Here is a 71,834-nt window from a genome sequence, read left to right as displayed (position 1 = left end):
TCAGCACAGAGCCCGATGCGGGGCTCGAACCCACGAACGGTGAGATCATGACCTGAGCCGAAGTCGGACGCTTAAAAGACTGAGCCACCCAGGCACCTCTGAGTGCCCTGTATTTTTATTTGCTGACAACCCTAGGTGGAGCCTCTGACAGTAACATCTTGGAGTAACCTCCTTTCCCCGGATCCAGCCACTTTACCGCTCCTGGTACGAATGGGCAATCTTTTCTCAGTTTAAGCTGCTGCCTCGTACGTGTTACAGTTCCAGCTCGATGCCTCTGTTGTCAGCTTTTTTGCTTCATGACACCGACCCTCCCAGAAATGATTCATCAACGATTCATCGTGATCAGGTCCCGTAAATAATTGCTGAATTGTATAAACCCATAAATCTATCCTATTCTTAGGGTTTTTGTTTTTCGTTTCATTTGTGCTTTATAGAAAGGTGTGTTTTTTTTCCCAATTTGCCCATAAGGTTGGCACACTGTTACACTTTTGAGAAGAAAACCCTGAGGAGTGCTAACGTGTCACCGACATGTCTAGGCTGTTGCGTGTTGCTCCGTGTTCCTCAGTGTGGCAACTGAGTTTGTTCAATTTCCAGCACGAAGCATTTGGCCTGGCCGTTCAGTGGTTGGTATGTGAACCGGAATCCCGACACTATTCTGAATTGTTGACAGCAGTAACCTTGGATATGGGCAAGGGTGATACGAGGATTATTAAAACAAGGTTGGAGGAGGAGGATAGCTTCCAAATCTATATGAAGCACCTAATCTATCAGTCGGAATCTCTGGCAGTTAGATCCTGGACCGAAGCATGTGTTGGGTGTCTTGGGCGATTGTACCCTGAAGCCATCATGTGGCACATGGCTCAGAGCAACTTGTCTTGTCTACACATGCCACTGCGTTTCTGGAAATAAAGTTAAACATTACCAACTGGTCTCAGGATCGTTAAACCATTTACCAGTTAGTGAGTGGGTTATGGTTACCATGCAAACAGTGGAAATCATCAACCGGGACTTGGTCAGAGCGCCATAAAGTTGTTCATGAAAATGTATCTAAATGATCGTGTGCTAAATATAAATTCTCTGAAGATTTTAGAGAGGCAAAGTCCACATGGTGAATTCCATACTGTCGCAGCCCCACATAAAATCACTGGATGGGTCCCTCGGCTGTCGTATGCCAAATCCTCACATTAGTCCCCACTTTTGTCGGTATGTTTGTCTATTCTGATACCTAATAAATATATGCCCATCGAGACAAAGTGGAAGGTAGCCATAAGCAGAAAGGGAAAAGCATGTGTATTACTCTACCACCCACATTTAAAACATAAGCACAGTTCTAAAAAGGGGGATGGTTCTAGGGGCACCTGGGGGGCTCAGTCGGTTAAGCGTCCAACTTCGGCTCAAGTCATGAGCTCATAGTTCCTGGGTTCGAGCGCCGCTTCGGGCTCTGTGCTAACAGCTCGGAGCCTGGAGCCTGCTTCCGATTCTGTGTCTCCCTGTCTCTCTCTGTCCCTCCCCTGCTTGCATTCTCCCTCTCTTAAAAATAAATAAACATTAAGAGAATTTTTTAAGTGGGAGGATTCTATAGCCCCCAGCTTTCTTACACAAAACATGGGCATCTTTCCACATCAGCAAAGATGTTTTCACAGCCACATGGCGTTTTACCGTCAAGGCGAGCCACAGTGTTTTGCTTGCACTGCCTACTCATTGTTCACTATTCTGCACGTCCCATTTTCTCCCTGTTGTAATCAATGCTGTCAAAGGCATCTATCATCACTGATGCTGAATTTTTGCAAAGCATGAAATCTTTTCATAGCTTGTAGTTGTGGTCTGATTTTTATCTTTGACCCCTCAGTCGCGTAGGGCTGTTCTATGTTGTCCTGCTTTGTTTTCATTTTCCAGGGTTTGAAGTTTCCTGTTTATGCCTCCATTACCTCTCTCAAGTTTTCCTGAGTTGCGGTCAAAGGATGCGGCTCATACTGTTTCTTCTCTTTGAAATTCATGGAGTTTTGTTTAAAAAAATTAGCTAAGACGTGAGGTCAGTTTTGGCAGATGTCCCCAGGGCAGTTAGAAAGTGCTGGATTCTCCCTTTGGAGAGCACACCATTGGACTCTTAGCTCTTGATTCAAAGTTGTTTATTACAGGATTCAAGTCCTCACTCTCGTTGTGTTTTGCTTACGCGATCTCTTAAAACCCAAGGAAGGACCTAATGTGTATTAATAAACTAGTGTTGATTTCCGGCAAGTTCCCTCTCACTAATGTGAAGTCACAGTGCTGTGTGGCTGCCATTGGGTGTAACCTGAAGGTCCACGGCAGGTGACTTGTACCATCTGCTTGAAGCCCATCTTTCCAAATGCTACACATCTTTCTCGAGGAACAGAGGGCATCAGTACATGGAAACACCGCCGTCTCTCATCCATAGCTATTATGTTTTTTTCTGACGTCTTTCCACCGTGTTTTTACCTCATTCTAAGAAAAGATCCTAAACATCGCCTAAGTCAGTTTTCAGAATTCTTACTGGCTTTTACCTTTTCTAACCCATTTTAAACTCTGTTGCCATTTTCTTTGTCTCTAACTACTTCTTCTGACGTCTGCCATTTCTTTTTTCATCTCGGCCGGACCGTGTCATGACTCCCCTCTGCCTGTGCAGAGTCTGGAAAAGGGGAAAGAAGATGATGTCTAAATTTCCCCTAATTTCCCCTCCATCCGTTTCCTGTAGTAAGTTCTTTTAAATGTGTTTCTCCCATCGATTGCAACATGGGTTTGCCTCCTTCTGTGACTCTGCAGACTCCTCTCACGGGTGCGTGCATGGACCTGGGCCGTCACAGGATGCCATCTGACCAGAACGGCACCTCTGGGCCCTCCTTCCTCCAGACACGTCACCCACCCCGATCTGGAGAGCAGGCAGGTGTAGATTTCCATGGAAGGTGCTGGGTCTCCGGGGCTGACAGTGAGTGTGGCCCTGCTTCGTCCCCTGGTCTCTGCCTGACGTCTTCTCTCATTGGCCAAACCCTCATATCAACACCCAGGTGTCCATGCCTGGCTGAGTGTCCAGCACTGCTCCAGCACCCAGGGTGTCTCTGGCTGGCCTCCTAGCTGGTGGGCATTACACCTGCTGAATTGGAGGACTGCTACCTCCCACCTCAAATGAGACTATGGATCACAAATGTTCCCCGAGAGATCAGGTGATCCTCCTGGGGACGGGAGGAGCCACTCAGAGACAAGCTCCACATCAACTAGCTTTCCATTCATCCTCCCTGGGGGTCACAGGGGTCAGGGCGAAGGGAAGACAAGAGGCGACTCTGCCTGGGCCCAGGGTCAGCTTGAGACTTGTATCCTGAGACCGGGTTGTGGCACGGTTCTCCGGAAGACCACCTACCACACCCACAGCCCTTGCTGCCTTCTGGGGACAGATGAGGTGCCTCCGGGACCTCTGCTGCTGTCTCGCCTACACCATATCCAGCAGGATGCCCTCACCACTCTCGGCCAGGGACCCTCAGCACTGATGGTATTTGCCCCACCTATTTTTGTCTTACCGCCAACCTTTGGCTTCGGTTCCAAGGAAAGAGAGAGAGAAGCTGGGTGGTTAGTCTTACTCCGTGATGTTTCTAGGGATAGTAAGAACAGCCAGCACTCAGATGAGGCCGAGAACAGTCCTGAGCATCTGGCATATACCAACCCACCCATCGTCTCGAGGCATATTATTATTCCCACATTACAGATGAGGAAACTAAGGCACACCGAATCGGAATGACTTCTCTCGTCACACGGCTGCGGATGGAGCCAACGGTCCCGTTGAGTCCAGCCTCAGTCTGCGTCTCATGCATCGATTGCGTGGAGCCCGCCCCAACTGCCGAGCACTCCAGCATGTGGTTCCCGGGGACAGAGAAAGGAGAACACAGGAAACGGTCATGCCAGCTTAAATTCTGGCCCCCACCTGGGGCGCTGGTGGGGGGGGGGGGGACTCAGTCAGTTGAGTATCCAACTTCAGCTCAGGTCATGATCTCACAGTTGGTGGGTTCGAGCCCCGTGTGGGGCTCTGTGCTGACAGCTTGGAGCCTGGCGCCTGCTTCCAATTCTGTGTCTCCCTCTCTCTCTGCTCGCGCTATCTCTCTCTCTCTCTCAAAAATAAATAAATGTTTAAAAAAAACCTTTAAATTCTGGCCCCCACCAGCAGTCCCAGCGAGGACCTCGGGCCACACGTCAGCTGTCAGATAAACATAGCAGGGGCAGGAGCCATCCCTACACGAGCCCCCCCGTGCCAGGGCTGGTGAAGCAGATGCCCAGTCTGCGGTTATCAGGGCAAGTCCGTGAGCCGGCCTTTCCACATCATGCATCAGAGAAGCGTCTGCAGAATAACCGATGCATCTCTGCCCAGAGCACATCACAACCTCTTGGCCTGTGCACAGGCCCGTCAGCCAGCACGCGGACCGGAACGTCGCTCCTTCTTTTAATCATCTTACACAGGCTCGACATGGCATGGTCTCCATCTCAAACACGATATAAAGATTAACAGAAGCATAACTTGGCAAAGGTAAGAAAGGCGAAGAAAACGCTAACTAGCCATCTTCCCGCCAGGGCCCGAGAACAGCAGACGGCTGCACAGTAATAACATTCAGGCTGATGCTTTTACTAGTTGGAGATGTCACAGAGATCCCTCCGATACCGTCCACACCACAGCCCTGCGATCCCCACTACACATGCACACACCTCCGAGGCAAGTGCGGATTTACTCTAGAAGCCATGGAGAAATCACTGCTCGCTCCTTCTCCAAACGGGACGCCTCCCAAACTGTTTCTTCTCTAGCTACCAAAATGCTAACTTCATTGCCAGAGAATCAAAGTATTTAAAAAATGGTTTGCCAAATGAATGCTGTGACATACAAACATAAGTGTGGTGGAGTTTTTACTTTCCTTAATTAAAGATCTCCATGGAGAAACAAACAAATACTTTCTATTCAACAACACTTAGATAAGAAGTTGGGAATGCATCACCATCTGAGGTACAGGAACTTCTAAATGTCAGGAGGTGTGTGATTAATTTGAAGTATTCCGTGGTCTTCCTGGGTGATCTCAAGCAAGTTTCCATGCCTCTGTTGACTTTCCCAATCTGTAAAATCTTGCAGGGATATTAAGATCCGTCAAAGAATGTCTATAAAGCGCTTTGAACTCCTTGAGTTAGACATTAAATAAATACCCAGTGTTATTAGAACTCCACTGGGGCAATAGAATGTTCGAAATGGGACTTTATTATAAATACTCCCTGAAGTTTGCCAAGAGTAAATTGAATGGGCAAAGCCAACATACTTGGCTGTAACTTAATCCAAACTTGGCTTATTTGCCAAAAGTTGGCATCACAATACATGAATAGTGATCTCTGCAGTGAACATGAAAGGGTTCTATTATTTTCAGCCAACTGTTTAGCTAAATTTCCATACCGTTCATTTATGTGTTCTAGTCTTTAAATTGCTGCAGTATAGAGGAAAGCAAGGAGCACAAAATAAAAATAAAAGTTCCCTAAGCCTGTTTGCATTTTCCTACAATTAATGTGACTGAACGTAATTTGGTTTAAATATCACAGAATCAACCCCCACATTGATTGACAGAGATGGATAGAAACCAAGATCCCCTTTTTTTAAGTTCCCACAGCAAAAACTAGAGCGGTACTAAACTCCCTTTGCATGGCAATAACGATTTTCTCTGAGTTGATCAGAGAAAGCTATGTGCACCATCAAATTAGATGTATTTTAAAGTCTCGCATCTTATAACGAAATCATGATTTGCCACGAGCTGGAAGGAAGTTGAGAATTGCCAATTCAAAACTTCTGCATTGCCTCGAGGCGTGCATCATGATTTTGGAGTCTTTATAAAGACACAACGCGAGGCAATTACCATTACTAAGAAGCGGGGCATTCAGTCTCCATCAGGAGATCAATCAGGGGAGATAGCAGGGTGCAGAGAAAACCCCGACCAATCTTGGAGTCGGGCCTTCTGGAGTCTGGCCTCACCTCTGTCAGGAACTAGTTATGTGGGAGAGTCAATCCCCACCCTCCACCTCCGCGTCCTTAGCTGTCACACGACAGCATGGATTTGACGACCTCTCTCATGGCCACTTCCGTCCACAGCATGGAACAGTGAGGGTGCGGTCGAAGGACACGTGTCCGGAAGGAAACTGCCCCAAACTGACGCTCAAACCCTCACTCGTACCCAAGGACAAAGGTCTGGGGACAACACTCTTTAAGCAGACCCAATGTCTAAGTTTTTCCTCCCTCACCTGCTTAACAAGCAGAAAGAAAATGGCGCCATTGGACAAGCTCAGCAGCAGACCTCACTGCCTGTGTGTCCTTGTGTTTAAACTCAGCACATGTTCTTGAGTCCATATAAATCCTGGGCAGTATGTTTCCAGATACACTTACCAGGAGATTACATTCCCCCGTGATGGATAGCAGCGGTGACCAGAGAAAGACCTCTGGATTGAAAATATGAGTCGCATATTTCCCGGGTGGTTAAGTCAGGGGGTGGGGGGGAAATGTCAGGTCCAAAAGACGATTGAACAAAGCGGCACACTCAGGTTTTTGTCTTGAACACATACTTTCAGCAAATGAGAAGACCGTCTGAATGCTCTAATCTATCTTTGGGATGGAAAATAAACACCCGCCAACACGGCCTTCGGCAAAATACGGGAATTGGAGCCTCGCACGCAACCAGCCCCTCACTGCACCCACCGGACTTTCCAAGCTCCCTTTGCCCCGAGCCACGGGGGACCGGATGGGACACGGCAAGTCTGAGCTGGGACTGGGGTCCGAGCATGGGCCGCGCCGCCAGGCTCGGGAAAGCCTGCTGGCTGTGGTCTGCAGAGTCGCACCATCTGCAAGAGAAAACGGACATGGGTGCTCGAATTTGGGAAGCTTCTGGAAGCTCTCTGCCTTGTGAAGCCGAGGTCTGAGGAAATGACCAAGGTCGGCAGGCGTCACCGTCCTGCCGGAGGAGAGTCGAAAGTCGGCTGAGTCCTATCCCGGGTCCTGATGAAGAAGAGGGGCCTCTGGAGGCCCACCCTTCCCCAGGCCCCGCTGCAGGCTGGGAGCCACACTCAGCTCTGCTGGACCCAAAGCCTGCCCGAGCAGCAACTCCGACAGAGGCTCACGGTGAGCACTGAACAAGATCACACACTCAGGTACTCAGCACTGGGTCCTAAGGAGCTCTGGGCCAATGTGGCCCACTTGTCTGGCTAAAGATGCAGATTCCCACCCGCGCCCTCTGTGATCCCACCCCCACCCCAAACATTCTACATCGCTGCATCTCGCAGGGCCTCCCGGGTTCGCTCCGGGAAGGAGCTGCAGAATAATCCGGGAGCCCTGTCTACTCGAGTCAGCAGACCCGCCAAGGTTTAACATTAAACTCTCAACCCGAGTTCCTTCAAGGAGCTTTGCGGTAAGCAATAAGAACTCTAAAATATGAGGAGGAAATTGTCCCATTTCCCTGTGTGCGCTAAGCCTTCCCGAGAGCATCCTGTCCTCCCGACTTCCCCGGGCCGCCGGAGGAAATGTAGAATATCCACCTCATTGTTCCCACCGGTCCTGGCGTGGGCTAATCTCAGCGTAAATACCACTTATCCCCTTTTCCGCATCCTTGCCCAGAAAGGTCAGAGTGTCCTCGTCGCAAAGCCAAGGCATGGCGATTTCTAGCCCTCGTCTGAACTTTTGAGGAATGCGAGAGACTACAACCTGGAATGTTCTTCCTTCTTGTGGAAGGGCGGTGAGGCGTCACAGCACTTACAGCCAACAAGCCCCCACATTCACACGTACACACTCACACCCAGGTGCACAATCACGTACACACACGTTCACACTCGGGCATACGCGCACTTGTACTACACAGGTGTGCACGGCCAAAGGTTCACACGCTCGTGTGTACAATCAAACACACGTACACACCTACACTTGTATGTACTCACACGCGCACGCTCAGGCAGAGGTTTGCACACACTCATACTCGGAAACACACGTGCAAACACAAACGCGCCCGAACATGCACCGCCAGCCTATACAACTGCGAGCTGACGGCACGGGGCTCCTGCCCAAATCCCAGTACCAGGGGCATCACCACCACAGCCTGTGGAACCTTCTGTGAATAAGGTCACGGAAGAGCGTATTCGTGGATGCCTTTTGCTGACAACATACAGACTTACTGGGCAAGAAATCATCCACTCTGTCCCTGACTTCGCCGGACTTACTCTGTTGGCTACATGAGGTTGTGGAAGACAGAAGTCTGGCCGGGACAGCCTTCCACAGCCCCACCAGCGGGCCGGCCTAGAGTCACTGTTGCTGCAGAGGGTGACCCTGACTGAGCCCTCGGACCTTGAGACCTGGGTCCCCGCCCAGCCGAGTGCACATGTCTGCACACACATGTGCAAGAACATGCACAGACAGAAAAATCTGGGGGACTCCATCAGTTGAGCGTCCGACTTCGGCTCAGGTCATGGTCTCACCGTTCATGAGTTCGAGCCCCGCATCGGGCTCCGTGCCGACAGCTCGAAGCCTGGAGCCTGCTTCGGATTCTGTGTCCCCCTCTCTTTGCCCCTCCCTCCTGCTTGCACTCTGTTTCTCTCTGTCTCTCAAGAATAAACACTAAAAAAAAATTTTTTAAAGAAGAACATGCACAGACATGTGGGCATATACACACACAGGCACACACATACACACACTGGTGCACACACACGCAGGCCCGTAAGTGCACACACACAAGTGCACGCAGGTGCACACGCACGCCACACAGAGTTCTCAACCGTCGTGGTAACCTACCAGCCATTAGAAGGTGGCGAATAACATTCTACATCGATACGATTGGGTTGTGATAGGAAATGACATATAGGAGGAGACGGGGAGAAAATACAGAGACATGAGAACAGGGCGTGCGCTCGGGCCAGAAGTCCATCAGGGATCCTGTCCTCGTGCCGCTCTCCAAGTGTCATCTGGTGAGGCTCCATCACATTCACGATGTGCAGTGTTCTGCTGTACTGGACGCCGGGGCCCCCACCTGTCCCCTGCACTGAGAGCAAGTGTGAGGGCCACACAAACATTCCTTTCGTTCTCGAGAGGCTGCAAATGCCACCAGGTGTCCACGGGGCGTCAGGCACAGTAGATGCCATGTGCATGGTCGGGGGCCCCACCTCTGCTCCGGGGAGGAGCTGGGGTGGCAAAGGTGCCCCGTCTTCCTACAACCGAGCCACCTGCACAAGGAGATCCGGGAGGTCTGGGGTCCTGCTGTCTGTGCACCGGCATCCCTGGTCCAGGAGCAGGACATCTGTCCTCAGGCCGTAGAGTAGAACGTGCTGGATGAAGGCAATAAGGTATAAAACTGGACGCTCTCCCTCTGGCCCAGGGCTGTCCTGTGTCATGAAAATCTAGGCCCTCCTATGGGCCAGCAGCCTGGCGTGAGGGACAATGAACAGCACAATGGCATCAGCATCTGCCTGATATGACGGCCGCCTGGCTGGTGAGGGGACCCGACCTGCTGCCCGATGATGAGGGAACCGCGACCTGATTCAAGGATGGGGACCCCGGTGTGATGGATCCCCCCCCCCCCCGCCAAGCTCAGCTGTGTGACATGACCGAGGAGATGGCCAGCACGTGACAACTTTGGGGTACACGTCGCTCAGAGTCGGGCGAGTACCAAGCTTTGGAAGCCCTGACAAGCTGGAAAGGTGGGGAAGCCGTGTAAAGTGGCAGAACATCCCTGACTCTCCAGGTGGCCATGTGGCCTCATCTTTGAGGACAGACTGCTACTCCGGTTGGGGGAAAATAATGGTAAAACGGTCTGATAATCACGGTGCCAGAGAAAGCCAGAATCCTCCTGGGCGGGAACACGGGAGACCCCCGGGAGCCAGACTGCTGCGCGCAGGAAGACTGTTGAAGGCTGCCTTTGTGGCTGGCGTGCTTGTCACCGGGAGATGTCGAGGCGGGGATCCCAGGGGGGCCGTGGGGGAGGGGAGGCAGCACGGCTGTCCCTCAAAGTGCCTGGGAGTGTGGACTCTGGGAAAAGAGGGTGTCCGGGAAGCGGGAGGCAGCAGAACGAGAGCTAAGGACAGATGGAGCCAGCGGGGCCCCCGATGGGGAAAAGAATGGCTGGAAGTCCCTGCTAAGTAGACTTTTCCGCATCATAATCTCCCTGCCAGCCCGGGCTTCAGTCAGGCCGTGCGAGTCATGACCGCTCCACTTCTGCTGTACTTTGAGCAATTAATAGACGGCGCCGTGTCTATACTGGGGACAGGCCGGGTGCACAGGAAGCCAGACTCGAGATGCTCACACGGAACCTGCAGCGGCAGTGAGCCCAGGCTCAGGGGACACCGCCGGCTCCATGCAAGTGACCACCAGGACGGTCACTGTATCGCTGGGGACCGCCAGAACGCGGCGGGTGGACAAAGCGTGAACGTCTTGTGATTTGGTCATTAAGAGGCCACCTGGGTGGCCTGAGTATGTGGCTCTGTGGGGGGGGGGGACAGGAGCTCCAGGAACTGGGGAGATCTTGCCATCGTCTCATGGGCCGCTGACCAGGGAGAGTTTGGTGCAGTGGAAAACAGAGCAGGTCCCCGTGTCTGTCAGGACAGACCAGGTTACCCTCTTGGTGAACCATCCCATTTAAGAGCCTGAACAACGAAGGGTTATTTCTCACTTACACGCAGGACAACTGGGGGCTCTGAGAACCAGGCTAATGGAGCAGCCTGTGCCTTAATCTGGGCTCAGGGACAGAGAGCCCTGGCAGGTCTCGCCCTGGCCAATAAAGGCGCCACTTGGAAAGAATGCACTTCCGCTGACAACTCAAGACCAGTCACATGGGAGAGTGTCAGAAGTGCCATCCTAAGGGACCCCGGAGAGGGGCGGGATTCCTCTGGCAGACCCCCCCCCCCCACAGACACCTGTTCCGTATTCCAGCCAGAGGCTGCCCAGCGTGTGCCCGGCCACCCATCTCCTCCCAGCCCTGAACCCATAGAGGGACAAGGCAAAGCCCACCTCCAGAAGACAGCGCCATCCGAAAGCAGAGGCAGGTTCCCCAGGGCACAGAGCTTGGGCTCCTCCAAGAACACAGGGACCTTAAACACAGTGACGTTGCGTGGCTGGCTGAGCCAGAGCAGAAAACCCTGCCACCTGGTCCCGGGGAGGGCGGATTTACTGAAGACTGTGCGCTGTGACCTGCAGGTCACGGGCAACGGCAACTCTAACTTCAACTCAAGAGAAAATGATTCATCTTTGATTTCCTAAGGAGAAGTCCGTAAGTGAGGAACCAGAGCAAGATTTCCTTCGTTTTGAGCCGTTATCTTTTTTGTTCTTTCCACTGAGAACAGCAGCCCAGCTCTATCAGTAAATGTGGAAATTCCTCGCCAAGGCACTACTCCCAGCCACGCAGTTGTGTCTGTCTGTAATTGCGTCTGCCCCTTGCACGGGAGCCGCACAAAGCCTTCCCTCAAGGCCGGTGCCCACTTGTTCCGACGACCCCTGACCTCTCCTCCCCGGGGACACTTGCAGTTTGCTCCAGTGTGAGCCAACCCAGCTCTGACCAGCGCTCGAAACCAGCGGCCAGCGGGCTGAATCCAGCCCCCCAGGGTGCTGTTTGTCCCCGGGATTTTTTTTACAACTGAATTCGTCGCCGACATTTCGAAGGTCATCTCATCTTAAATGTTTATACGATATTTCACATTTTCGAGATTCCAGATATCTGGCTTCCTCTGGAAGTTCAAGTGATCCCAGCCCACCGGGTGTTGGCCCCTGCAAGGAAGCAGTCACATGGAGCCTGGCCCCCAGGACATCGAAGGTCGTGGCCCCTGGGTGGAGGGTGTGTGTTATGAAGACATAGGAATGCATCCGGGCACCTGAACCCCAGCCTCAGCACTTAGAATCATGTCCAGTCCTGGGGAGGCCAGTAATACTTGCCTAGTGAATGAATGAATGAATGAATGCTGATATCGAGAAACATCCTGAGCCTTTGAGTCAGGCACCTGGGCTAACCCCTTAGCTCAGCCTCCTTCCCGCGTCTCGGGCCATTCGCTTATAAAAAACATACATCAAAGCCGCTGGGAAATCAGCTGAAACCCACAGGTGGCAGTGGCCAGCTCACCCTGGGCCAGGTCCTGCCCTGGCCAACAGGGTCCTCCCTCCATCACAGCCCATCCTTGGGGTCAGCAGCGACAGCAACCAGAACTGGCCCGGTCCCCACACTTCCTCTTTGAAGACCCTTGTGATTACACTGGGGACCCCCCCATAACCCAGGATGATCTCCCTCAGTTAAGGTCAACTAATTAGCAGGCTGAGTTCTCCTTCGCCATGTGACCTAACATTTTCACCAGCTCCAGGGAGGAGGATGGGGACATCCTCGAGGGCGTCTTCCTACAAGCGCCTCAGGCATGTGGCCGGGGAATGGTGAGATGCCACGGAAGTCCCCCCTGCGGGATTTTCATCCTGGTGACGCCTCCTCGGAGCAAATGCAATCACGGCTTACGTCAAACCAGAGAGTCAAGGTCAGTTTTCAAGGGCAGACGGGATGCTGTCAGTGCCGGCCAAAGGCCCCTCATCGAGCACTCACCACGTGTTAGGTGCCGTGATGGGGGCTCGGGGTCAGAGGATAATTGGACCACGGCCATGCGAGGGGCGCGTGAGGGCTGGCGGGGAAGCCGCGCTCCGTCCCCGGCCAGTGGGAGGGCAGTGGGAAGGGCAGAGCTTCCAGGGCGGGTGTCTTTGGGCAAATCCTTCCACTTCCTTAAAACTCCACTTCCTCAGCAGCAAAACGGAAATGACAATGGCCTCCTCGCAGGGGTGTGGCGAGAGGAAGAGAAGGGGCGCGTGGGTGCCTCGCCTAGCCCCTGCCCCGGAGCCGTGTGGAGCACACGGTGGTCACCGGGTTTGGCCGGCTTGCCACAGAGGCCACAAAAGAGGATTTCAACTCTGAACTCTCCCCAGGGCTCGCTCAGCCCGCGTCGATCCTGCAGAAGCCCAAACCACTTCCTGCCCCCCTGCTCATGATCCATTGTTTTGTTTTGTTTTTTTTTAAGCTTATTTATTTAGAGAGAGAGAGAGAGCAAGCGAGCCTAAGTGGGGGAGAGGCAGAGAGGGAGCGAGAATTCCAGGCAGGCTCTGTGCTGTCAGTGCAGAGCCAGATGCAGGGCTCGAACCCATGAACCAAGAGATCGTGACCTGAGCCCAGATCAAGAGTCAGACGCTTAACCGACTGAGCCACCCAGGCGCCCCACTCAGGATCCATCTTTCAGCTCAGGGGAAGAGGGAAGTGGCCTTCCTTAGAAAACCTTAGAAAGCCGGTCTTCTGGCCCCAAGGAAGTTGCCCTTTTCTCTGAACTCGGCCCTGCCATTGGTTGGCGACAGCTCGGTCCTGCTTCAGCTGCTAGCTGTGTGACCTCAGACCACTCACAAGACCTCTCTGATTATCACCTATGATACCATTCACCGGGCCCATCAGTTCATCTCGGTCCTCGCTCACTCCATGTACAACGGAACAGCGTCGGCCCCCGTGACTTTCCAGCTCAGGCCAAGGCCGGGCTTCTCCGGGTCTCCGCTGAAACCCTCAGCTCGACGCTGTCCCTGAGCAACATCCCGTTGCTGTGTGTGGTCACACACAGTTGCTGCCCAAAGAGGGTGTCCGCTGACAAGCCAGTGGACCCGAGGCAGGAGAGGGAGAGCTGTGCGGCGCTCCGGAGGGACAGGATCCCCCAGTCTCTGCTCTGGGAGAGCGAGGGGTCCGGGCAGCCTTGCTCAAACGTCAGCCACGTGCCTCGGTGATTAGGGCTGCGGTTTGGGCAGCCTTTCAAAGAGGCCCCCAGGAGACACTCCAAGCCCGCCTCAGCCCAGAGCGGGACGCTCCACGTGTGGATCGCAGGGCCATCCAGACTTTCCGGGAGAGCCTGGGACATCCCATAAGCCACGCACATTCCCCCACTTGTGTCTCTTTGTTCTTCCCTCGCAGGCGAGGTTCGGGGGTTTGGCCGCGATGGCCTGTCCCCGCTGACGGGACGCGGAGGCCGTTCCAGTGGGAGGACGGCCAGGGAGACGGTGCTCGGGGCCTTGAAGCGCCCCGCAGGTCTGCTCCTGGAATTTCAACCCTCACTGTCCCCGCTTGTCCCCCCGCCCAGCGTGAACTTCGCTCGGGCCAAAAAAAATCAACTGCACAGGAACGGGATGAAGCAGGGGCCGGAGACGTAAGTCAACAAGATGCATGAAGGAAGCCTCGGGATTTTCGTTGACTGTGAACTCGGGCAGAGGCAACAGCGGGGGTCGCGTGAAACTTCCTCCGGGGAGACTTAGTAAGCCATCCTCGTGGAGCCAGATCTGACCTCACCACGTCACCGCTCCAAACCTCCCTCTGCGACCACAGACGAAGGCCCATCTCTTTTAACGAATGCATGTGTGCCCTTCTGTGCGCAGAAGACAGCCACCCCCCCCGGGGGTTCCCTGCATGCAGGTGGGTCCTTGGGGGCCTCCTGGCCCTTCCTGCTCTCACAGCAGGCCACCTGCTCGTTAAGACGTGGGTGGGACGGGGCGGGGGGGGCGTCTTTTGTGCACAGTTTCCTGAACTTCTCTATCCCTGGAGCTGTCCAATCCGAGATCAAAGGGATTCACTCACTGGGGAGACACTGGGGTGCCTCAACCTTGGCACTATGGACTCTCCGGGCTGGCTCATTCTGTACTGGGGAGGGGAGGGGTGCCCTGTGCACTGTACGATGTGTGTAACTCCCTCCCCAACCCCTACTCACCAGACGTCAGTGGCACCTCCTCCCAATAGTGACAGGCAAACCACATCTGCAGACGTTGCTAATGTCCCTTGAGAGGCCAAGTCACCTGGTTGAGAAGCACCGGGGTGGAATACTGATGAGGATCCTTCCAACTGCAAGATCCTTACCTTAACGATTCCATTAATTTCCTACCTTTCCCCAGATCATCGGCTCCTTTCAGACTATGAACCCACTAAGAGCCTAAGACGAATTTAACCGGGACAGCAAGGACAGCAACAAAAAACTCGGGGTTTTGGAAGTCCTCGCTGAGTATTACAAGGATCGTGATGGCGAAAGTGAGGCTGCAAACATGCCCAGTGCCCGCACGATGCGGGAACAGGAGGGTAGTGAGGTGGGCGGAGGGGAGGCCACAGAAACAGGGCTCCTTTGGGATTTCCTTCTGGGCCAAGAGCACTCACAGCAGACAGCTTCGTAAATGAACTTCACAAAATGTTCCTTCCGCCTGAAGATGACGGGTTCCAGTCATTCCAGCCACTGGAAGGGGAGGAGCTAAACGAGTCCACGTTTAAATGAAACGAAATGCGATAGCTGGCGCTTGACTTCTTCAAACAAATGGCCAACTGGCCGAAACAAGGCCGGTTTTAAAAAACTGAGAGCCGGGCTTCGGACGCCTCGCTGCTGGCTGCAGGACGGCCAGAATCGCAGAGTGGTTTAAGGGTGCCGGGGAAAGCCTGACCCAAGATTTCAGAGCGTCTGATTCTGGTGTGCAGGGCACCCAGAAATCTACAGGAAGAATCTCCATGCCTCCCACATCTGCTGCATCACAGCATTTCATTATCAGAGCCCTGAACGATGGATATAACGCCGAGGACATGATTCCTTCCCCTTGGTGCCCACCTGAGGTCTCTCGAAAACATCTTTTTAGCTTGACTTCTTCAATATGGGTAAGATCGGTGGCTAGGATGGAAACAAGTGCTTTTAAATGAGTTCCTACACTAGTTCTATTCCTAAAACAGACATGCCTGGACCTCGTCTGTGAGAGCCACAGAGGGGGGAAAATTAGGACCAGGCGTCAGGACTGAGCGCCGTCCGGCTTCCACACCTGCTGCACTTCGGGACGGCTTCTTGGCCCAGGAGCTCACCTGTGTCCTTTAAATGCTTGATAAGTCCGAGCAGAGACAGCCAGAAGCTTCTCTGTTCCCAGAACTCAACGGAACCAGGGTGTGAGCGAGAGAATCCCAGCTGTGAAGGCTGCCGATAAAACAGCCCAGATCCCCAGTCCCAGACCTGTCCCTCCGGAGCCTCAGTGTATTCCAGAGCACCTGATAAATGACCCATTTTGCCATCTGAGCCACGAGTGGCGGAGGAGGGCTCTGCACCCAGCTTGTGGTCTATTCTAGACGAAGCAGTGCTTTGTAGGTAGGTGCTAACGGCCTCATAGGTGGCTGGGGTGGAGAGCCCTAATTTGCAGCTCTTGCCAAGTCAATAATCCCTTCATGGCCAATTTTAAGCTACCCACATGCACTCAGCTAATTCTCCCAATGGCTGAAAATTCAACAGTCAGTTCTTGCAAGCAAGCGCGAGCCCCTCTGGCACGCCACGGAGTCTGGGGCTGTTTCCCCTTTGCAACACCACCTCGCTTAGCGCTCCGATGTACCTTATTTAGTCTTGTCTCATAAATGCCGAAGAATTAAAAACATTTTTGGCAAGAGAACCAGACAATCTGGCTCTGGAAAAGACAAAGGGGAGTTTGAGTAAATTCGAGTTCGCCTTTTTTATAAGAGGCATGGTAGCTGCAAAAGAGAGTAAGAAAGTTTAATGCTCTCGACCGCGAACCCTGAAGAACACACACTGTACCCAACATCAAACGCAGGCAGATTTTTATCTCCCAGAAGAGGGAAAGGTGATTTATTTTTCTTCAACTCTACTCAACTAGGGAGTAGACTGCCTCATAAAATGAAGCTAATCTTTATTATATATCAGGATTGCTTTTACCCACTAATCTTTTATTACGGTTGAATATTAATGGTGTCTCCCAAAACAACTCGTTCTGCTTTTCCCGCCTTCCTAAAACGATTTTATTATTTTAGATTGCCCTTTAGCGACCGTAGGAACAAAAATCACGTAGCTTCACAGATTGGCTCGCCACATTAGGATCATCGCTTCCTTATTTGAAAATAACTGACCACTTCTGATGACATGGTGACCACAGGCGTGCAGGGTGTTCTCTGCTAGAAGCCCCCTGGGCAAAGAGAGGGGCTGAGCAAGTGGCAGCTCCAGGGCCAATCATCGGGAAGAGAGACGGCTGTATGAGCATAAAAGACACTCAGTAGTAACCTGGAAAGGTTAGGAAAGACCTTGACTCTAACACATCAGAGAGCTTCGTATAAACATCCAGAGCAACCCGAAGCCCCCTTCTCCCCCACATTGTGCCTTCGTGTTTATTCCAAATGACAAACAGCTGGAAAGAGTTGGGGGAAAGAAACAATGGCCATTCATTCTTCAGGATTTCCAAGGAGAGACAAGGTGCGTGATTTTATCTTGATGGCCAACCCAACCGGGTTAAATCTGTAATCCCTTTACTTAGCCCAGGGCTGGGGCAGGGGGGAGGTGACGGGTGGGCAATGGGAGATGAGAATGACTTCAGAGCTAATTGCTGGGCTCCTTCTTAAGCCAACTCACTGAGCACTCATAACTTGGAACCAGTTCAGGTCACTCTAATTTGCTAGACATGTCTGCTATTATCCATACTTTAATGTACAAAGGCAACCCAAGAGCCAAAACGGCAAGGTGGTGCCGAGACTCAATCACCATTAATGTGCATATTAAAGGTCAGTGGGCTGCACAGTTCAGTTACACCGCGCGGTAATCCGTCATGTCTAGTGTAACCCAAGGACTCCCTGAGACAGCCCATAAAGCCATCTAAATTTGACTGTTTATGAAGGTTAACCCAAGAGCACTGATTACAGCCATGGAGCTGACACACATAATTAGGTTAGAAAAGCTCTCTAAGTGAAACCGTAGACGGATTCTTATAGAAACAGATGTTTATCCAACTAATGCTATTGGGTGAGTGCCATGTGGCCGTGGCCGTGGCCCTGAGATGCTCGAGTCTGGAACATCCTTTTACTCGCTTGCCTAATTGTTAACTCAGAGGTTTCCGTCTAATGGCAGACGACTGCACTGCCCTGGGACCAGCCAAATGTGGTGCGAGAGGTCATGGCTGCCTGGCACCCTGTTCTTCCCACCTCCTTTGCAGCCTTGGACTTACACCAGGCAAAAGACGGACAGGAGTCTCCCACAGAACGAACCTGGCAGAGGCAGCATCGTCACAGGGAAAGAGAAACCGCCATCCTCGTATCAAAGCAACATGGCGGTCAATCCTTAACTCCAGCCAGGATGCCACTTTCTCCCACTTAATTAGAAGAGGAGCAAGTCACAGAGGGGGATCCCTATGCTGGGGAAATGGGATAAGCCAGAGGAAGCAACATTCAAGACGCTGAGTTAGTGGGCCCCCTTATCTTCTTACCCTGGGAGGGAAAAGGAAGGGAGTGGTGACTGATAACCAAGATAGACCTCAGAGGGTAACACCTGCCCCAACCCTCCCACCACCATCAAGGGGTTTTCTTTCCGGGTCATAAGTGGGAGAATCCCCAGCCACAACTCAACAGAAGAAATCCCTCACCAAGGGGCACACACTGTTAACCAGAGCAACTCGACAAGCAGCACTATTCTGTGTGTGGGTCCCTGATGTCCCTGAAAAATTCAGACTCCCTTCCCATTCGGATCCATTGCCTTCCTCTCCCTGCAATTTCACAGGTAACAGACGTCTAGTATATCGACATAAACTAGGGCGCCCATGGTTGCTGCTCCCTGTCTCCACCCACTCTCTCCTGCCCTCCATTCCCTTCTTGCTATCCGGCCATCCATCACACAGTCTCTGTGGCCTCATCCCCATTGCCACACCACCTACCGCATCTCTATCGATTCTATTTCCAAAACCGCCTGGAGTCCGGACAAGTCTCCCTTGTCCATCTCCTCTGTGGCCACCTGCTCCAGGCCCCGGCACTCATCTCATGCTTGGTCTCCCCCCCACCCCCAACGCTTGCCCGCTGCACTCCATTCCCCATGTGACAGCCAGAATGATCCGTTTAAATCCTTATTCAATCAGGTCACCTCCCTGCCAAACCCTTTTATGGCTTCCCACTGCCATTTGGATAACATCCAAAGCCCCTTTCATGCCTAAAAGCACGATGGAACATAAAGTACATGAAAAGTAGTACAATTAGAGACCATCTTAAAGAAGCAGAAGGGGCGAGTGTCCCAGTGTCTCGATATGAGCTTATTATAACAAGTTAACACTACATTTAGCTATAAGTTTCCTAAAAGCCAGTCAAAAGGGAAACACTTGGGGCACCAACTGGCATTTTTAAACAAAAGGTGGCGTGAAAACACATCTGGAGAGAGCTGCTGATGCTACACCCAAGGATTTAACTCAATCCTTGTCTAATGATGGGAAACCCATTCATCACGACTAGGGCGTTAATGAACCCCTCTGCAAGTCCACAGGACACAACACGGAGTAATGTATGGCTCAAACAAGACACTGTCGTACGTGAAAGTGCTTTGTAAACCATAAAGGGCATTAACCAGTCTTAGGTAGTCTAAACCGAAAGCCATATTCTGTTTCCACACTGTTTGTATTGCCCCTCTGTTCTCATCACTGAATGGAAACATTTCTGAGGAGGATAACTGAGGTCATGTGGTCAAGGCATTTTGCTTCTTGATGATCTAACAGTGTTTGGCGAGTCTGCTCATTCTAAAAGAAAATAGACAAGATCTGTCTCCCAAATATCCTATTTCTTAGGCAAAGCTGAGGCAGGTACAGAATGGATGGTGCAAGTCAAAGTGGCACGAGTCACAGGTTCTACTGCAGATGCAGGAGCGGCACAGCATCATTCTGGCCTGAAACTTAATAGGGAGCTCTATGAATTTAGTTCTTTAGGAATAACGAATCATTCATCCTTCCACCAACTCAGAAAACGATCAAGTGTCTGTTTATTGCCTTTGGCCATGAACATAAATCCAGAGCACTTACAACAGAAAATGGTCAATCGTGTGATGAACCCAAGGAAAGGACCCTATTTCAACGTCGTTGGAAGGTGTTGGTGTGTGTTCCCCATTCCAAATCGCCCTTCCCTTCCCTCCTGACTCTCCTTCCCCCTTTCCAGTCCTCTGCCCCCCATACCCCACAAAGAGTCATGAGGGTCTCCTCACTGCCCAAAGCAGGTGCCCAAGGACACTCTTTACAGACATTTGAAACTTTAGAACATTGATGTACAGGTAGGTGCCCTATCTCAGGGCTGTCTGTGTGATCGTGTAAGTCCGTGCAGTGCACATTCCAGAGACCCCCTTGTTATGATGAGTGATTTTCTATTGTACCCCGGACATCTGGGTAATATATTAGGCAATCTGGATCCCCTATGAATTTTCCATTTTAACAGCAGTCACTCAGGCTACAGCCAGCACAGGTCCTGGCTACAGGTGTGGGCTGTAGGTCCGGTGACAGTTTGGATTGGAATCCTTGCAGCGCTATTCTGGTCTCCTTTGTATACTGCCCAGAGGCCACAGCATGTTTATTCAGGTCAGTTTCACATGTGAGCGGTTAGGTGTCTGCCCAGGACTTCTTATGTGAGTTGAAAGAATCCCTTACTTCAGCCCTCTCCCATCTGAAATTCTCCTGTCAATCTCTACACTGGGAGTGGGAGGGGCACCAGCTGCCCTGAGAGAGGAAGCCCAGGGTCTCCTATGTGTCTTCATTGACACTGAAACAGGAAAGGAGTGCCTCTGCCCAATGTAGGGGAGAGGGGTGGGTGTCTGCACTCCCCTCTCAGGCTCTGCTGACATCACCTTGGGGTGGGGTGGCGTGGGGCATCCATGGCGTTGAGTTGGGGCATGGGGATGTTGCCAAAAAAGTTTTCTGTCCTACTGAAATGTCTTTGGACCAGAAAGAGCAAGATTGTCTTGGTGTTTTTGTTGTCTACTCCTTCCAGCAGTTCTTGGTTTCAGGCTCTCCCAGCATGCAGTCTGGGAAAAATAGGACATAAAAAAAAATAAAAAATAAGAAGTCAGGGAATGTATTGCCATGTTATTCCTCTAGCCCTGAGGGTCCTAGCCAGTCCCTTTGATGTTAAGAGTCATCTTAGGATCAATTGTCTATTGCCTCTGTCCAGGGTTTTGCTGTACTTAGCAGGAGTAGCAGAGAGATAAGTCTCCACCATCTTTTCCAGACTCAGAAGTCTAACGAACTTTTTTTCTTATTTTTTTTAAAAGTTTATTTACTTATTTATTGAGAGAGAGAGAGAGAGAGAGAGAGAGAATCCCAAGCAGGCTCCATGCTGTCAGTGCAGAGCCCGACGAGGGGCTCTATCTCACAAACCATGAGATCATGATCTGAGCCGAAATCAGGAGCTGGACGCTTAACCGACTGAGTCACCGAGGTGACCCTAACAAACTTTTTTTTTTAACAAACTTTTAATTTTGGAATAATTTTAGATCTACAGAAAAGTTGAAAAGACAATACAGTAGCGTTCCTGTATGCCCTTCACCTAGTTTCTTAATATCTCACATAACTAGGACACATTTGTCCAAACAATATCAAGAAATTACCACTGCTGCATTACTCCAACTTTCGGTCCATTATCACCAAAACTCCAGATTTTATTGGATTTCACCAGTATTTCCACTAATACCCTTTTCCTAAATGCATTTACTCATCATGTCTCCAGTCTTCTCTGGTCTGCAATCCTCTGTCAGTACATCTTTCCTTTCAACGACCTCATATACCTGAAGAGTGCTGGTCAGGGACTTTGCAGGGCCCCTTAATTTGGGTTTGTCTGATAGCTTCTCATGATTTGACTGGAATCATAGGTTCATAGGGGGTAGAATCTATGGAGATGCAGTGACCTTCTCATATCAGGAGGGACACAATATCAGTGTGACTTATCACAGGAGACCCTAACCATGATCACTTGGTTAAGGTGGCATCCGTGAGGCCTCTCCACTGGAGTGTTAGGATTTTTCCTCTCCATACTTTTTTTTTAGAGAATTTTCAGGTCCACTTCCATCAGTGTGGAGTTATATGTGATTACTTTATGCTGTATCTTATCATTCAATATTACGTTATCTATTTTATTGCCAAAATTCTTCTAGCATTGAGCACTGACTCTCTCAGGTTGTTCTTCGTCAGTTTTAAGGGTGAAACGGGGTAAGAAATTCCAACCCTTTGTAGAGTCCCCCAAAACCCTGCCCATGACCCTCCTCACATACATCCTAATATTCACAATGAATACTAAAGTAGGGATCTTTGGCCATATTCAAAGCTTCCAAAGCTATTTTTTAAAACCAAAGTTTATTTAGCTAATCTTATAACTAGAGTGAATGATTCCTTTGGTAAACAAAAATAAATGTTTGAGTTTCAAGTATCTCCAAACATAAGATAGCTCACATAAAATTCTCACACACTCCTGCTATGGGCTTTGTTGAACAGCAGCTGAAGTACTTAGAGGGGAAAGAGTCTGTGCACTAAGGGAAATCACTTTTAAATAAGCTACATTTATTAAACACCATCCGAAGAATTTTAATTCTATTGAGCTTCCATTTGAGCATTTGTATAATCACTCAACTATCGCAGCAAAATCAAATGAGAAAAATTCAATATTACTTTCAAACAGAGACCAAGGTTTACCAAAAATCTTCTGGATCAACGGAAGATATTGTTCAATAGCAGTAATAAAAATACTGTTGTACCGTCTATAAATCAGATAGGATGGAAACAATTGACTAACAAGATTCACACTTCTATAAAATATATTTATAAAACACTAACCTAAAAATTAGGCATCAAGTCTCCATTTGAAATGTTGTATAATTCCTTAACCAGAGTAAAAACAAAGTAGAAAAATTTCAAAATCATTCTAGAAGAAAGACAAAACAAAATTCTTGCCATGTTTTTGGAAGATTTTAGTGGACTTGTTAACAACAGTAGAGATACTATAATTGCACTATCTACAAATAAAATAAAATAGAATCAAGTAATTTATGAGTCACATTAAATAATCTGCAGTTATAAAACATTATCTAAGAATAACAAAATCCTATCAAGTTTCCATTTGGGCCAATAAAAACTAACAGAAGTAAAACTAAAAAAAGAAAAAAATAAAAATTATGTTGGTAGAGACAAAAGTGTCTTGCTGTGGTTCTGGATGTTCAGAAGCAGCCTCATTGAAAGCAGAGGCAACTCAGAGGCAATTCATTTCTGCCTTTAGGCTGTGTGGCCAGTGCTTGGTGTAGACATATTTCTCTGCACCTCAGAAGAAGACGTGCTGGGCGAGGTGACCCCCTAGGTAGGGAAGACCTCTAGGCAGTTTTTGCCTCTCATTCTAGAATGTGGGTAAGGACAGAGTCACTTCACAGGAGCTGCCCCTCACCCCAGAGCCCTTGGAACCTACACAATTTGACAAAGCAAGATGGAGCCCAGGCCAGCCACATTCGGTTCCTTGGCAAGGCTGGATCAAAGCCAGCCCCTCCTTCTCATGCTCAGTGTAAGGCCACCATGTGGGGATGGGGCTGACCTAGTGGAGGCTCTTGGCCAAGGGTCTGCCAAAAGTCCATCGGCAACAGCAGGGACAAAAGGATACTTTGGAAACCTTTAAGATTCTTCATCAATATTTCCGGTCCCAGATAAGCACTCTCATTTTTTAAGTTGTGTGGGCGTCTCTCAGCCAAAAGAGCACTCAGTGCATTATTCTGAGCTTTTACTTTCGTGGAAAATAAGCTGTCTTGGATAATAGCCAGTGGTTCCTTCAAATTTTTCCAACAGAACTTTGGCTTGTATTATATAGGTGTCATATGAGACACCTTCGCATGTGCAACTGATCCTATTATGTGCTTTGGAAGATTCTCCTGAACCCCGACAAGGTAAACCCCCTCCAAATCAGATACTTGGCAAACACTCTTTCTTTTCCTTGATGCAGTTCAGGAGGATGCTGCCTCCTCCTTCAGACTGTGATTTTCTAACTGTGGCAAAGCTCTCTCAGGGTAGCGACCTCTTGTGTGATCTTTAAGGGCATCGATTGTTTCATCTGCTTCAGTTAATCCATGCACATTTGGATTCTTTCTTCCTCAAGAGCTTTTAACTAGGCATTTAACTTGGTTACATCAATCCGTGGCTTCAGAACCCTTTGATTCACCAACACGATCAATCCCTCGTTAATGGCTTGGAGGAAACTAGCCTCCATGGACTCTGCCACCTTCCTCCTTCAGTCCCAGAATCCAGCTCTGTACAAGGATTAGAGCCCTGGAATCAGAGTTTTCTGCAAGGTGCAACCCAGTTTCCCAAACTAGCTTCCTACAGCACCCTTCTCTGCCCCAACATCCCCTGACTCTGATTAACATCTTCCAAAAAATAGCATTTCAGGACACACTTTTGGAAAGGTAGATATAGTGAGATGCAATCATTGTAGGTGTTTAACAAGGCATGTGAATTTGGATTGGGAGTATTATACTTGCCCCATCCATGTAGAGGACATAGCACAGTGTGACACCCACACAGTACTCAGTCTTAGAAAATGGGTCTGCTCTGTTCCCCCAAGTGTCTCTTCTTTGGCCTGAGTGTCCTGTAGATGTTATGATCCCTTTTGGGGAAAGACTCGACGACCTTGCTTTGTGACAGGGAATGACTCTAGCCCTTCTTGAACCCTTTGGATCTGACGAGGGAACTAGGTTGTTCTGACTTGCAACTAATGGCTTTCCACTTGTGGCCTCCCTCTCTCTGTGAGCCTCACAACTGGACAGCTGAGACAGAAACTCCAGCATGACTTTGCTGGGCTTCTGGTTTTAGCTGGACATGTAAAGAACTCAGATGCCAGCACTCCATCCTTGCCATGAGAAAAGCCAGATGAACTGAATACTGACAACTTTTGTTGGACCCTTCAGAAAACTGAGGTCTCAAGGCAGACCACCACCCTGACATCTGAAAAAATAGGTGCCCTGAGCAGACAGAGGACCTGATATTTACTAAACAGAAACAGAAATCACCAGATGCCACAAGCCAATAGGAACATTAAGGTAGGAATTTTGAGGAATTGCTAGACTCTGAGTGTGGGATACTGAGTGAGAACCTCTTAGGGGCCACAGTTTTAGAGAAGTCCCCACACTTCTTCAGCCTTTTCCTTCAGGAACTCCAACTAACAGAGGATTGGGTGAATGCAAAGGGAATACCCTCCCCCCAACACTTCCCATGGTCCTGAGAGGAGGAAGGAAGGAGTAACCATTGTGTAATCCTCCTTACAGAACAAAGCCTTCATCTTGGGAAGGACATTTCCAAATAGTAGCAGTGACACCCCATCCAGCCAGTGAAAGGGAACTATGTGTGATCCAACCCCCTTCCCCACTCTCTACACCATCTGGTTAGGCCTCCAATCACAATAATGCTGGACGACAACAGAGTTACTGTCAGAGACAGATTCTGAGAAGAAGCACAGAGGGAGACAAGAACAATTGAAGTCAGTGATGAAAGTGCCCCTAACAACACCTTTCGGGGTTCAGCTACCATGGCACATTAACTGTGAGGAATTGCATAAGGCACAGCTTCACCACGGCTCTGCAATCCACAGACCATGAGGCAAGTAATGACGCACATCACTTCAGTCACCAATCCCATCACTTCCTCCAGAGTCTGTTGTTGGATGGTCACCCTCCTACTCAGGGCGTCATGGACAGCAAAATGTCTATTTCTGTTGCCTCCTTGTGTCCTGGCAATAAAACCATGGGATGTTTACAATGAATGGGTAATCAGAAAAGGGCATTGGCCAACATACATGAGCATGCATGCGATAAATGAAAAGCGGTTTGTTCAGGAAAAGTTCAAGTTGAACATAACCAGATTGGTAGATGAAGTGGATGACCATGGCGATACTGACATGGCTGCCATGAAGAGGCTCCACATGTGAACCAGGACCTTCGTGAGCCACCCTGCCCAACACACATGGGGAGATTCGTTCTGACAAAAAGGAGAAAGATTCCTTAGTGCCAGGGATGCTGGATCAACTTCACACTAATGGAACTCCCAGAGATATTTCATGACATTATAACAGCAAAGGAGACAATGTTGGAGGCTGATCAAAATGGTGGCCTGCCAAAGCACAGAGAGGATGCCCAGTACCCACAGAAGGTGTATATGAGGATAAGGCAAGCAATGATCACACACCTGATATTTTTTTTTACAAAGAATGAATGTTTCTAATGTTTTACATTATAGTGTTCTAAGTAAATATTAGTCTTACTACTTTTCATTTTCCTATACATTAGGAAACAACAGCAGGAGAGTTTTTAATGTTTTGACAAAATATTTTTAACCATCTTATTTTTCCCGTTGATTATCGAGATCACTCTGTGTAGTTTCAGCTTCCATGGTCATTTCTATAGCCCCACACAACTATACAAAGCAAGGATGCCTGTATATGAACAATCACTTCTTTTTAAGTTTATTTGTTTATTTTCAGAGACAGAAAGGAAGAGAGAGAGAAGGAGAATCCCAAGCAGGGTCCACACTGTCAGTGCAGAACCCGATGCAGAGCTCAATTTCACAAACTGTGAGATTGTGACCTGAGCTGAAATCAAGAGTCAGACACAACCAACTGAGCCACTCAGGTGACCGCAATCACTTTATTTATTTTTTTATTTTATTTTACAGAGAGAGAGGGAGAGCTCATGAGCAGGGGAGGGGCAGAGAGAGAGAGAGAGAGAGAGAAGGAGAATCTCAAGCAGGCTCCATGTTCAGTGCAGAGCCTGATGCAGGTCAATCCCATAATCCTGGGATCATGACCTGAGCCAAATTCAAGACTCCAATGCTCAACCAGCTTAGCCACCCAGGCGCCCTACAAACAATCACTTTAAACGCAAATTGTCCAAACACAACAGATAAAAGACAGAGATTGTCAAATTAGATCTAAAGGAAATAAAAGGACTCAACTATATGCTCTCCATAAGAAACACATTTTAAACATAAAACTCAAACACAGTAAGAGTTAAAAAATGAAGAAATATATATCATAGATATAATTCAAAAACTGCTAGGGTAGCCACAATAATCTCAGACAAAGCTAAATTCAGAACAAAGAAGACTATCAGGAACAAAGAGAGACATTATATAATGGTAAGTGATCAATTCTTATGGAAGACAGCAATCCTAAATATGTATGCACATAACAACAGGATGGCAAAATCTATAAAGCAAAAACTTATAGGACTGAAAGGAGAAATCAAGAAATTCACAATCATAGTTGGAGACTTCAACATCCCTCTCTCAGTAATTGATAGACAAAGCAGATAGAAAATAGGAAGAAAGTAAATGACCTGAACAGCATTATCAATCAACCTGGCCTAACTGACATCCAACAACATTAGAGTATACATTCTTTTCAACAGTGCACGGAACATTCACTAATATTGACTACATTCTGGGGCATAAAACACAGCTCAACAAATCTTTAAAAACAGAACTCATACAAAGAACTCATACATTATCAGACTGTAACAAAATTAGTTTGGAAATCAGTAAAGAACAATAACTGGAAAATTCCCAAATATTTGAAATTCTACAATAAGCTGCTAAACAATCCATGAATCAAAGAAGTCTCGAGGAAGTCAGAAAAAATATTTTGAACTAGGAGACAATGAAAATAAAATAAAAATGTGTTTGATGCAGTGAAATTGGCACTTAGAGGAAAATGTATAGCATTAAATGCATACTTTAGAGACATATATTTAACATTAATAATCTAAACTTTCACCTTAGGAAAAGAACAAATAAAATCTAAATGCAAGCAGAGGAAGGAAATAATGAAAATGAGAACAGAAATCAATGAAATTTACAATCGTAAAATAGTGGAGAAAATCAAGAAACCAAAGCTGGTTCTTTGGAAAGACCCATAAAGTTAATAAAACCTCTAGCTAGGCCAATCAGGAAAAAAGAAAGACAAAAATCATTAATACCAAGAATGAAAGAGGGGTAAAAAAATAAATAGATACATAGATCTATGGGACAGAAGAGAGAGCTCAGACATAGACCCACATGAATATGGTCAATTGATTGTCAACAAATGTGCAAAGGCAATTCAAGGAAGAAAGAATAATCTTCAACAAATAGGGCTGGAAAAATTGGACACCCATATGCAAAATGTTAAGTCTTGATCTACATCTGCCACCTCATATAAAACCTAACTCAGTGGATCATAGACCTAAAAGTAGCATGTAAAGCTGTAAAGTTATTAAAGAAAATGTAGGAAACAAATCTGTGACCAACTGTTGGGCAGAAAGGTCTTAGATGAGATAATGAAAGCATAATCCATAAAATAAAAAGGTGATAAAGTGGACATCATCAAAATTCCAGAACATTTGTCCTATGGCAGAGAGAGAAAAGACCAGCTACCTACTGAGAGGAAATATTTGTGAGTCATACTACTGACTACGAACCTGTATCGGGAATATATAAACAACTCTCAAAATCAACATAAAACAAAAAATCCAATTTTTAAAAAGTGGGCAAAAGTTAAACAGTCACTTCCCCAAAGAAGATACACAGACAGAAAGTTCAAGAAAAGATGCTCAACATTATTCCTCATTTGGAAAATGTGAATTAAAACCACAATAATTTGCCATTACGTGCTTGCCAGAATGACTGCAGTTCTTTTGAACTGAATATACCAAGTGCTTGCCCGGATGCAGAATAACAAGAACTCTTACACGCTGCTTGTGGGAATCAAAATAGGACAGCTTTCCAAAGCAATGTGACAGTTTCCAATAAAGTTAAACATACTCTTCCCATATAATTCAGCTATCCGTTCTCAAGTTCTCAACCAAGAGAAATGAAAACATATGCCCTCCCCCAAAAAGCCTGTATAGAAGTGTTTAGAACAGCTTTATTTCTAATTGGCAAAGGCTAAAAACAACCAGAATTTCCCACAATGGCCAAATGTGTTAAAAAAAAAAAAAACCTGTGGTACATCCATAAAACGGAATACCGTTGAGCAATGAAAGGAACAGGCTGTTGACACATGCAAAAACACGAATGAGTTGCAAATATTCAAAGACCAAACCATAGAGACAGAGAACAGATCTGTGTGACTGTGAATAGTATCTAGGGGGACTTGGGGTCTGGGTGGAAAGAGGGGGGGCATTGGAGGTCGGGGTGGAGAGAGAGAGAAAGTCTCTATCCTGACTGCAGTGGCGGTTACATGACTATGCATTTGCCAAAACACATAGAATTGCACACCAAAAAGAATGAATGCCACCTTATGTAAATTTTCAAATAGCCTTAAAAAGTCAAGGTCCATTGTTAAGTATCCATTCGTTTATGCACTCGGTTATGTTTACCATGTGACTATTTTATGATGCAGACTTTGCTGGATTCTGTGCAGTGGCAAACAAGATAGACAGGGTCTCCGTTCTCTAAACTCACGGTCTGGTGCATGAGTTGGCAAACCACAGCCCAGGGACTGAATCCAGCCCACCACTTATTTTGTAAATAAAGTTTTATTGAAACACAGTCATCCTGTCCATCCATCTGTGTATTGCTATGGCAGAGTTTAGTTGTCACAAAGACCTATAGCCCACAAAACCTCAAATATTTACTATCTAGCCCTTTAAAGAAAACGTTTGCCAATGCCCTAATGTAGAGGGTCTCAAGCTTTATATTGACCTAATATCTTTTTGGAGCCTATTAAATTCAAGTCCTATCCAGAAAATTTGTAACTGAGTAAGAAAAGTCTACAGATTTCTAGAGGATCCTAAAGCAAGTGGTTCTGGACCTCTTTTGGGAAAAGCTATTTAAGAAATGTAGACATTAGGGGCACCTGGGTGGCTCAGTTGGTTGAGTGTCTGACTCTTGATTTCAGCTCAGGTCATGATCCCAGGGTTGTGGGATTGAGCTCTGTGTCAGGCTCTGTACTGAGCGTGGAGCCTGCTTAAGATCCTCTCTCTCTCTCTCTCTCTCTCTCTCTCTCTCTCTCTCTCCCCCTTTCCCCTTTTCCCCCACTCGAGCTCTCTCTCCCGAAAGAAAGAAAGAGAGAAAGAAAGAAAGAAAGAAAGAAATGAAGGAAGAAAACGAAAGAAAGAGGGAGGGAAGGAGGGAGTGAGGGAAGGAGGGAGAGAAGAAAGAAAGAAAGAAAGAAAGAAAGAAAGAAAGAAAGAAAGAAAGAAAAGGAAAGAATACAGACATTAAGCAAAGAATGGCAATTGGGTGTTTGAAGGGTTTGAAGGGTTGTCTGAAGGGTTAAAGTACAATTCATGCATTAAACTCCAGCTTGACAGCCTGGTCCTTTTAGAAGTTGCTTCAACTATTTGAAGGTGGCACCCTCTGGGTAAAACAATATTTTGAAAACAGATGTTTCAGAAGAATTATGGGCATGGGGTTATTTTACTCACCTTATCTCCAGTTATGAATATATATAAAACTGTTCAAGAATTTGGTAATAAAACCACACATTATTTTCTGTTTCAGCCCCAGTCCAGCCCAGCCAGGGTTCCTCAGCGAGACAAGACGGCCCCTCCGCAGGGGGGGACAAGAGCTGTCTCCATGTGTAATCCTGGGAGCAGGGCGGGGACGGAGGGGGTGCGGGAGGCTGGGGCGGGGGTCGTGGGGGTGCCATGGGAGTGGGGAGGGCATGTTGGAAGAACTGGAGGTTACTGCGGGGGAGACTTGCCAATAATGCTTACTGTGCAACCCCCTCCATCTCTAGAACTTTCTGCAGCAGCCCTGTCTGCCAAAGCTCCCTGTCCCCGCTGGCCTGCTTCAACCCCTCTCTGTCAGGGCGTGATGCCCAGCTCCTAGCGGGGCCCCGGGGGGTCCCCAAGCCCTTGCAGAGCGTTACCTAAAATGAAAGACCACAGCAGAAGAGAGACAGTCTTCAAGGAGCATAGGATGTTGATGTGAAATAATGTAAAGTTGCCTCTGAGTTTCCTAAAAGCTGGAGTGGGGAAGCAGGTAAACACATCATAAACCACTAATTAGCAACACGCCTTGGCCATGGGCGGGGGCAAGTCATAAAATGAGGGAAGGGTCTGGAGCAGAGGTAGTATCTGTCTTTCTGGATGTGCCCACCAGCCTGTCCCCACAGCCGCCCGCGGGGGACCTGCCTTTAGTTGATGCCCTTTTGTTTCAAAGGACAAGTTTGGCCGTCGATGTCAGGACTCTGCAGTCAGCCCAAAGTAACCCGGTGAATTCCATCGGCTTGAGGGCTCTAATAATAACTATTTGAGAACGTTGCAAGATGGGAATATAATTGCTTTTATTAGTAATTAGATGACATCACGGCTGGGAAGCTTTTATTTTGAGAGTGAAGCTACTCATGATGAAAAGTAAAATTATCTTTGGTCTCTTCTAGCCCCTCCTCGATGGCTTATAATTCTGACGTCTCGCAGAACATACGAACTATGGCCACCATGTAAACGTAAACTTTTTAAATACTACTCGCTTTGCAAATATACTTAGCCTGAACTCTGCATCCGAAGCCAAGATGGCCCGGCTCTGTAATTAGTAATGAATTCCTGTCTGTCTTCCGTCAATTATTTTCTCTCTGGTTATTATTTGACAAAAGCCGTGTGTCCAACAGGTGTCCCGTCTGACCTTTCTCATCAGAGCCCATGACGGGAGCCTTCCACCATGATGGATGGGGAAGGGGATGAAGGGACTGCTTTTGGAGTGTGCAGAAAATCAGAAGATAAATTTCAGCCTGGAATGAAGAGAATCCCCACTGCTCTGGACAGTAGGGGCATCGTGAGGCTAACCATGATTTATCCTGCCAAAAACAGGACCTCGTATGCTATCACAGAGGAGCAGAGAAAGCGAAAACCCCAGCATCCTCTTCTCAACGGATGGTCACGATAGGAGTTGATGTGAAGACACAAAAGAGGCAGTCACAGGTCATCTGACACCTTGTGAAGTCATGCCTTGCTTACTTACCTCTCTATATTTCTTTAGAAATGTTTGTCCTATATAGGGCTGTCTTATCAAAAACTATATTAAAAGAAAATACCATTTCAGAGGCACCTGGATGGCTCAGTCGGTTGAGGGTCCAACTTTTGATTTCAGCTCAGGTCACGATCCCAGGGTTGGGAGATCAAGCCCGGTGTCGGGCTCCATGCTGAGCTTATAGCCTGCTTAAGATTCTCCCTCTCTTTTCCTCTGCCCCTCTCCCCCTCACTCTCTCTCTAAAATAAAATAAAAATGTTTTAATAAATAAATAAAAGAAATTGACATTTCAGAGAATGTCCAACTCTAGAGGCTAAGGGATAAAATAGTGACAAAATGCATGATCTCTTGACACTAACATCAGTATTCTAGATCACAATAATAGTCATGGTGAAAAGTTACACAGGATAAATTTCGAATTTTTTCCCCTCAGAACAATGTTCAGAATGTATTATTCGCTGTATTAATGTGCTGAAAACCTTTACGTTTTCAGTTTCAGGAGAGGAACTTTGGCACAGCCTGTGCTGTAAAACGGTCGCTGTCTCAAACTCAACACACACCCAAAGGGGGAGAAGGCAAATCGTCAAGACTCTTCATTGAAATCCAAAATGGCACAAATCATCTTTAAAATCCAACCAGGAAAGAAAGGAGTCACAGAACGTATTTCTGGGAAAAAAATAAAAAGTCACAGAGGATGGCTGTGTGACAGGGATGGGTAGTGGATGAGCCATCGAGGGTGGGGTTGAGCCGGGGCCTCTCGAGGCCTCCTGGGGTCCTCAGAGGCAGACACAGCAGAACAGCTGAGCGGGTTCCAGAAGGAGAAGGGCCCTGGAGCCATAGGATGGCGGCCCCCACAGGGGTTGGCCTGGGGGTGAGGGCAACAGACTTCAGACAGGTCAGCTGACCCCTCCAGCCGTGGGGGTCTGCCGAGCTGCAGAACTGGGGGCAGGACATTCTGGGGCGGCAACCTGGAGGCCGAGGCCGAATGGCGGGCATCTGCTGGGCAAACAGCAGAGCCTGGATGGAAGGGAGGTATGGGTCCGAGGAGGAAATGATCCTGGCGTCTGCTGTGCCTGCTGTCTTAGCTGTCCTCCGGCTTCCATCAGGAGTCTGGGCCCTGTGTGTATAGCCTGCTTGCTAGGGTGTGTGTGTGTGTGTGTGTGTGTGTGTGTATTCGTTTCCTGTGGCTGTTGTAACAAATTACCGCAAACCCAGTGGCTTAAGACAACAGAAACTCTCACAGTTTTGGAGGCCAGAGTGTGTAGTGGAGGTGACTGCAGGGCCACATACACAGGCTCTGGGTGCGGGTCCTTTCTACTCTTCCAGCTTCTGGTGGCCTCAGGCATCCCTCCAAGCTATCGTCCTCTTTGTGACTCTTACTTTTCACTGGATTTAGGGCCTACCAGAGAGACTAAGATGATCTCTTCACCTCAAAGACTTCACTTAAATTTTGTATATCTTATTTAATTTTTTCTTTTCTTTTCTTTCTTTTCTTTTATTTTATAATTTGTCTATTTTATATATGTGTGTGTGTGTGTGTGTGTGTGCGCGCATGTGTGTATTTTAAAGTAGGCTCCAATCCCAGCGTGGAGCCCAACGCGGGGCTTGAACTCACAACCCTGAGATCAAGACCTGAGCTGAGGTCAACAGTCAGATGCTTAACCGACGGAGCCACCCAGGCGCCTCTCTTACACTTTTTATTGAAGTAATACTCACAGACACTTGTGATTAAAGAGTGGACATACCTTGTGGAGGCCGCCATTCAACCCATACGCCTGTTTAGCCCTTATTTTCATGAAACCTTTCACTCTTCTTTCTTATGGATGTCAACGTCAGCTGCAGGCTCCTGTTCAGGAGGACTGGCAGGCCCCGGGGGGCTGGGAGGTGTCATTCAAGAGACCAAGTCGCTCCGGGGACCATGGGAGCATCCGGACACGTGATGACCTCCACCTGGGCTTCTCAGAGAAGGGCCCAGAGAGAAGACGTTAGGTGCTTACATGAGATTCCGAGCAGGCAACCACTAGGAGCTTAATTAATGTGTTCTCAGCAGCTAACTAGTTGGACTATAGTATCCTAAACTGATGGAACCGTAGGAAACAAATGAGGCCCCAAGATCCAAGGAATCCTGAGGAAGCCAGCCCAGAACACTTCCAAGACTGTTTTCTCTCATATTTTGAACAGATTCCTCTCTGTGTTTTAACACACAAAAAAGCACACTGCTGGGTCAGGCTTGGGCTTTTTCTTGGAAAGGGCATGATCCAAGCAAACCCTGAGGCCCATTGCGAAACACTGCTGACCGAGCGGTCGTGACTCAGCACTCCCAGGCAAAGCCGGGGCACTAAGACCGCCCTTCCTCCGGCTGGAAACACACTTCTTTGAAATCAAGCCCATTTGTCATCCCACTGGCTGTTTTTCCTTCACTGCGCCACTCGGGTTCAAATGACCCCTCAGAAGGCCCAGGGCCGGCCGGCCGGCCAACACGAAAACATCCCTCTCTGGAGGGGAGGAGGTGCCCCACATCTGGGAGAAAAGCAGATGTGAGTGCAGAACAGGGGCTCTGGTGTGGCTCAGCCTCACTCGGCAAGAATGTGCATGGCCCAAGCATTGAGTCACTCCTCCGGCCTTGTTTTTCTGAACCTCAGAAACATTTTGGAAGCCACTGAACCGCCCCTCCCCTGGAAAGAGCTCTGATGGACGTCATTCTGGTCGGGTGGTTCTCCAACAAACACATGTGTCAGAAGACTCCGTGAACCTTCTAAAAAGTACATGTGTTCGGGCCCCACCCGGACCTGCGGAAGGAGAACCCCCCGGTAGTGGGAGCCGGCCGTGTGTTTGGTGGTTTTGATTTTCGTGCTGTTTCGATGTTCCCCAAGTGACTCAGATGTTTGCCACTTGCTAAGAAGCATTGAGTCCTCCGACGTGAAGTGACCATTAGGACACGGAGTCCCCCCGGCAGTCAACTGCTTTGCTCCAAGGATACACGATGAGCTCACAAAGACCCCAATCCCTAACTCCCCAAGTACTGATGTGCCCACGGCCCTTTTGGGGGAGAGTCAACACCAAGGTGTCTGGGAATTCAGAATCCCTGATTCATCCTGGCACAATGATCCAAGCCCCGTGGAGGAAGCGAAGAGACGATGCTGTTTGGAAACGAGAAAAGCACAACCAGCTCACACGTGAGGGCGGTTTACGAGGCGGAAGCCCACCCGTTGAGAATTAGTTGTGGCCTGGCCAGGAGGACACGGATACTCCAGTAAAATCTCCTTCCGTAGATTTCAGGGATCCGAGGGGCAGGTTAGGGGACAGCTAAATACAGCAGATTCGTCCCACCCACCAGAGCTGGAGCAGAAGAAGGAGCAGGAAAATGACCTAGACCCTCTCAATTAGGCAGGATTACAGGGCAGCACAGGGCATGCAGACTTCTGGCAGGTTCCGGCCAGCGGTTGGGACCGTCACCAGTCACCAGACCTCCCAGCCGATGGGGACGGAGGAAGCCCCAGGACTCCAGTGGGCTAAAGGCTCAGCCCTGGGAGCCCCATTCCCGGGGCGACCACAGATGTGAGCACACCTGCAAATAGAAACCAGAATGGAACAGCCCCATCCACTGAGGCTACACTCACCGTCCTCAGTCGTCCCAGCACGATGCCTCTTACAAAGGTTGCATTTTTTTTGCCCCAGGATCCCATGAAGCTTCTTTCACTGCATTTTTACTGTTTTTTTTTTTTTACTTTATTTTATTTTACAACAGCTCCCCATCTACCACCCTTTGAGTTGTTTGTTTTGCATGACATTGAACAGACCCTAGGCTGGTTGTCCTGCAGGATGTCTGGCATTGCTTTGCCTGATCATTTCCTCTTTATTAACATTTGGGGAAGAATGCCACCCAGGTGTTGTTGCCACACATAGTTACTGTTTTGATAGACGGTCTGTCCACCGGGAGCCCCTCCTTGCCAGCTCTTGTGTCATTTTGCGTGTTCCTCCAGCCCATACGCGACACCCTGGTTTCCAAAGTTAGATGTTCCAGGTGCAATTTGTGGCTCCCTGCAGGCATCAGCTGTCTCTCCAAAAGCCCTCATTCCCTTTAGTGAAGAATGGTATTTAGGAACCAAAGTTTGGGCACTAGGTGTGCCCACCATAACTGGGATGTCACTGCACCTTAGCACTGTTGGTGATAGGTAATACATAAGTACATATTCCACTCTGATTCCTTTGACTCAACCCGACACCAAAGACTCCTCCCCACCTCCCCCATTCCGTTTTTGTGGCTCCTTCTTCCACAGTGAGAGCCCTGGACCCCGGCAAGAGGATACAGCCACTTACTCCATCTATCCTACGATACTTGGAAAATATTTGAAAAGTGACATAATGACAGCAGCCATGCCATTATCAAGAACAAATCTAGTTAGCAAAGTTCAAAGTTATTTGCATTAAGATTTCTCTTGTGCTGCTAGAATGATCGGTTTGTCACACAACTAAATTTAACTTATGTTTTTAATACCGGAGTTTGCTTTTTTTTTTTTTTTTTTTTACCATTTTGTATTAAACTCTATTTCTTAACATTAGAATATATACGGTGCAAAAATCACAATTATATATAAAATTATACCCAAGCCACTTATCTTCAGTCCTTCTCTCTACCCCATTCTTAACCAATCCCCAAAGGTCACCACTTTGACTAACCTCTACATTATCATTTCTGTGTCTCTTTTTGCAGAAATATGCAAATACGATCATATATTTTTATTCCCCCTTCCCAACAATCTTAACGATATGTCCTCACTTAATCTGGAAATTGTATCATATTAACTCTTAAAGGTCTGCCCCATTATTAATTTTCCCCATCACGTTATTCAATTAATTGTCAAGCCACCCCACATCGTTGCCTCCCTCATGCAAAATTTCCACAAAACATCAACTAGGAAGGACAACGTGGGGCTCGATGAGGTTGCAGAAAGAGGAGGTTAGAAGGGAGACCAGAGACTAGAGCCAGGTCAGGTCCGGATAGTAACATGACGTCTACCTGTGATAGAATCCAATACAGCATCCCCTCTCTGGGGAAAGATGGTTTCAGCAGGACAAAAAGGAGAAGGAGTCCCATAATGTCCAAGCAACAGGGTTTTCTACAGACTCAGACACTGTCCAGACAGTTGCCAGAAGTGAGTAGCAGGGTTCCATGGGCTGTGCCAAAGACATGGTCTTACTCAGCAGATTAATCAATGCATAAGGGGCAATGTGTATCAGATAAAGAAAGTCTGTTTTGCAAATGGGAACGTTAAAGCATTTGTGCAGGACTGCACACACCTATGGCACAGTGACAGGTGAAATGACAGTTACAAATCAGTCTTGTCCTCAAGAGCAGGGATTCTCAACTCGGGTTATCTGGGAACCCTCTGAAATCCCTTGCAAAATGTCCGAGTGGATTTCAGTGGGGGGAAGTATGCAGAGTTTTCGTCGGGTTTTGAAAGGAGTTTGTGACTCAAAACATTTTAAAAGTTCAGAAACACTGGTGTGGGGGCCAGGAAACTAATGGGGGAGCAGATGGCTGTGGTCATCGGATTGAGTGTACTTAGCCAATGCAATCAGTGAAAATGACCTTCCTGGGTTTCATCGGTAATAACCACGGATGCTCTTGGCATACATTATTTCCTGCATCCTTGTAACAGTGCTTTTAATGAGCCGTGCCCCAGAGGGATCAATAACAATCCCAAGGCCATGACATTGGCAAATGGTAAAGCTGGGATTCGAGCCCACACCTGCCTTATTCCAGAAGCCACAGGCTGAAGCCAGCATCGAACGGCTTTTCACCAGTCTGGCCAGTGCTGATGCACCATATCTAGTCCCGTGGACCTTACTTAGAGACTAAGTGGGAACATAGCCAGAGTAGGGCTACCACATGGTCGTGAGCACCCACAACCTCATCACTGCAAAGCCAATCAGGGCTCTTTTAGACTATTCTCACAACCTCAACCAGCCATGGCCCCCGCAGCCTCCCCCCGCCAGCGTCTACATCACTGGGCTTGAGTGTGCAAAGGAGGCTGCTCAGTCCTCAGCTCACCTGAGCCCAGAATGGGGCTCTGCTACAGCCCTGCTCTGGCAAGCTCCAGCCCCTCCTGTGACCAAGTCACCACCTTTACCCACCTCTGCAAACTGGGTCCCCATAGAGGTCTGCATTCTGCTTCCTTTGCCCTGTGCCCAAGGCATCTGCCTGGACCTTACTCCTGCCTGCTGGCTCATTCCCAGGAAGCCTTCAGCCTCAGCCTCTCCATCTGCTGGCCCGGATTCCAACCCTGGTCCAGAGCCTTGCTATTGTACACGCACCCTCTCCAGCATCAACTCCATCAGACCACCCTGCCCTCTGGACATGCCATGGTTTCTTCCAGATGGAACAGCTCCCAGAGCCTCCAGCTGGGTCTGCCATTCTCAACAGCACTTCAGATTTGTCTTTACATGCATAATGTCCTTAAAGGCTATGACATGAGCCCTTCTTACAATCGAGAAATTAATGCCAAAAGCTAAATTAGAGTTTAGTAATATTTTTACGTCATTCTAAAAACTTTGTGTGATACGCCCGCGTTGTTAAAAGTGCTCTATCGTACAGAGGAGATGCCCAGCGGGTCCGGAATACCTTGTGAGTACTGATGGTGATAGGTAAATAAACATTATTGAGACTGAGGCATCCAGTGGGAACACAATTAATAACAAATGGAAAGAATCCACTTACTTAAAATTATAGCAAAATGTTCTAATTCCACTTTCCTTTGACTGTATTTTTCTTGTAACTGGTCTTTTGCCATGGCTTCTCTCTAGAGGGAAGTTAGGAATATTTTCCAATATTTAATAAGGAATCATCCCCTTCTTAAGGACATCCTTGTGTTTCAAATCTTGTGTTTGGCCTCAATTGAACAGATGGGATTTTCCGTTAGATTTTTGAGAGAGACCTTGGAATCCCGAAATCCTACCTCTTCTAATAACACTGCCATTCAGCTAGTTGGTTGGCAAACACATTTATAGCACTTAGCAAGTGCCAGGCACAGTTCTAAACACTGCAAATGTTAGCCCATGGCAGACACCCCTATGTACAGAAGCATAACCTTGTAGAGTTAAGTCCATGAAGATGAGGCTCTATGTATAATCGAAAATTTTCTAGAAGTAAAATTTGCTTTTAATTTTATGCTATCCAGGCCAAAGTGTAGGGGTGTGTGTGTGTGTGTGTGTGTGTGTGTGTAATGCTACATGAGAAGTTAACAGGATGGGAGAGGGGTGAGTGAGAAGTGACTGCCAATGGCTTTCTATTTGGGGTGATGAGAACATTCTGGAATCAGAATAGTGTTGTGTGCACAGCTTTGTGAATATTCAAAAAACCCCACTGATTTGTACACTTTGAAAGGGTAAATTGTACAGCATGTGACTTGTATCTGGATCTTCTCTTACGTTACAGGCTAAGAAGGCAAGAAGAATAACATTTCTCTTGTCTCTTCTCATGTTCTCATTGTCCACACCCCAAACTGGCCACGACGTTTTCCCCTCTCGCTTAGCTTGGAGGAAGAGAGAAAAGAAGGTGTGGCAGTGCTGTGGGAGTGACCAGAGTGGCCGTCACCACTTGGAAGTGGAGAACATGAGCAGAACGTGAACATCCCGCCCCTCCACCTGGCCCCAAGCCACCTTGAAGCTTCTGTGTTCAGCAGCCAGGTGACCACCAAGCCAGGGCCGATGTACCTGTCTCGGTGCTGCTGGGTGCTGGAGTGGGGCAGTGGGGACAGGCAAGGGACAAGAAGATAAGCAAAAAATGTATCCATGCAAGAGGTGCACGATTTTCAGGAAGAGAAAGGCCAGGAGGGAACACCTCGGCACGGGGAGACGTTCCTGAGGCAGAGGCGGAGCTCAGAGTGCAGGGACGTATGGCTTCTGCCGGGGACTCGGGAAAGCTTTCCAAAGCAGATGCATTTGAGCAGGGTCTTGAAGGATGCTTAGAAGTCCACCAGGCCAAGGATGCACCAGAGAATGGGTGTCAGGAATGACCGTGCGAGTAGAACATAAATGCATCATGGCGGCAGAGGCCAGGAAGGACCAACAGAGAAGGCCCTGCGCGCCATACTGAGAAGGGGACCCAGCAAAACGCTTTCGGAAGGTGACAAAAGACGTTGCACTGTGCCTGAGAACAGCCACGCTGGCGGTGAACAGATGCTGGACCTGGGGAGGAGGGAACAAGACGCCGAGAGAAGAGGATTCAGCCCGGGTCACTCCCAGGGCCTCTGGCTTCATGATAGGAATTGCATTTTAGAAAAGTCGAGTCTTCTGTGGCTGTGGAGAATCCTGGGTCATGCACGGGTCTGGAGCTCAGGAGATAGGACAGTCTGCACAGACATGGTGGGGCTCAGCCTTCCAGGACACAGCGGCTGTGGCCGAGAGAGCAGGAGGAGAGCTCAGGACGGACAGAGCCGCTGGGGGCAGGGAGAAGAGCAGAGTCCATCAGGAAGCTGGAGAGAAAGAGGAGGAATGCGCACAGGCAATGAGAAGAGGGGAGGAAATGGAGGGGAAGACGTGTCTAGAGAGGTGCGCACCAAGAAATGTGGGGCTCGAAGGAGGCTTGTCAGACGTGGCCGCGAGGAGGCCGCTTCTGGGCCGAATGCCACGCCCGGTGCTAAAACCAGATCACCCCACACCCTCCCCGGATACACGGCGATTTCTCCTGGAGGAAGGGCTAGGCTTCTGCATCCTAAACAAAAACGATGAGGCCCAGACAGATCCGTCGCTTGTCAGACACCAGGCCCTCCTGACACGCAGGCTCCCTTGACCCCGCCCGCCTCGCCAAGAGCAGACACTCCTGAGCCAAGCCTGTGCTCACGGCAACGAGGAAGTCTCTCACAGACAGCCCTCTGCACAGGCCTGACAGTGGTCCCCAGCACACTCCCGGAACGTGCCTTCCGGAGGCCTTTTTGAAATGCAGGGTTTTCGGCGTGTGGCAGAAAGGTCTGTCGAGAAAAGAAGAAAGGAGCCATCACATGAGAATGAGAACTCTATGCGCTTACGTGACACGGATAACGTAGCCATATCCTAGTGCCTCCCCACTGAGCCCCGGTGGTCGTGGACTCCGTGCTGCTCTGGCCCGCATTCTAATGTTTCTGGGCTCCCGTGATACCGGGCCACCTGCACTGAAATCAACGTCATTCACTATGTGAACAAACTGGTCAGACTTTGATCTGAAGCCTTGACCTGATCCCCATTTAAATTCGTTCTTTGTTTGAAGGTTTCTACAAGGCTCGAATCTGCCAGAGAATTTTTCAAAATGGAGGTTGCGGCGCCCGGGTGGCTCCATCGGTGGAGCGTCTGACTTCGGCTCAGGTCATGATCTCGCGGTTGGTGGGTTCGAGCCCACGTCGGGCTCTGTGCTGACAGCTTGGAGCCTGGAGCCTGCTCCGGATTCTGTGCCTCCCTCTCTCTCTGCCCCTAACCCCTCAAATATAAATAAACATTTTAAAAAATATTTTTAAGTCTACACAGTGGAGGTTTCTTACTTGCCCAGTGGGCTCAGAAGCAATACAGGTCCTTTCTCTCTCTGGAACAGACCGTGGCCTCTGCTTTCTGTGTGAAGGCATTACCCACCCGACTTGCTTCCAGAGAGCTCCTGTGACCTGAGCTGATGGTCAACTTCACCCAGGCTACTCCCATAGCTCTCACAGACTCCCAGAAAGCATTTGAAATCCAGAAGATCTTGATTCGGTTAGTCTGGTGGGACTCAGGAGGCCACAGTTTTGTGGGGTTTTTTCCTAAATATAATTTATTGTCAAATTAGCTAACATACAGTATACACAGTGTGCTCTTGGCTTTGGGAGTAGATTCCTATGATTCATCACTTCCAGACAACACTCGGTGCTCATCCCAACAAGTGGCCTCCTCAATGCCCGTCACCCCATTTCCCCTCCCCTCCCGCCCCCCATCAACCCTCAGTTTGTTCTCCATATTTAAGAGTCTCTTATGGTTTGCTCCCTCTCTATTTGAAACTATTTTTCTCCCTCCTTTCCCCCATGGTCCAGAATTGGACCCACAAATGTATGGCCAACTAATCTTTGACAAAGAGGAAAGAGTATCCAATGGAAACAAAGACAGTCTCGGACAACAACATGAAGAAGAATGAAACTGGACCACTTTGTTACACCAGACACAAAAATAAACTCAAGATGGATGAAAGACCTAAATGTGAGACTGGAAACCATCAAAACCCTAGAGGAGAAAACAAGCAACAACCTCTTTGACCTTGGCCGCAGCAACCTCTTATTCGACATGTCTCCAAAGACAAGAGAAATAAAAGCAAAAATGAACTATTGGGACCTCATGAAAATAAAAAGCTTCTGCACAGCAAAGGAAACCATCAACAAAACTAAAAAGCAACTGACGGAATGGGAGAAGATATTTTGCGAGAGACATATCGGATGAAGGGCTAGTGTCCAAAATCTATAAAGAACTTACCAAACTCAACACCCTAAAAACAAACAATCCCATGAAGAAATGGGAAGAACACATGAATAGACACTTCTCCAAAGAAGACATCCAGATGGCCAACAGACACATGAAAAGATGCTCAACATCGCTCATCATCAGGGAAACACAAATCAAAGCCACACTGAGATACCACCTCACACCAATCAGAGTGGCTAAAATTAACAACTCAGGAAACAATGGACGCTGGCAAGGATATGGAGAAATGGAAACCCTCTTGCACTGTTGGTGGGAATGCAAACTGGTGCAGCCACTCTGGAAAACAGTGTGGAGGTTCCCCCCAAAATTAAAAACAGAACTACCCTATGACCCAGCAATAGCACTGCTAGGAATTTCCCCAAGGGATATAGGAGTGTTGATTCATTGGGGCACATGTACCCCAATGTTTATAGCAGCACTATCAGTAACAGCCAAATTATGGAAAGAGCCCAAATGTCCATCAACTGACGAATGGATAAAGAAGATGTGGTTTATCTATGCAATGGAATACTACTTGGCAATGAGAAAGAATGAAATCTGGCCATTTGTAGCAAGGTGGATGGAACTGGAGAGTGTTATGCTAAGTGAAATAAGTCAGAGAAGACAGATACCATGTTTTCACTTGTGTGTGGAATTTGAGAAACTTCTCAGGAGTCCACAGTTTTTAAAATGCCCCATTTGTCCAGCCAGGTCATGCTCTGATAAAAGGTGCCCGGGAAAAGTCATTCTGACTCCAACCATGACCTTAGCACATCACTCTAGCACATTAGCAAGACAGAAGCTGATGTCAAGGTGTCGGTGTGGTGTATTGTTTCAAGCTGCCTGCTGCCTTGGGGGCTGAATTAATTACTGTATGAACTTACAGACACCCCAGTTCATCCCACAAAAGAGTTGACATGACTTATCAAATGCCCCCCCCCCCAAAGCTTTTACAGTAAAAGAGTAAAATAGTGAAGAACTGAAAATAATCTTCTCCTTCCTGGCTCAGAAGGTCTGCCGCCTGGTTCATATTACCCAGAGTCCAAGCCAGCAACGTCCCCGAGGGGAAAGCCAGAGGGGAGCCCCCAGTCGCTCAGTAAGGCCCCAGGCAGGGGCAAAGCACTTGCTTGGGAGCAGAGGGGAGGGAAGACTGAAAACTAATAATAGCCAGGAGGCTCGAGGCCCTGCACCAGAGGCACTGTCTCACATCATCTTATCAAACACCATCCAGATGGGGGATGGGACAGTGTGTATTAGTTTCCGGCAGCCGCTATAACAAAGCACCATAAATGGTGTGGATTCACACAGCAGCGGTTTTGTTTTTGTTTTTTCCCTCTCTCAGTTCTGGAGGCCAGACGTCCAAAATCTTGGATTCTGTTGGCAGAATCGTGCTCTCCCTAAAGACTCTCAGGCAGAGGGGTGCCTGGGTGGCTCAGTCAGTTAAGCGTCCGACTTTGGCTCAGGTCACGCTCTCGCAGTTTGTGAGTTTGAGCCCCGCGTCGGGCTCTGTGCTGACAGCTCGGAGCCTGGAGCCTGCTTTGGATTCTGTGTCTCCCTCTCTCTCTCTGCCCCTCCCCTGCTCCCGCTCTGTCCCTCTCTCTTAAAAAATAAAACAAACATTAAAAAAAATTTGTTTTAAAGACTCTCGGGCAGAACCCTTCATGTGGCTTCCCAGCACGTGGAGGCTCCCTGGCTTGTGGCCACCTCACTCCTAATCTTCATATCATTTTCTTCTCTGCATGTCTGCTGGTCCTCTCCTCTCCCCATAAAGACACCAGCCTGTGGGTGTAGGGCCCACCCTGACTCAGGATAACCTCTTCTCAAGGTCCTGAATTAATTACAACTGCAAAGAACCTAATTTGAAATCAGGCCACATGCACAGGCACCAGGGGTTGAGATACCGACATATTTTTGGTGGGAGTGAGACACGAGCCAACCAGCTGCAGGGGTGTTACCGTGCTACCCCTCTTTAGAGACGGAGACATACAAGGGAAAGTTCAGCAGCTGAGGAGGGCACGGAACTGATAAGAAACAGAGCACAGAGCAGAGGTGTGTGCAGGGGCCAGTGTGTGTGAGTTGCAGAGGAAGAGAGGGACGTCTTTGATCTCTGATTGTATCCCAAAGCAAAACTGAGTACCCAGAAGGGGCATTGGTTCTGATCCCTCTAGAACCAGGATGCTCGAACAGACCGTCTAACCCTAGGGCAAGGGCCACCCATAGTGTGGCCCACAGCAGGCAGCTGCCCGCCCGTCCCCGATCTGTGCCGTCGGCACCGGAGACAGCTGCCCCGAAACGGAAAGACACATTTTCAACAAACACACACTCCGGCTTTTCTTCTCCCGAATGAGCCAGGATGCTAATTAACAAAGACTCACTGGCGAGGGTCTCACCTGCAGCTCACGAGGCAGCCTTAATTTGCGGGGATTGATCATAAATCCTCATTTAATGGGAACCATCCCTCAGCTTGCGGGGAATATGTCAGCTGTCACAAGCGCCCAGAGGCTTCGCTTTCCTCCTCCGGTGAGTTGAGCCTGATGCTTGGAGAGAAAGCGCACGAACCAACCTCTGGAAAAATTACAGAAATCGAGGAAGAGACATCTGAGATTCCAGACCACTGATCCCAGACTGAGGGAATTACAGGAGATGATGTGACAGTGGCGGGATGCCACGTCAGTGCACCCTTGCCACTCGCTTAGAGGAAGGGGTGGGGGGAGGCGGGGAGGACAATACGGAAAGTTAATTAACCTGCTGAATGGATAATCCCTCACCCGCGTTTCAGAGCCCAGAAGAGAATGGCGGCAGGGAGGACCCCGGGTTTCTTTCCAAGGGTGGAGGGGAGCACTGGACAGTTTCAGCCCTCGTGCAGAGAGCACTTAGGAGCCATCCCTCCCTGTCCCGATGCTGGCCATGCGCACGTGACACCAGAGAAATCGGGAGGCCAGCCTGGGGTCGGGGCTCCCGAACCAGCTCACCCCATCACACCAAAACACAGGTTTCTCGTCATTGATTCCCTGGTGGCTGTGGCCAGCTAGGACCGCTTTCTTCCCAAAGCGCTGAGAGGCCACCGGGCGGGTGGATACAGATGTCAGCACGGGGACCAGGCTAGGCCGGCTGGGCCGAGGGGCGTCAAACAGAACCTAGAATTCAGTTTGAGGGGCGTCGAACAGAACCTAGGATTCAGTTCAAGCGGAACAGCTCCTTCTGCAAAGACGCCCCAGCATGAGGAAGCAGAGAGCCCAGAAGCTGGTTGTTAACATCCTGGAGTCAGACTCTGATCCTACTAATCGAATGTTCCAGAAATGTAAAGACACGGTAATGATATTTATCTACAACCTCTAGTACTGCTGGTGTGGAGCTTGTGAACCCTCCAACACTCGGGCCCCGTGGGCCTCTGCTCCCGCCCCAGGACCCTCCCCCACTCCCACGACGCTCAGATGGACGACCCACACACTCTAGTCTCTGTCCCGGCTCTGGCCGCGTGTGTCCAGCTCCACAGACGGACCTGATCCCTTCTGCCTCCCGTCACCTGGAAGCCCATCCCTGGCTGTGGTCCCCAGGGGTATAGCCGCCCTGTCCTCTGTCCTACCCCTCAGGTCTCAGGCTGGCCCGGTGTCCGCTTGATCCCCTGTGTGTCTCCCCCTCCTGATGTCTTAACTCATTTGGTCCTTTCCTCCCAATTGTCCCATCCTCACTGAGACCCTCCCCGCCCCTTGTGGAGCCTCTGGCCGTATGCTCCTAACTGCCCCCCGCGACAGCTGCTTCTGCGAGGGTGGCCGCGTGCCGGCCTGAGCCCCTCCACAGCCCCTGAGCTTACGCGGGTCCCCGCGTGACCCGCAGGCCATCCGCAGTCCCACGTGCCCACCGCCACCTCAACACTGTACCCTAACAACGCAAAGCCATGCCAGTCCCAGCCCAGCACCCGCCCTTGTGCTGAGCCCCCTTCACAGCCCCTCTCCCCACCGCCTGCTTGACCAACTTCGTCCTTGAAAACCCTTTCCGATGTCTACAAAGCCTTCTCGGACAGCGCCCGCCCCCCACGGTCAGTTCGTCCCTGCCCCCCTTCCTGCCCCTCCCCCTCATATGCCCCTGCACTCATCACCTGCCCTGGTCGTCTGCCAACACCATGGCCGGGAGCTCCTCGAGAGACGACTGCCTCGCGCCTTTCCGAACCCCAGAGCCCACTGCTCTGCAGGGCATGGATGTGTGTGTGGGCCACAGTCCCCCCGCCCTGCCTCGGGGACACGTCATGTTGATGGCACGCACCTTAGATATGACGTCATAAGAAGGGCACTCCAGCTCTGTGGGCTCCCTCCAAACCCCCAGTCGAACCAGCAGACGAATCCAAACGGAGGCCCCGACAGGGGCCTTAAAGTCCTCCCCCAGGCAGAAGAGGACAGGGAGACAATGTCCACAGTGAGCCTGGACCCTGGTCCTGTGGCCAGGATAGGATTTCTGTCCTTTCGGGCCAGATGGCTGTGAGGACTCTCTGGCATGGGGAGGGGGTAGAGACCACGAAAAGTGTGGCCACCCAGCTGCCTCCTGTCCCCCCCGCCACTCCCCGAGTCACTGGATGCCACTCCCCGCCCAAAACCGCCCAGTGCTCCTCTCCACCCTTGGAAAGAAACCCGGGGTCCACACTCTGGTCCGAAAGGCTCTGCTGGGCGTGGCCCTGCGGCTGCTCCAAGTTACGTTCCCTCCCCTCCCTCCTCGCCGTGGCCAGCCACGCCGAACCTCCTCCATCCTTCAGGCACCCCCCACCCTGCCCTGTTGGCCCGCCCTCCCCTGGGCTGGCACGCCTGTTCCTCTGACTCTCCAGGCCTCGTTTTGAATGCCCCTTGGAACAGCCGCTCTGCCCACGGGGCACACTGGTGTCCCTCCAATGGCAGGGCTTTGCCACCCTCAGTTATGATGTCCTGCCTGCTGACCGCCAGCCCCACCGAACCCTAGGCCCCGTGCAGGCGGGGATCGCAGATGATCTCAGCAGACCCAGGGCCGGACGGCTCCCGGATGCTTACGGAAGGGGCGAAGGCACGACGCCGTCTGCGGTTACGCGTCACAGAAAGCCCGTGTAGACTCTGGTGCCAGTTACGCAGGGATCTGAAGTGGGACTTTGAGACACGGTATCTACTGCAGAACCTCCTTCCCCGTAAAACAGCAGATAAAGACACCACTTCGTAAGGTTGCCAGGATTAAGTAAGACTGCGCACTTAAAGACCCAAGGACCACGTCTGGCACGGAGTCACGTGCTCCTTAGCCCCTAAGTTTTTAAAGATACGGCTAAGCCAACAGTGTGTGTTGTTTAAAGCCTGTCTCAAGCCAACTCCACCATGATCGTGTTTTATCTCTACCCTAAGTCATGCCAAACAGCCCATTTTTAAAAAAAAAAAGTTGTTAACTTTCTACCCTTCCCACGTATTCTGAGTTCTGAAAAGATTATAACAACACAGGCTGAAGCACACGTCTCTCCCGCTGCTGTTAGAAAATAGAAGGTCAATTGTAAATGTGCCCCGAGGGGAAGGGTAGCGGCACCGTCACCCGTGCAAGCAGGCTGGGGTCCAAGGAAGGATCGGAGGAGAAGGCGAATCTGAACAGAGAACGAAGAGGGCGGAAGTTAAGACCACAGAGCTCGGCCCTCAATCCCGTCTCGGCTTTTCAGCTTACCTTGGCCACGCTGCAGAAGGAAAAAGCCCTTTTCTTAGTGATAATTACACCACTTACCAAAAACGATGTAACACGGTGGGAAGAGCATAATTTACGGAGGACAAACGTCTGTCAGGGGAGACAGCGTGCAGAAAGGGGGAGAGATTGAAGTCCCCCAAACGCACTGGGGACGGAGGCGAGGCCTTGAATAGGGACACCGGGCCTGGCACCACCGGGCCCAGGAACAAAAGGCAAGTCACACAGCAATTTGCCCCAGAAAAGGGCACAGAGGCCTGGAGAGAACATAGCCCTGCCGGAGAGACGTGGCACGGCTTAGTTTCTGGGCGCTGGGGCGTTCCTGAAGGATCGTTGTGATGCGAGGGGGCCTTGTGCACGGCAATCAAGAGCTATGTGGGGGAATCCCTCTCCGCGAGGGTCAGATCAGTGCTGCTGCCCGGTGTGTGCGCACAGGCTCGCTGGGGACAGCTGGCTTCTCGCCGTGACCGGCCGCCAAGCCCGAGCCCATGTTGCCTGAGCAGAGCCAGAGATCGTGGGAGCAGAGGGAACACTGGGGGTCCTTGCTTCTAACCCTTCAGACTGCAGTGAAGACAGGGGGCTCAGGGCCAAAGTCTCAAAGCCCTGAACACCCTGGGCCAGGGTCCCCTTGGACACACTGAGCTGCCTGACTTCTGAACTCAGAGCTTCAAAGAAAGAATCACTCCCTCTGCCCAGAGACGCTGGTTTAGGCAAATACCTAAGATAGCAGTGTCACCAGACAGGCCGCTCCAGATTCCAGCAGGACAGCTTTTTGTCAGATTCTCAATCACCAGCAAACGCACCACGGCCGGGCTGAAGGTCAGGCCGGGGACCCCAGCACCTGGACTCTGGGGAAGGCAGGCAGGACAGCGGGGAACGTGGACGCGCCCAACTCTCCTGGGTGGTTGGAACAAGTCCTCACTCGGGCAGGCCGCGGCTCCAGCCAAAAACACCCCAACTCTTGCATGCGGCTGAGTGTTGTGGGTCAAACGGCGGTACCCCAAAAGTGACGTCCACGTGCTGGAATGGGGATGTGACCGGGTTTGGGGAAAAGGGTCTTTGCAGCTTTCCCGGGGTGCGTGTTCCTGCAGCCAAGGATTCTGTCCCCGGCTCCCCACACGAAGGTCCCCTCGGCTACATCCAGAAGCTCGGAGCTCAGCACTGAGCTATCCGCACCAGGGGGCACAGGGGACGCGACCAACGTCGCAGCCAGCCCGGGGCTGCAGGGGCTCCCGGGACACAAAACCTTCAGCTCTGACCCCGCCAAGTAGCAGGAGAAATAGTTCATCCTCCCTGCAGCCTTCCTCGAGGGTGGTAACGAAGCCCCCGGCAGGTGCAGGCGCTCGAGTGCCTCGACTGCTACCCTGAAGGTCTCAAACATTCCCTGAGCGAAGATAAGTTGGCACAGACCCCCAAAAACCTTTTTTTCTTTTGCAAAGGTAAAACTGCCCCAAAGGGATCTCTAGCAGTAACGCGAGAAGAATGGTCCTGTCCCTGGCCCTCCTTTGTACTCTCACACCCCCACCCCCAGCCACAGGCCCGTCTGGGGGAACGTCAGGATCTGTGGATCGCAGAGGGAAATTCAGTCCAGTGGCTGGGACTATTCTCAGCTTGGTGGCTTGTTTCTACTCCACGGCCCCACCCCAACATCAGCTGGCCACTGAGAGCCTGGCCAGGAGGACCTTGGAGGCTGGCAGTCCCTGAGGCCCACCGCCGTGCAGGCCCCCCTTCGGAAGCCGGCCAGATTCCCTCAGTGACACCGCGGGGGCTGTCCCCCACCTCCCCCGCCCGCCGCGACCACCTTTCTACCCACTCGGAGGTGCCTCCATAAAAGAGGGAGGCACCCGGATCCTGGCCCCCCGTGAGGGAAGGGGGCCCCCTCCGGGGTGCTTTCCTGGAAACCCGTGACGGTAACAAACGGCCCTCAGACGCCCATAATGGTGAGCACCCGGGCCATGCCACATTAGCAAGGTCCTGAGAAAGGGGGCCGTCCGGACCGCCTCCCTCGGCCTCTATGCACACATCCATTATCTTCCTGCAGTGGAGACAGATCCAGTCAAGGGGCAACGAGGTAGGCGAGGCTGGCTCCTGAGCAGTGGGCAGCGGGTTCACTCGGGACTTTAAGGGAAGCCTTTGATCCTGCGTTCTCTGGAGGCTGAGCAGCGGAACACAGAAGTAAGGGGTTCGAGCTAGGGGAGGCAGCCAGGAGCACACCCCTTCTTCTGCACTTGCCAGCTGCCAGGAAGAAGCCCACCCCGTCTGAGGGCTCCCCACCTGCTTCGGTTCCCTCGTGGGTTTACCTAAGCCTGCCTACGTCCGCAAGCTGGCGTCCCTCTGCCCCCTTTCTCCTTCCTGCGAGCTGTATTTATCACCACCAGCTCCTTTCCTGGACTGCCTTAAGCGCTCACTCTACCATGGCTGATGAATTGGATTAAAAAGCTGGAAACTGTTAAAGGGAAATCAGTGTCAGGAGGCCTGTTTCCGTCTGTGCTGGTTTCCAGTTGCTAACAAACGGGAGGGGATCCCGGCGTGAGGGAGGCCGAAAGCAAAGGAAGGCGTCTGTCTCCCTTCCCAGCACAGTGGACACTTGTGACCAGGTGGCCAGCTGCCTGGATGGTCTTGATTCTCCTGCTGGACACAGGTGTTACCTCCTCCTTGAGACCCCCCCCCCCCGACACACACACAGACTCGCCGTCCTCATTTTGTCCCCAGCCCTTCAGGCCACGCACCCGCAATCCCAGCCGCTGGGGCTCCTTGGTGGCACAGCTCCAAGGGACCTTTCACATTGTGGGTGAATGGGAGACACCTTACAGTTAGTTACCTGGGTACACATTTGCCTCCTTGCAATGCCCCAGCCTCTCGACCTGAGCCCCTTAAACACAGGACTCTCGTCCTGTTCGCCCTCGTGCCCCAATACCTACCTGAGCCTGGCACACAGTGGGAGCTCAGCAGGGCTCGTCTGGACCCCAGCCCCCAACTTTTCTATTATGGGACTCCTCCTTTCTTCTGCTACCATTGAGCCTGAGGCCTTGGGGCCTCCCTGGGGACAAAGGGCTATGGTTGCCTTAGCTCTGCACCTTAGGAGCTCACTCAGAGTCTGTGACAGTGAGCTGTGGAATGTCACAGTGGCATCCTGGGTGCCCCTCGAGCCCTAGACGCCCAGTCCTGAACTCGGCACCCACAAATCCACTGCGCTCCCTCCTCACGCCCTACAAACCGTAGCCAGTAAGGCAAAGTCACCAACTGGAATAGGCCACCATGTTAACAGTCTAAGAAACAACAGATCAACCTAGGGGAAGGGAAGGAAAACTAAGATAAAAACGGAGAGGGAGGCAAACCAGAAGAGGCTCTTCAATGCAGAGAACAAACTGAGGGTTGCTGGAGGGGAGGTGGTGGGGGGAAGGGCTAAATGGGGGATGGGCACTAAGGAGGGCACTTGCTGGGATGAGCATTGGGTGTCATACGGTGAATCACTGGGTTCTGCTCCTGAAACCAACACTACACTGTATGTGAACTCACTTGAATTGGAAAAAATATATTTAAAAAAAGCTTTTTTTAAGTTTATTTATTTTGAGAGAGCATGAGCGGCGAAGGGGCAGAGAGAAAGGGGGGAGAGAGAGAGACTCCCAAGCAGACTCTGCACCCTGAATGCAGAGCCCGAGGTGGGGCTCAAACCTTGAGATCGAGAGTCGGACGCTTGACCAACTGAGCCACCCAGGCGCCCCTAAAAATTTTTTTTGAATTTTTAAATTTAAAAACTAAAACATACAAAAAATAGAAAGCCTTCTGAGGCCAAAGCCATCCAAAAGACGTTTCGGACAAAGCTGGAGAACACGCCCGAGTTTGCCGTTTCCCGCAGACACGATCACCACAGGTCAAGAAAGGCTCAACTTGAGAACCAAGGAGCCAGCCAGCTCCACGGCCCCTGCACGCCTCCTCCTGCCCCTGAACGTGCCCCGGGATGCTTTCCAAGTCCTCGAACCTGCTCCCCAACCCGCACGGAGCAGTTCTACAGCAGGCTGCAGGGCAAAATGTTGATTCCCAAAAAAAGAACGCAGGGCAGGTGGGGGGAGGGGTGGCGTGCAGGACACTGGGAATCGAGCGGCCAGGCCGACCTGCTGAGGTCTCCCACGTCCTGAGGTTACGGCGCAACCAACTCTCGAGGCTGGACGCTCAGCCCCAATCCGTGCACATCCTGTTCACCGTCCAAGACAGATGGGCCAGTCAGTGCCTCCTCTTGGACGCCTCCCTCGACTGGGAGCTCGTCACCGCTAATTCACATCAGGCATGTGAATGATGACCTGGGACACCTCTGTGCTGAGCCAGCCTCTCTGGCTCCTCGCCCTGGACCCCTTCATCCGAGTCAACCCCACGTCCCCGTGTACCACCTCCAGCAGGCTTCTCATTCCCTGACAGGGCTGCCCATGAGCCTGGCCACTCCCGACCCCTCTTCACGTCCAGCCCTGGGACCCAGGGTCACACGGCAAATGTGACCAGAGCAGGGCGCAGCTCCAGGGAGCCAGGGCCCTGACGTGATGGGCTATTTCCGTCTTGGGGCCCAAGGACACTTGGGCCGCCTCTCTTGTTGTCCTGACTCTATATTTACAGCCACATGACCCTCCCACCTGTCCTCACCCAGTTGGGCTTTTCCATCCCCTAGCGTAAGACTCTGAAATAACCGCTGTTGTCTATCTCTCCAGATACTGGAGTATCCTATAACGAACAGACACGTGAAACAACACACAACACGAACATAATGGACAAGCTGCAAGAATATAAAAGAAAGGCACGGCCCATTCGTAGAGGTAAGATGACGTTTACGTCCGAGCAAGCCTTTGCACAGCGCCTCCTAGAAGACAATGCAAAACGACAGGTTTCCACTGGCAAAAGGAGGCAGAGTGGGAAAGAGTCAAGACCCACTTTTTCCTGGTGGGAGTTCAAATGAAAGAAACGTGCCTCGCCTACTTGCTTATGCGAGTGCCACTAGGTAACATGAGGGGGAACCCTGGCCCCATCGAGACCGCATTTCAGCACATACGGGGCACTGCATGGTCCAGCCCGCCGAAGCTTTTTGGGTCCGGTGTCATGTGCAGCAAATGAACGTCCCACACGGCCTGTGTCACGGGAGAGCGTAAACCATCGGCTGTCCGAGTTTGCACCCGGTGACGCTGGCGGCGGGGAACAGGGCAGGGCCGGAGGGAACGGCACTGTGCGACCTGGCCCAGAAGACGGGGGCTTTGTGCCCCTGCCGCGGCAGCCTCAGACTGACCGGCGTCTGTGCGGCCAAGCACAAAGCAGGCCCCCCGCGGAGGCCGAGCCACCAGGGCCAGAGAGGAGCCTCGAGGGGCCAGGAGGGGACGCCCGGGCCCAGGTGCCCGGCCCTCGCTCGGAACTGGCTGCAGCTGAACGCACGAGCCTCCCAGCTGGCTTTGCATCCCACCAGGCGGAGGCTCCAGGGCCCCCCGAGACCCCCCTGGACCACCTCAGGGTATTGAGTAGATCCTAGATCACTGGAGCCGTCCTGTTCCAGCTCCTTCTCCTAGCTTTCACCCTGCCACGGCTTTCCTCCGAGCTTAGTTTCCTCTTGTGTTTCTCTGAGTTATTATTTGCTCCTTATTTTTAGTGTTTTTATTCTTCGTTTACAAGGAAGGTGGGCAGGAAGGAGGGTGAGGACACTCTCCCCCGTCACCCCCGGACAGCCTCTCATCCCTCCCCTCCCAGGATGAAGCCTCCGGCACCTTCAGTGGTGGATCCCTGGGAGATTCAATGACCTTCTAGACCCATGAGGAAGCAGCTCCGTGGTAGTGCGTGGGTCCTGCCGAGGCAGCCGTGCTTCTGGTCCCCAATCTGGGGCCACGTGGTCTCTGAGAGGGAATCCAGTTACACCTGGTCTCTGCCTGTGAGCTCAGGGGACATCGGTCAGGCCTCGTGAAACCCTCCAGCCGGCATGCTTCCGGCAGCTCTCAAGGTCGGATCTGCCCTCTCACCAGCCTGTATCTCCCCATCTTGTCCATGTGTCAATGCACCTGTTGGGTGATGAATCTCGGAATCTCATGCGGCTGCAGGACGAGGCAGACTTGGATTGCTCATGCCAACTCTCCCTCCTCCCCGCCCCCGTGTGCTCTCGGGCAACAACACGAGCCCTTCTGAGCCCCGCTCCCCATTTGTGCATGGGGGGGGGCACAGTCTATTCACACTCGCTGCAGAATGAGTCCACCCACCTACGAACGCCCTGCCACGAGTCCTACCCGAGCTAGATACAAGAGGTGGCATCTGTTGTTACGATTAGAGATAGAACCCAGGCCCCTTCCAGAGAAGTATCATCCCCATCACTGGAGGCTGTGTCCTCCCCGGGGGAGCACTGACACCATGTGGGAAAGAGCTCGGACAGATGCCCAGGAAAGTGCATGACCTTTATCCCCGTTCCCGACCGACCGGAGAAGCTTCAGGTGCTGGTGGGCCCGTTCCCGCCCAGGCGTCTCAGCAGTGGCAGCGAGAATACCAGATGCACTGAGTCCCCCGGAGACCGGGCCGTGATGATGCAGGGAGGCAGGAAGGTGACAAAATCGGAGACAGAAGTGTAAAGGCCGTAGGCCTGAAAGAGTGAAAATAGGACTGGCCAGAAGAAGAGGGCGGGGATTCAAGATAGGCTTTGGCCTGCGGGTTGGGTAGCAGAGAGGACAGGGCGGTGGCCGGGGGATGAGCCCCTGGCGGGCAGGAGGTGGGGGGGGATGGGGCCAGGGAGCTGAGCTGAGCCTCCTCAGCCCTATTCACAGAGCCCGGAGCAAACACCTCGGAGAGGCTCTTCCTGTGGCCTGTTTCCTTCAGAGCTTTTGCCGTGTTCCCTTTCCTTCCTTTGGAAGAAGAGAGTGCTCCCGATGCCCTCACTTGGTCACCTCACTGCCCGGTCTCAGCCCGTCCTGCCGCTCTGCAGACGGGACCCACGGCTGTGCTGCCTTCGGTGCTCGCCCCGGCCCGGCCCCGACGTCACTGGGCCACTCCAGCTCCCCGCGGGACTCCCTGCCCCCTGCAGCGCTTTCCTCTGGACGCCCCCCAGCCTCTCGGAGCCTCCTTCTCCTCCTAGATCCATTTCCCAGACCTCACACCTGACCCCACGCTCCCCCCTAAACGCTGTTCCTCTCCCTGTGTCCCTGAGACGACGGCAAAGCTCACCACCTGTCTCAGAAATGGCAGAGGTGCCCCCACGGTGCACAGGCAGGACCCAAGTCTAGCCCTTCCACCCTGCGCTCGTCAGCTCAGCCGCTGAAACAAAGAACCCCAGCGGCTGTCAACAACAGTCAAGTGTCCTGAAGGTCCAGTGTCCTGGAGGCTGAATGTGATGAAGGCCGAGTGTCCTGGGGGCCGAGTGTCCAAGGTCAGGGCGCCAGTGGGGTTCAATCCCGCGGAGGCTCCTTGGCTTATCTTCCCTGTGTGTCTGCGCCCTACCCTCCTCTTCTTACAAGGACACCAAACTGGACCAGACCCACTCAGAAGACCTCGCCGTGCCTTAATTGCCTCTTTACGGTTACCAGAAGCAGTCCCATTCTGAGATACTGAGGGTCATGGCTTCAACGTATAAATCAAGGGGGGACACAACGCAGCCCGGAACATACCCTCCAAGCAAGCACCTCCAGAGGCCATCCTGTCCTGCGTCCCCCCTGCCGAGCCGTGGTTCCCCACCCCCCCCACCAGCACCGGCCGGCAGCTGGAACACCACTCCCTGGGCCTCCCAGCCTCCAGGCTCTCCTGTCCCAATTCACCGGCCACGCTGCCCCCCCCATCACTCAGGCTACTCTTTGTTTACACATCTCCACTACCGCCTGTTTCTTGCAAGAAGCCGACCCTTGGCGCTCTTCCCCATCTGCTTCTCCCCTCTCCCTGCCCACCAGGCGCCCTACAGGGACCAGGGAACACACTTCTGGGTGAGGGCAGGGCTCCTCCTGCCTTCCCACTGGGCCCCAAGGCCCCACTCGGCCCGTACCTCTTTCCTGGAAAGCCAAACCGTGTCTCCTCCTTCGAGATCCCACCAAATGCCCCGAGATCTGAGGCTTCCTGCACTCGCCCGGGGAGACAGACACTCCATTCTCCGTGCACCCTGGAAGCTCTGTGCAGACCTCGTCTCCCGCACGGAGCCCGAGGGGAGCCCTCTGCACGCGTGCACCCACCAGCGGCCGACGGAGGCCAGACCCGTTCCATCTCTGCCTTCACGGGGCCCCGCACGTGGGGGACACCCCCAGGTACTGCATCGATTCGGTGAACGAACCTACAGCCTGGGCTCTCCCCCGCTGGAGAGTAAACGAAGTCTCACAGACAGCTTACTTGGCACTAACTTGCAGGCCCTGAAAAATAAATAATGTTCTCGGAATTCTGAGAAACCCAGTATCGGAGCCCTGAATGGGGGGCCGACACGTGCATGTTGCTGACCGGACAGAGGAATTTCAGGAGCCCTGGGTCTCCCAGCATCCGTTGGTCTGCGTGAGCCTCAAAGCCCTCCTAACATTCTGCGGGGACAGTGCTGCCATTCATCGGGGCCCCTGCCGCAGGGGCAACTCAGGGGACGGCTGAACGTTTCACTGTGCGTTTATTTTGCAAGCAAACATAATGAAATCTGAAGGGCTCCAGCGGCTCCAGTGAATAAACAGCCCGTTGGGTGGAGAGCACAGGAAAGACAGCTCGGAACGGAGCTCGCCCTGCGAGGCCCCAGGTCTGCCCTTTCCTCAGCGGCAAGGCGTGGGTTACAGCTGGAACGCGGGGACTTTCTGGTTGTGTCTCAGCAGCAGGAAGGACTCGGAGAGGGGGACTGTTTTCTGAATAGTAAAGAGTTTGCTTGTTGGCGTGGAATCCACTCCTTGGTCCACAGGAATGAATGCTCAGCGCTAAGGCTCTCGTCTTCTCCTTCAGAAAGTGGGACGAAACCCAAAGCCTTGAACCTCGCAGTGTTGTCCCCTCTGCCTGCCAAATCCCCATCAGTATGCGGTCCACACGCCTCACCTTTTCTCTGGGTTCAATGCAACCTTGCACAAAGCCCGTGCTCTGGGGGGTGGCCCCGAGCCTCTGAAACAGAGCAGGTGCAGGGGCCTCTGCCGGGGCCCAGCTCCCAGTTCTGGCACAGGTCATGCCCAGCCCCCCGCCCCGGGTTCCCACGGGGATTTACAGAGCCCAGCACGGGGAAGATGCTGAGCCCGGGGCACCAGAGCGGTCCACTCTTCACGGTAAGTAGAAAGCTCCTTAATTTTCTCCTTCACTTATTCACTCGTTCGAAAAGTACTTGGATGCCTACATCGCGCCAGGCACTGTAGCCACTTCTGAGGCACTGAGGACGGCCGCGGTGGAAAAGTCAGGCCAAACCCTGAGTTTTCTCCAGCCCAGCCACCAGCGTCCCCTTCCCATACCCACCCCGGCCCCGGACCGCCACTCACCGCGTGGTCAGGGATCCCGGCGGCAAGCTAAACAACGTGCGAGGCTCTCCCCCAAGAAGAACACCCACATCCTCATCCCTGTAATCTGTGACTGTCTCTGGAGATGGAGAGATCCTCCCGGACCGTCTGCGTGGGCCCCACATGTCACCTCCAGCATTCCTACCGGAAGGAGCCAGGAGGAGGTCTGGTCACAGAGGAGAGGGGTCACCGTGCCAGGGCAGGGCAGACAGAGAGGCTGAAGAGATGCCCTCTGCAGATGAAGGAGGGACCACGGGCCTCTAGTCACTGAAAAGGCAAGGAAACAGACTCTCCCCGAAGCCTCCAGAAGCGGCCGCTTCGCCTGCACTTTGACTTCTGCCTGATGAAACTGATGGCAGGCCTGTGACTTCCAGAACATTCAGCGTGTGTTGCTTCAACCACTAAGTTTGCGGTAATTTGTTGCAGCAGCCACAGGGAACTAATGCATGCCTCTTCCATCAGGGGCTGGATTTCACAGTGCCAGAGCACGCGGGCCGGGAAGGGACACCCGGGCCACCAGATGCGTCTCCAGATATGTGCTGTTCGTCAGATCACTGCCGGGGCAAGTATCCTGCAGCACGTGTGAGTCAGGCGTGGTGCTGCCACGGGGAGCACAGGTGGCAGCAACAGCCCCCGGGCCTGGCTTGTGGAGTTGCTTCCCTGCCGTGAGGTTGCTTGCACACATCCAGTGACAGGGAGCTCACTCCCCAACAGAGAAGCCCATTTTATCCTAGGACCACTCCTGCTGTTAGAAAGTGAGGGGGCGCCTCGGTGGCTCAGTCGGTTAAGCATCCGACTCTGGCTCAGGTCATGATCTCACGGTCCGTGGGTTCGAGCCCCGCGTCGGGCTCTGTGCTGACAGCTCGGAGCCTGCTTTGGATTCTGTGTCTCCCTCTCTCTCTGCCCCTCCCCGACTTATGCTCTCTCTCTCTCTCTCTCTCAAAAATAAACATTAAAAAAAAAGAAGTTTCTTTCTTTCAATAGAATGGACTCCTTGGAAATCACTTCTTCCACTGAGTTCCGAGGAAGTGAGCTGCGTCCAGAGAGGATCGCCACACAGCCTCTGTTCCCCACACCACCCCTCTGTGGATGCATCCACAGCCGAGCCCCTCACCCCCGAATCCGTGCCCCCAGCCTCCCGGAACCCCAGCCTCTAATACACCTGCCTTCATCAAACATACCCTCCCTGCTCCTACGTGACTGGTTTTTCAAGGCTGTCATTTTTGCTTATGAAACGCCATCACTTTAGATGCGACGTGGCATTTCCCCTGACCTAGGTCATCCGACACGTCCACAGCCCTGTCCTCTGTGTGTCATCAGAAAAGCATTTCTTCTCCTTTTTGGTCAAAGCGGAAACCTCCGTGCTATGTCCGTGCGGATCGCTGCAAGGACACGACGTGTCCTGACGCCCGGGCCTCCCCCACTGAGGGTCACCGGACACACATTGCCCTGCGGTCGGATGCCTTCTACCAACAGCCGCCTCATCGCCTGTGCTCTCAAGCAGCGCCGGCTTGTCCCTAAGCAGGAAGCGGTTAACACATCCCCGAACTCCGTCACCTGGAGGCCCAGACATCAGCCCTCCCCAGGCGTGCACTCCACGAGCATGAGGGTGCCAGGCGGAGCCCTCCCAGAGGGATTCCACAGAGGACGCACGGACGCGGAAAGCCCACCAATCGGGACACTGGCCTCCAACAAAGATTGGTGAAGCTTTCCTTATCAGCCTTGGGAACGCAGACTAACCTGCCAGCAGAAAACAGGTACTGGTAATTAGAGGCGTGCCGGTTATTGGCCAGGAAGCAGAGTCTAACTAGGAAGCTACGTTTGGGAGGCCTGAAAGGGGACAATCAAAATACGATTGGGGATGGGGCACCTGGGTGGCTCTGTTGGTTCAGCGTCCGACTTCGGCTCAGGTCATGATCTCGCAGTTCGTGGGTTCGAGCCCCACATTGGGCTCTGCGCTGATGGCTCGGAGCCTGGAGCCTGCTTCGGATCCTGTGTCTCCCTCTCTCTCTCTGCCCCTCTCCTGCTCACACTGTCTCTCTCTGTCCCTCAAAAATAAATAACTGTTAAAAAAACACATTTTTTTAATACAAAAGGAGACGGGAATTTCAGTAAATGATGACCCTTTGAGGCTTTCCCTTGAGTAAATTGGCCACCTCGTCTCCGTGGGCCTCCTGTTCCAGCCCATTCCCTCAATGTGCATGTCCTGAGATCCCCATGCCGAGTGCAGGTTCTGGGGCTGGTGGGGAGGGGACCGAGGCGCAAGCCTGCCTTCGGGGAACATGCAGTCTAACACGGAAGGAGAACCACAGCACGTGGCCACCAGTCAGACACTCGGCCACATGTGCTCTAAGACCAGACTTTAACATGATCAGCAGGCAATGGCCAAGCCGTCTGGTCCCCAGTCCCCGCCCTCACATGACCCAATGGGAGAAACACCCCCAAGTTCAGGCTTCTTTTTTTTTTTTAATTTTTTTAACATTTATTTATTTATTTATTTATTTATTTATTTTTTTGGGGACAGAGAGAGACAGAGCATGAACGGGGGAGGGGCAGAGAGAGAAGGAGACACAGAAGAATCGGAAACAGGCTCCAGGCTCTGAGCCATCAGCCCAGAGCCCGACGCGGGGCTCGAACTCACGGACCGCGAGATCGTGACCTGGCTGAAGTCGGACGCCTAACCGACTGCGCCACCCAGGCGCCCCGACATTTATTTATTTTTGAGAGAAAGAGAGAGAGAGAGACAGAGCATGAGTGGGAGAGGGGCAGAGAGAGAGAGGGAGACATAGAACCCGAAGCAGGCTTCAGGCTCCGAGCCATCAGCACAGAGCCCGACATGGGGCTCGAACTCACGAACCCGTGAGATCGTGACCTCATCCAAAGTTGGATGCTTAACCGCCTGAGCCACCCGGGCACCCCAAGTTCAGACTGCTCTAGTGCTGGACCCCTAAGGGCAAGGTGGCTGACGAGTTTCACCCTTGGAGCCAACCCCAGCTGGTTGGCAGAGCTTCTGTGAGCACTGGGTCGGGACCTCAAGCCAAGCCTGCCAGACTCCGTGGAGGAGAGAACCAGGGTGGATAAGCCGTGAAACCACCACCAAGGGTGTTGGCAATGCGACACACTCATTCCCCATCTACAGATATTTCTGTTCAGCCGGCTTCACTTCCCCAGCTTCACCCAAGTGAATGGCCCAACTCCTGAGGAGTTCCCCCAACTCGAGATGACCGTGACCCCGACAGCAGGGCAGCCTCTGTCCCTCCCGACTCACCACTGAGCGTGTGAGAAGAGGCCTGTCTGGCCCCAGGGCACGGCTCGCCTGAGATTGTTAGCAAAATAGATTTGGACGTAATGGGTTCGCTCAAGCCACCTACCACCGAGGAACAGGCCAGAAGGCCCGGGCTGATTCATAATGGTGACTGATGCTGGAGGTAATGAGTTACATAATTTTGGGCAGTGGAATGGTAATTCCACAGAGCTTACGTCGCAAGACCGGAGCATTAGGAAGGCTTACTTTCAAAGGGCTAGTAGGTATCGTTGAACTCCCACGTGCTCCCACGTGCCTTCGAACCAAGTCCAGGACCAGAGGCTCATGGTCAACTTGACATGTCTTTAATAAAACCTTGGTGGAATCACAACACATGAGGATTTCTTTATTGAAAAACCCCAATGCTGGGGCGCCCGGCTGGCTCAGTCAGTTGGGCGTCCAACTTCGGTTCGGGTCACGATCTCAAGATTTGTGAGTTTGAGCCCCACATTGGTTTCTGTGCTGACAGCTCAGAGCCTGGAGCTGCTTCAGATTCTGTGTCTCCCTCTCTCTCTGCTCCTCCCCCACTCATGCTCTGTCTCTCTGTCTCTCTCTCTCTCTCTCTCTCTCTTTCTCTGTCTCTCTCTTTCTCTCTCTCTCAAAAATAAATAAACATACAAAATTTTTTTTAAAACAAGAAAAAAGAAAAACCCCAATGCTGAGTCCAAGACTGAGAACAGCTGCGTCGGGGGGGGGGGGGGGGGACACTTTCCACTGGCTGGTTCTCCCATTGGCCCTCCAGTGCGGCCTTCTAGCCGCTGCTGGCCCTTCATGGCTCCTTGTCTCGTTACTGTTAAGACTGATGCGTCCACGGAGCCCGACTTCCCATCAGCTGTTGCAGTTACCAGTAGCTTTTATCACGGCGACCAGAAGAAAGCCCCTTGAACTTGTCTTCCTAAATCTGCCCCTTTAAGACTACAGGTGGTCCGTGGCTTGTGGATTCTACTTGTGTACTTGTGGGTGTGCTCTGTTTGCGAGAACATGAAATCTGGCCCTGGGCGCTAATTTCTAAAATGAGTGTGTGTGATACAGGGCTAAGTTCCAAGCTCCCGAACATCCCTGGACATGCATCGTGAAGAATGGAATCCGCCAACCTGCGTTCCACATGTGTTATGTGCTAATGCCATCCGCAGGAGGAGCTGGGTTCCACTCTCACGTGACATCGTGTGTATTCGTCCTTAAAGCACATAGAAGAGTGCCTGGCCACGAGTAAGTGCCCTGTAAGTCTACACCTTCATCAGCCAGTCACAAACCACCTCTTTCTAATTCATCCCAGGTTCCATCAAAAAGAAAACCCATCCCACTCTACCAGAAAGAAACGAAGGTCTTGGAATTAAGCAGACGTGTTGCCCGATGCTAACAGCATCGTGCCAGGCACGCTGGTGGAGAAATCAGAGACGCGCCATCTTGCAAAGGGCCCAAGAACGTGAGGGACAATAGTGACAAGTCACCTCGGCACACCACAGGTACCCCATGAGTTAGGGCTGTCATCCCCGGGGGCCTGGTGGCCCAAAGGAACGGCACCCTCTCCCCTCTCTTTATGCCTGGGAGCACAGACCTTTCCTACCTGCACTCAGGACACATCTCTTGTTTAGAGATTTCATGAAGGAGGTCCATCTACAAACCTCGTTTTATTTTGAAAATCACCATCACACAAACAAATGGGGGAACCGTGTTGGCTTCGTTTCTCATCATGTTTCCATGTCTTTCTACAACAAATCCAAAGTTTCAAACATACACAGTAAACCTGATTTGAGAAAAAAAATACCAAGCAGAAATGAGAAAGGAAAGTAGTCAGGTGCGCTAAGATAATAACCTGGCTCTGAGCCTTGCGTTTAAAGATGGCAGTTGGAGCCCATGGACTTCATTCCCCTCCACCCTTAAGAATTCCCATTAGATTATTTGTTTTTCGGGTGTGGAGTTTAGTGAGCTCTTTATAGATCTTAGATGCCAGCCCTTTATCTGATATGTCATTTGCAAATATCTTTTCCCATTCCATCGGTTGCCTTCTAGTTTTGTTGATTGTTTGACGATAGGTTATATTTAAAAAATAATAAGATAATAAAATGAATTTAAGGGAATTATCATTAAAAAAAAAAAGAATTCCCATTGAATTTTCTTTGAAAATAGGAGAGAAATTCTGTAGCTGAGCTGGAAAATATTGGTGCCACCGTGGGTGATAAATGACAAGAACTGCCCATAGGTATGTCGCTGATGGGGCGATGGGGCAGGTCCCAGGCTCCACACAAAGCCTGACGTGGGGCTTGATCCCACAACCACGAGATCATGACCTGAACAGAAATCAAGAATCAGACACTTAACCGACTAACCCACCCAGGCAATCCCAGGACCCAGCTCTAACCTGAGACCCATACTGAAACATTGGGCAGCCACCACACATCTGAGCTGCCCTGCAGCTCTGTAATCGATCTCACTCGTATCGTCCTTGGCTGGCCCTTCGTCACATTGGGTGCTTTTATTATCACAACATATAAACTTGTATTATCACAGCAGAATCACACAATCCAGGCAGACCTGACATATCCCTCATAGGACTTGATGGAAAATGGAGATATTAGATTATTTTAGATTATTTCAGAAAACAACATGCAAAACAAACAAGCCTACGGAGAAGCATGGCCCTTGGGATCTGCTGGGTTCTCGGAGGCCTTTCATTTCTGCTAGACTTTCCACATAATGGCAAGACCCAGAAATGTCAGTCACATCCATTACGGGAGACTATGACTTCTCTTATTAATGGTTAAAACTGGGGTTTTTATCTCCTGTTTAGTGTGCAGAAATGTCAGGACGTGTACCCTGTGAGACCAAGCAAACCCGAGAAACGTCTAGGACGGGCTCGCAGCCCTGGTGTTTCAGACCTCTCATCTGGAATTCATTAAACTGTAAGATTATTAAGCTTCCAGTCAAATGGAAAAAAGAACTGTATTCATTGGAAATGTGAAGGTATTCAAGTGTCAGCAACCAGGCCCTACCTCTAGGGACAGGGTTTTCTTGAAAGAAGTGCTATTATGGTAAAGTCTGTGTTTCTGGTGATTTCACCATATCCACGTTGTTGACAACAAACCTCACTTTCAGAAGTGATGTGGGATATGTAACAACTCTTCATGCGGGCGACCCCTGCCCCCGCTGTAAGCCAGCCTCCGTCCATGGTACCCTAGCCCCACGAGATGGGCAGGGCACCTCTCGGCGGGTCAGACAGGTGGATGGTCGTGGCCGAGGTCACCCAGCTGAGAAGTGATGGAGCTCGTTCTAGAACGCGGCTCCTCAGGCTCCTGGCTCAGTGCACCACTCCGGGTACCCCCTCCACAGCCCCCAAGCCCCAATGCCTCTGCTAAGTGCCGAATCGCGTTCCCCAAAACTCACACATTGAAAACCTAACCCGAGACATGACTGTATTTGGAGACAGTGCCTCCAAGGAGGTAATTACAGTTGAATGAGGTCACAAGGTGGGGCCCTAATCTCATAGGGCTGTGGCCTTACAAGCAGAAGAGGCACCAGAGATAATCTCTCTCCCTTCTCTCTCTCTCTCTCCCTCAGCCCCCACCACCCCATGTGCACCAAAGAAGGGCCACGTGAGGAGACACAGAAAGTGGCTGTCCACAAGCCAGGCAGTGGGCTCTCACCAGAAACCACATTTGCCAATACCTTGATCCTGATTCCTGGCTTGAAAAAAATAACTATTGTTTTATCCTTAGAGTTCTTTTTCTTTTTTTTAATTAACTAGGCTCCACACCCAACGTGGGGCTTGAACTCAGGACCCTGAGATCAAGACTCGCATGTTCTACCAACCGAGCCAGCCAGGCGCCCCTAGAAAAATAACTATTGCTTAAGCCCCCGTGTCTGCCTGTTTTGCTAGGACAGCCCAAGCTGACTTGGATGTAAAGGCCTTAGAAGGTCAAGAGCAGGTGTCCAGGAAGCAGGACGAGGGCCCTTTCTTAAGGAGAGCCCGCAAGAGTGGAGGTGTGCGTGTCACAGGCAGGGGTGGGGTTGTGCAGTCACTGCTCCGTGCAGGTGCCCGCTTTGGGGCCAGACAGCAGGGACATGTGGAAAGCCCGGGCCTGGTGCTCCCCATCTGGGACAGAGTCCACTGCCGGGCCACCCAGCCAGGCTGCAAGGCAGTGGGCCCCACTCCTGCCCAAGGAAAAGTGAGCTGGAGATCCGGACCCTACTCAGCGATGCCGCGAGAGTCTAGCCAGCCCTGCCAGGTCAGAGGCCATCTCAGAAGGGACCCAGAGTCAAGGGCAGAGCCGGCGTCCTAACAGCCTCCTTGGACAGTCAGGCCCCGAAAGGTGCCTTTGGTGTCACAGATGTTGTCCCTCCTCTTCCGGCCAGTGCCAGGAGGGGGGCAGGAGGTACATCTCAACTCCTCAGGCTGGGGGGCAGGGGGAGGGAGGGGGCCAGAGTGGGCAGGCTGCTTTGCTTGAATTCCTGAGAAGGCACCATACGTAGTGGCCGGAGATTGGGTAGGAACACAGCTGTGGGTGTCGGACAGCAGGTCTGGACCAGACACACAGAGCAAGGGGTCCATGGACCCATAGAAGGAACTCAGAACCCACACACAATACGATCAGCTGTTACAGGTGAATTGTGCCTCCGCCCAAAGCCATAAGTTGAAGCCCCAGCCCCAGTGTCTCAGCACGTAGCCGTATTTGGGGACAGTTATGTGCTTTCAAAGAGGCATATAACTTAAAAGGGGGCCGTTAGAGTAGGCTCTGCTCCAGTCTGACCGGCATCCTTAGAAGAAGAAAGGTAGACATCCTCAAGGGCACCAGGGACACACAAGCACAGAGGAAAGGCCAGCTGAGGACAGGTCGGGAACACAGGCACCTGTAGACCGAGGAGAAAGATCTCAGCAGAATCCAATCCAGGCAGCGCCCTGACTTTGGACTTCCAGCTTCCAGAAACTCTGTCAGTCAAGCCCAGTCTGCGGTACTTTGTCACGGGCAGCCCGGGCGGAGTGACATGCCCCCACAGACAGCCAAGGGATTCTGCAGGAAAGCAGAACACAGGTGGAGTGTAAATCAAAGCAACGGATGAGGGCCACTGTGAAGCACCACAGAAGCATCAGGAAACCTCCGTGAGGCAGCTCGGCAAGCAGATTCTCCCTGGGGAGGCAGGACTGGGGGTGGCCACTCACAGGCAAGAAGCAAGCGAGCCTCTGTGAGCTGTAGGGACGCAGCCTGGGCTGGACTGAATGGGGTCAGTGGGAGGGCGGCCTGTGGACACAACAGGAGGAAAAAGCCCTACAAGTGGCTTAGGGTGAAGGGCAGAAGTGATGGGGACAGCAGTGTCAGAGGGACCGGGTATCCAGGGAAGATTCCAAAATTTTCTTTTGTTTTGGGGTAAGGAGCATGTCTACTCTGTGAGATACTCAAGACTGCTTTGGTGGCAGAGGGGACACAGAGCGTGGCTGAAATATGACGTGTCCTACAAGATCCACCTCACCCAGCTGGGACTGTGGGCAGAACTTAAGGAGGGAATATACTGAGAGAACTCTGGGCAGCTTCAAGGGAACTAGAAGGGCCACTGAGACACCCAAGGGCAAAGTCATTAAACACTCAGACCCGAAAGCAAGAGAGCAAGAAACCGTGATATCCCCATCGGGCAAGAGTGGGAACCACGGAGGGGCGAGTGCCCAGCAGAAGTCGTGCATTAGGGGACATGGTTTTGCTTCCAGAACCACAGCATCGATGGAGGGAAGGACAGAAAGGAAGGCCTGATGCTGGTCTCCCTTCACTTCCCATCTCCTGGAGGCTCCTGTAGACAAACCCAGCCAAAGACCGAGGGCAAGAATGCGCAGCAAAGGACCCAGGCCACGGGGGTCATGGCCTGGGGCCCAGAGCAGAGGGGATCATGGATTTAGAGGATGTTGTGGGTGGACTGTGTCTTCCCAAAAAAAGGTACTTTGAGGTCCTTACCCCTTACCTCAAAATGTGACTTTGTCTAGAAATAGGTTCCTTGCAGATATAATTACTCGAGGTTGTGCTGGAGTAGGTGGGCCCTCACCCAGCATGACCTGTGTCCTTAGGAAAAGATAGCTGTGTGGAGCCAGAAGCACAGGGAGAACACGGGGGAAAGGCAGGATTAGAAGGATGCTTCCAGAAGCCCAGGAGCGCCAAGGATGGAAGCTAAGAGAAAGGCAGGGGCAGAATCTCCCCTAGAATCTCCAGGGGGCGCACGGCACTCCTGGCACCTTGACTTCGGACTTCCAGAACTTTGACACAACAAGGTTCTGCGGTTTTAACGTGCACTTTGTGGTACTTTGTGACAGCAGCCCTGGGAAGCTGCTACAGGGTGATGGACAGGCTAGCCAGCATCTTCAGGGAATGTGATGAGCAAAGCCCCTGATGGCACTGGAGGGTCAGGAGCACAGGCATTAAGTGAGCTTCCTGGGAAGAAGGGAGGGAGAGGGCAGAGTGTGGGGTGGATGCTGGGAAGGGAATTAAGGGCACTCCCTTCCTTCCACCCCTGCCTTCTCCAGGGTGTGGCGGGTGAGGTCATCTGCCCTGAGATAGGGGTGGGGGCTGGAGTAGGAGTTTGAGGAGCCAGGGGAGAGCCAGAGGCATCTATCTGGCAGGGAAGGGAGAGGGGGGTTTCTGGAAAAGGACATAATTTCAAGGGTCTGGAGAACCATCCATATGATTGGCACCTGTCTATGTTCTAGGGATTTTTTTTTTAAATGTTTATTTATTGTGGAGAGAGAGAGAGAGAGACAGAGCATGAGAGGGGGAGGGGCAGAAAGAGGGAGACACAGAATCCGAAGCAGACTCCAGGCCCTGAGCTGTCAGCACAGAGCCTGATGTGGGGCTGGAACTCACGGACTGTGAGATCATGACCTGAGCCGAAGTCAGACACCGAACTGACTGAGCCACCCAGGCACCCCAGGAGGTTTCTCCACAGCAAATAGCCTGGTACAGGACAGGATGGGGGATGTGTGTGTCAATCCCAGGCAGGGGACCTGCAGTGTGGACCCTGGGGGGCAGCACTGCCCAATAGGATTTTCTGTGATCAAGCAAATATTCTCTAAATCTCCACTGTCCAGTGAGAGAGCCACCAGCCATGAATGCTATCATTGGGGCTGGTGCAACCGACCAACTGAATTTGCTTTATTTTCATGAACGGAAATGGAAATACCCACAGGGGCTCTTGGCTACCATATTGGATTCAGCACGCCACAGAGCAGGTGAGGGAAGGCAAGGTCGGTTTGAACCAACGAGTGCACTCAGGGCGCTGGGGCCACAGGGTCGGAGGCCAAGTTGGAGGCTCATCCAGGCAAAAGAACAGCCTGGAGCCATTCGAGCCTTTCTTTATTAAACTTCTCAAGGAGGAAATTGGCACTGGCCTCGAAGTTGGTGGGCAACCCCTTGGACATGTTTTAAGGGTGACAGTTGTATTGAGGCGTGAATCCTGGAAAGTATGGTTATTCCCTAAAGTCATAGTTCTTTTCTCAATTGACACAGGTCACTGTACCCTCCAAGTATCCTGGGCTTCTGTTATGTGTGAGCAGCTCTCCAAAATGTTTAAAAGCTCCCCAGATGGGCCAAGGAGATGTGCCCCAGAGAAGTTGTAGGCACGTTACTTTCATGGTGCTTTGTTTTATCATTGGATCCTTCTCCCCACGTTTTAAAGAAATCCCTTAGGGGGGATAAGATACCTGTTGGTTAATTAAACTGTGTGATAAGTTATTTGCCCTCTCCTGGGCCTTATTAAGCTACAGATATTCCATAAAGGAGTCTCTACAGGAATTGCAAGGTCTGGAGAAACATACTTATCCACACTGTATCATCCACTAAACTTCTCACTGGTTTTCTAGATGCCAAAATGCACTTTTGGAGACGTGTCACTTTCCCTCCATACCTGGGCTCACTCCCCATAAATTCTTGGATACTTCGTTGGGGGAGCCACGCTCCTCAGGCATATTCCAGAAAAGCAAGCTGGGCCGTGGTCTCCGGGAGGAAAGGGCCCAACCCAGACCTCCAAACTCGCAATTCAGACCTGTTCCACTACGTGATGTCACCTCCTAGGCACTCCGATCAAAACAAAAATACCTTTAATTCACCCCTTGTCTCAAAATTCCATAAAATTTCCACCACGGTATTTGCTCAGACGCAAGGGGGACAAAAAGGAACGTCTTAGAGACGCCACGCGAAAGAATTCTAGGTGCAGAAGAAAAATAAGTATTGGGAAATCTACACGTGTACCGACAATGGAAAGATGTCACACTGATTCGAATGAGAGCGGCTGATAAACGGTCCCTTTAGGAGAGCAGGAAGCGCGGCCACGGGCCCAGCTCCATGGCTCACATGCCCCCGGGGGATGTTCTGCTCCCCAGATGCCAGTGACCGGTCATCATAAATCTCCCCGGGGGGCGGGCGGTGGGGGGGGGTGGTGCCAGGTGTTTCCGATGATAAAATTCTCAAGATTAATGAAAACTTCCCTTACACGATATTTTTTCCGGGATTGACAAAAAAAAAAAAAAAAAAAATACCAGCTGACCCTTTGTTTCGGCCGGCTGTGGACTCTGCCATCACGAGCCCCGGGGCTGCCCATCTCAGAGCCACACGGCTCCAGCAGCTCAGGGACCCCTCTGTGGCTCTTTCCATCCCTCGGTGGTCTAGTTTTGTTTTTTCCCATTTATTCAAACATGAATGACAAAAAAAATAAAATAAAATCCACTCAGAGAACCCTTATTAAGTACTGTCGTCGTTACCCTCATGCAGCGGTGATGAGGTCATTGGGGGACTTTCAGAAAACAGCCTCTTTTTCAAAAGCTGGCCTCACCTCTTGAAGTTCGGGTGTTATCTCAGTAAAATGAGTCTCCCCAGGCGATGTTTTCAGAGGGAACGGTCTGGCCGGCCGGTACACAGGTGACCAAAACGGCAATATTTCTCTTTAGCCAAACAGCACATAGGGTGTCTCTTACTAAAGCAACATCCAAAGCTCGCCTTTGGCTCCTGCTGGTAAAAATCCATTTTGGCGCCAGCGTGGACAACAGGATTTAGTGATGAGTGGAGTCATTCTAGATACAGCATTTGGTAGCACAGCTAACACCACCACGAGCTCCAGAGCTAAACAAAAGTCCGTAACTCGGGCTTGTGAGTTTCGCTCTCCGTAGGAAAGAGAAACCACTCAAAATCGTGTTCTGCGCGTCCCTCTCCTTCCGAAAGTGACCTGCCAGGGGCAGGGGTGGAGGTGGGAGTGGGGAGCAGCCTGACGTTGGTTTCGAGGCTTCCCCATCATCCGCCTGGAGCAACGTCCCCATCACACGACCTTCCTGGGACGCAGGAGGGCACAGCATCGGCAACGCGGGGTCCGTCGCGATGACTGGTATTATTTACAGGTCTGGCCAACGCTCAGCCCCACCACCCGCCGAGGCTGCTCCCGGCAGAAACACTGCAGGTAATTAGAGAGGAGCCTGCTTCCCCGGGGCTGTCGCTGGTGAGTCCTGGCACGGGTTACGTTGTTTGGTCTTCATTAGAGAACCTACAGAGAGTTGCTTTCAAAACCTCCGCGCGCCCCGAGGACGGATGTGGTAAGTCTTGGCCAAATTGACGAGATCTTCGTGAAAGCGCATGAATCAATCGGCTGGGGCTGAACGAGTGAAGTCTTTGTTCCCTCAAAGGGCACGGGTCTCATTCATTCATTCCTTGCCCCAGCAGGCATGCAGGGCTCCTCTGTGTTTGGGGCACGTTTGAGGACCCGAAGACACGAAGAGGAGCAGGACAGTGTCCCATCTAACGGTTCTACCGCCCTCCTCCCCACGCCCTTCAGGGCAAAAAAATTTGGCAGACACTGGAGAACGCGGAAGTGAAACGAAACCCAGACCCGTTCTCTTCTGTGTCACGTGCTCACAGGTGGACACAGGTGCCCGATCTTTGCTGTCCCTTCTCTGCCACCCCCGAGACTGCATCGAGACGGAGCATCGGATGTGCTGAGTGCCCAAGGACTCACAGTGTGGACAGCTTCCTCGAAAGAGCATGTGCGGTAGATTCTGATTAAGGGCCCTCGAGGAATTCTGCCTCCTCCAGGAAGCCCTCGAGGGCCTATCGGGCAAGCTGGGGCCCCATCCCTTTGCCTCGCTGATGGTGTTCCACAAACCGAACTAGCTGACCTCAGGGAGTGCTGTCTGCTGACCATCACTTACTCAGGCCCTGGCTAAGACCGGGGGTTACATCAATTGAGTCATCATAGGTGGGATCAAGAATTTGTTTTTATTTTCCCCCACGCTTAGCAAATTTTGGAAATATGTGAATTCCTCAAATATCGTGCACATAACCACAGGGTGGGGTTTCAGAAACTAATCACTAAGGGCTATTAAAATGGAAAAGAACTTGACATTTGAAATGTTAGAACAAATAACCTCTAGTAAATCTATATAAAGAGAGTGATGGTATGAAAAGAATTATTCTTCGAGAGGACCAAGAAGTCCGCGGTCAATCAGCAAGTTTGCTGATGGGGGAATCCAGCTAATGGATGGATCACACGATAACCTCCGAGGCCCGCCTGCAGGCACAGGTGTCCCCAACATGGTCCAAGCCTGCCTGTCACAGGCTCGCTCACACACTCTCTTAGCTACCCCCTCACGATCACGTTCAACATTGCAGCAAGAATGGAAGAAGAGGCAGAGAGGGGAGGGGAAGGGGAACCAGCACTGACGGACGAGTGCGAGGGGGAGGGGCAGTCACAGAACGCTATTATTCTCACCACACACTGTGAATGGATACCAGTGTGGAGCCCATACTCTAGAGGACAGAGTCAAGGCTCAGAAGGACTGTGTCCCTTGTCCAGAGGGAGAATTTGAACCTACGTGTGTCTGATTCCCAAATTCTGATGGATGCCGTCTCTGAACCAGAACATGCCGGAGAGAAAGCAACAAATGCTTGGCGGGCAGAGGACGCCAGCTTTGGGTGACGCTTGCTTCCAGAGCCCAGCTGTGAGCTTGGTGGTCCATCCCAGGGAAATCTGAAATGCAAGTCTGACTCGTTGAGTTCCTGGCTTCAAAGACTCGAGCTGGAGGAATCCAGTGAGGACTGGCCCCCGGGGGTCATTTGGCCCGCCCTAAAGCCAGGGACATTTGGAGAGACGCGACCCAAAGTGCCATGAAGCACGCTTCATCTGGCCCAAAGCCAGACCTGACTCCCAGCGATCATTATCTTCTCAATATTGGCCAACTTCTTGGAGC

The 71,834-nt window shown here is 51.2% G+C and overlaps 1 long non-coding RNA gene across 1 annotated transcript; it reads right to left on the bottom strand.

The window, feature by feature from the left end:
* Positions 1-19,762: 19,762 nt before the first annotated feature.
* On the bottom strand, positions 19,763-46,773 carry LOC122481953. The gene is made up of 3 exons (XR_006296964.1): positions 46,478-46,773; positions 44,605-44,779; positions 19,763-20,814 (listed from the first exon to the last, which is right to left on the bottom strand). It is a non-coding gene; the product is annotated as an uncharacterized LOC122481953 (long non-coding RNA).
* Positions 46,774-71,834: the final 25,061 nt, after the last annotated feature.

Source organism: Prionailurus bengalensis, chromosome C1 (genome assembly GCF_016509475.1).
Source record: "Prionailurus bengalensis isolate Pbe53 chromosome C1, Fcat_Pben_1.1_paternal_pri, whole genome shotgun sequence".
Taxonomy (NCBI): Eukaryota; Metazoa; Chordata; class Mammalia; order Carnivora; family Felidae; genus Prionailurus; species Prionailurus bengalensis.
The sequence above is the reverse complement of the archived record's forward strand: the minus strand, read 5'-3'. Positions and strand labels throughout refer to the sequence as shown.